At 43.8% G+C, this 54,559-nt stretch overlaps 2 protein-coding genes across 2 annotated transcripts; both read right to left on the bottom strand.

The window, feature by feature from the left end:
* Window positions 1-19,932: 19,932 nt before the first annotated feature.
* On the bottom strand, window positions 19,933-24,995 carry LOC135569020 (zinc finger protein 532-like). Its single transcript, XM_065015835.1, has 5 exons — window positions 24,827-24,995; window positions 24,003-24,184; window positions 21,564-21,740; window positions 20,427-20,589; window positions 19,933-20,163 (listed from the first exon to the last, which is right to left on the bottom strand). Exons 1-5 carry the CDS (start codon window positions 24,953-24,955, stop codon window positions 19,933-19,935), a joined length of 882 nt encoding a protein of 293 aa, XP_064871907.1. The 5' UTR covers window positions 24,956-24,995.
* LOC135569021 (zinc finger protein 532-like) lies at window positions 24,946-43,107 on the bottom strand. The gene is given in 9 exon segments (XM_065015836.1): window positions 24,946-25,152; window positions 25,347-25,510; window positions 25,709-25,938; window positions 26,123-26,319; window positions 26,322-26,370; window positions 30,647-31,042; window positions 31,265-32,438; window positions 42,014-42,337; window positions 42,807-43,107. Coding segments are annotated over 7 exon segments (2,349 nt in total). The 5' UTR covers window positions 32,414-32,438; window positions 42,014-42,337; window positions 42,807-43,107; the 3' UTR covers window positions 24,946-24,988.
* Window positions 43,108-54,559: the final 11,452 nt, after the last annotated feature.

Here is a 54,559-nt window from a genome sequence, read left to right as displayed (position 1 = left end):
ACCAGTATGAGTTAGACACAGGGCTCAGTGGTTAGGGTGAACTGTACTCACAGGCAGGTGACAACAGACCGGTCTGGAGCACCAGTATGAGTTAGACACAGGGCTCAGTGGTTAGGGTGAACTGTACTCACAGGCAGGTGACAACAGACCGGTCTGGAGCACCAGTATGGAGTTAGACACAGGGCTCAGTGGTTAGGGTGAACTGTACTCACAGGCAGGTGACAACAGACCGGTCTGGAGCACCAGTATGAGTTAGACAGGGCTCAGTGGTTAGGTGAAACTGTACTCACAGGCAGGTGACAACAGACCGGTCTGGAGCACCAGTATGAGTTAGACACAGGGCTCAGTGGTTAGGTGACCTGTACTCACAGGCAGGTGACAACAGACCGGTCTGGAGCACCAGTATGAGTTAGACACAGGGCTCAGTGGTTAGGGTGAACTGTACTCACAGGCAGGTGACAACAGACAGGTCTGGAGCACCAGTATGAGTTAGACACAGGGCTCAGTGGTTAGGTGAACTGTACTCACAGGCAGGTGACAACAGACAGGTCTGGAGCACCAGTATGAGTTAGACACAGGGCTCAGTGGTTAGGTGAACTGTACTCACAGGCAGGTGACAACAGACAGGTCTGGAGCACCAGTATGAGTTAGACACAGGGCTCAGTGGTTAGGGTGAACTGTACTCACAGGCAGGTGACAACAGACCGGTCTGGAGCACCAGTATGAGTTAGACACAGGGCTCAGTGGTTAGGGTGAACTGTACTCACAGGCAGGTGACAACAGACCGGTCTGGAGCACCAGTATGAGGTAGACACAGGGCTCAGTGGTTAGGGTGAACTGTACTCACAGGCAGGTGACAACAGACAGGTCTGGAGCACCAGTATGAGCAGACACAGGGCTCAGTGGTTAGGGTGAACTGTACTCACAGGCAGGTGACAACAGACAGGTCTGGAGCACCAGTATGAGTTAGACACAGGGCTCAGTGGTTAGGGTGAACTGTACTCACAGGCAGGTGACAATAGACAGGTCTGGAGCACCAGTATGAGTTAGACACAGGGCTCAGTGGTTAGGGTGAACTGTACTCACAGGCAGGTGACAACAGACCGGTCTGGAGCACCAGTATGAGTTAGACACAGGGCTCAGTGGTTAGGTGAACTGTACTCACAGGCAGGTGATAACAGACCGGTCTGGAGCACCAGTATGAGTTAGACACAGGGCTCAGTGGTTAGGGTGAACTGTACTCACAGGCAGGTGACAACAGACCGGTCTGGAGCACCAGTATGAGTTAGACACAGGGCTCAGTGGTTAGGGTGAACTGTACTCACAGGCAGGTGACAAACAGACCCGGTCAGCACCAGTATGAGTTAGACACAGGGCTCAGTGGTTAGGGTGAACTGTACTCACAGGCAGGTGACAACAGACGTCTGGAGCACCAGTATGAGTTAGACACAGGGCTCAGTGGTTAGGGTGAACTGTACTCACAGGCAGGTGACAACAGACCGGTCTGGAGCACCAGTATGAGTTAGACACAGGGCTCAGTGGTTAGGGTGAACTGTACTCACAGGCAGGTGACAGACCGGTCTGGAGCACCAGTATGAGTTAGACACAGGGCTCAGTGGTTAGGTGAACTGTACTCACAGGCAGGTGACAACAGACCGGTCTGGAGCACCAGTATGAGTTAGACACAGGGCTCAGTGGTTAGGGTGAACTGTACTCACAGGCAGGTGACAACAGACCGGTCTGGAGCACCAGTATGAGTTAGACACAGGGCTCAGTGGTTAGGGTGAACTGTACTCACAGGCAGGTGACAACAGACCGGTCTGGGCACCAGTATGAGTTAGACACAGGGCTCAGTGGTTAGGTGAACTGTACTCACAGGCAGGTGACAACAGACAGGTCTGGAGCACCAGTATGAGTTAGACACAGGGCTCAGTGGTTAGGGTGAACTGTACTCACAGGCAGGTGATAACAGACCGGTCTGGAGCACCAGTATGAGTTAGACACAGGGCTCAGTGGTTAGGGTGAACTGTACTCACAGGCAGGTGACAACAGACAGGTCTGGAGCACCAGTATGAGTTAGACACAGGGCTCAGTGGTTAGGGTGAACTGTACTCACAGGCAGGTGATAACAGACCGGTCTGGAGCACCAGTATGAGTTAGACACAGGGCTCAGTGGTTAGGGTGAACTGTACTCACAGGCAGGTGACAACAGACCGGTCTGGAGCACCAGTATGAGTTAGACACAGGGCTCAGTGGTTAGGGTGAACTGTACTCACAGGCAGGTGACAACAGACAGGTCTGGAGCACCAGTATGAGTTAGACACAGGGCTCAGTGGTTAGGGTGAACTGTACTCACAGGCAGGTGACAACAGACAGGTCTGGAGCACCAGTATGAGTTAGACACAGGGCTCAGTGGTTAGGGTGAACTGTACTCACAGGCAGGTGACAACAGACAGGTCTGGAGCACCAGTATGAGTTAGACACAGGGCTCAGTGGTTAGGGTGAACTGTACTCACAGGCAGGTGACAACAGACCGGTCTGGAGCACCAGTATGAGTTAGACACAGGGCTCAGTGGTTAGGTGAACTGTACTCACAGGTAGGTGACAACAGACCGGTCTGGAGCACCAGTATGAGTTAGACACAGGGCTCAGTGGTTAGGTGAACTGTACTCACAGGCAGGTGACAGACCGGTCTGGAGCACCAGTATGAGTTAGACACAGGGCTCAGTGGTTAGGGTGAACTGTACTCACAGGCAGGTGACAACAGACCGGTCTGGAGCACCAGTATGAGTTAGACACAGGGCTCAGTGGTTAGGTGAACTGTACTCACAGGCAGGTGACAACAGACCGGTCTGGAGCACCAGTATGAGTTAGACACAGGGCTCAGTGGTTAGGGTGAACTGTACTCACAGGCAGGTGACAACAGACAGGTCTGGAGCACCAGTATGAGTTAGACACAGGGCTCAGTGGTTAGGTGAACTGTACTCACAGGCAGGTGATAACAGACCCGGTCTGGAGCACCAGTATGAGTTAGACACAGGGCTCAGTGGTTAGGGTGAACTGTACTCAGTGGCAGGTGACATCAGACTGTCTCACCAGTATGAGTTAGACACAGGGCTCAGTGGTTAGGTGAACTGTACTCACAGGCAGGTGATAACAGACAGGTCTGGAGCTCCAGTATGAGTTAGACACAGGGCTCAGTGGTTAGGGTGAACTGTACTCACAGGCAGGTGACAACAGACCGGTCTGGAGCACCAGTATGAGTTAGACACAGGGCTCAGTGGTTAGGGTGAACTGTACTCACAGGCAGGTGACAACAGACAGGTCTGGAGCACCAGTATGAGTTAGACACAGGGCTCAGTGGCTAGGTGAACTGTACTCACAGGCAGGTGACACCAGACCGGTCTGGAGCACCAGTATGAGTTAGACACAGGGCTCAGTGGCAGGGTTAGGTGTGTGGTTAGGGTGAACTGTACTCACAGGCAGGTGACAACAGACCGGTCTGGAGCACCAGTATGAGTTAGACACAGGGCTCAGTGGTTAGGTGAACTGTACTCACAGGCAGGTGATAACAGACAGGTCTGGAGCACCAGTATGAGTTAGACACAGGGCTCAGTGGTTAGGGTGAACTGTACTCACAGGCAGGTGACAACAGACCGGTCTGGAGCACCAGTATGAGTTAGACACAGGGCTCAGTGGTTAGGGTGAACTGTACTCACAGGCAGGTGACAACAGACCCGGTCTGGAGCACCAGTATGAGTTAGACACAGGCTCAGTGGTTAGGTGAACTGTACTCACAGGCAGGTGACAACAGACCGGCCTGGAGCACCAGTATGAGTTAGACACAGGGCTCAGTGGTTAGGGTGAACTGTACTCACAGGCAGGTGACAACAGACCGGTCTGGAGCACCAGTATGAGTTAGACACAGGGGCTCAATGGTTAGGGTGAACTGTACTCACAGGCAGGTGACAACAGACCGGTCTGGAGCACCAGTATGAGTTAGACACAGGGCTCAGTGGTTAGGTGAACTGTACTCACAGGCAGGTGACAACAGACCGGTCTGGAGCACCAGTATGAGTTAGACACAGGGCTCAGTGGTTAGGGTGAACTGTACTCACAGGCAGGTGACAACAGCCAGGTCTGGAGCACCAGTATGAGTTAGACACAGGGCTCAGTGGTTAGGGTGAACTGTACTCACAGGCAGGTGATAACAGACCGGTCTGGAGCCAGTGAGTTAGACACAGGGCTCAGTGGTTAGGTGAACTGCTCACAGGCAGGTGACAACAGACGGTCTGGAGCACCAGTATGAGTTAGACACAGGGCTCAGTGGTTAGGGTGAACTGTACTCACAGGCAGGTGACAACAGACCGGTCTGGAGCACCAGTATGAGTTAGACACAGGGCTCAGTGGTTAGGGTGAACTGGTACTCACAGGCAGGTGACAACAGACCGGTCTGGAGCACCAGTATGAGTTAGACACAGGGCTCAGTGGTTAGGTGAACTGTACTCACAGGCAGGTGACAACAGACAGGTCTGGAGCACCAGTATGAGTTAGACACAGGGCTCAGTGGTTAGGTGAACTGTACTCACAGGCAGGTGATAACAGACCGGTCTGGAGCACCAGTATGGTTAGACACAGGGCTCAGTGGTTAGGTGAACTGTACTCACAGGCAGGTGACAACAGACCGGTCTGGAGCACCAGTATGAGTTAGACACAGGGCTCAGTGGTTAGGTGAACTGTACTCACAGGCAGGTGACAACAGACAGGTCTGGAGCACCAGTATGAGTTAGACACAGGGCTCAGTGGTTAGGAATTGAACTGTACTCACAGGCAGGTGATAACAGACCGGTCTGGAGCACCAGTATGAGTTAGACACAGGGCTCAGTGGTTAGGTGAACTGTACTCACAGGCAGGTGACAACAGACCGGTCTGGAGCACCAGTATGAGTTAGACACAGGACTCAGTGGTTAGGGTGAACTGTACTCACAGGCAGGTGACAACAGACCGGTCCTGGAGCACCAGTATGAGTTAGACACAGGACCAGTGGTTAGGGTGAACTGTACTCACAGGCAGGTGACAACAGACCGGTCTGGAGCACCAGTATGAGTTAGACACAGGGCTCAGTGGCAGGGTTAGGTGTCAGTGGTTAGGGTGAACTGTACTCACAGGCAGGTGACACCAGACCGGTCTAGGAGCACCAGTATGAGTTAGACACAGGGCTCAGTGGCAGGGTTAGGTGTCAGTGGTTAGGGTGAACTGTACTCACAGGCAGGTGACAACAGACCGGTCTGGAGCACCAGTATGAGTTAGACACAGGCTCAGTGGTTAGGGGAGGTGAACTGTACTCACAGGCAGGTGATAACAGACAGGTCTGGAGCACCAGTATGAGTTAGACACAGGGCTCAGTGGTTAGGGTGAACTGTACTCACAGGGCAGGTGACAACAGACCGGTCTGGAGCACCAGTATGAGTTAGACACAGGGCTCAGTGGTTAGGTGAACTGTACTCACAGGCAGGTGACAACAGACCGGTCTGGACACCAGTATGAGTTAGACACAGGGCTCAGTGGTTAGGGTGAACTGTACTCACAGGCAGGTGATAACAGACAGGTCTGGAGCACCAGTATGAGTTAGACACAGGGCTCAGTGGTTAGGTGAACTGTACTCACAGGCAGGTGACAACAGACTGGTCTGGAGCACCAGTATGAGCTAGACACAGGGCTCAGTGGTTAGGGTGAACTGTACTCACAGGCAGGTGACAACAGACAGGTCTGGAGCACCAGTATGAGTTAGACACAGGCTCAGTGGTTAGGGTGAACTGTACTCACAGGCAGGTGACAACAGACAGGTCTGGGAGCACCAGTATGAGTTAGACACAGGGCTCAGTGGTTAGGTGAACTGTACTCACAGGCAGGTGACAACAGACAGGTCTGGAGCACCAGTATGAGTTAGACACAGGGCTCAGTGGTTAGGGTGAACTGTACTCACAGGCAGGTGACAACAGACCGGTCTGGAGCACCAGTATGAGTTAGACACAGGGCTCAGTGGTTAGGGTGAACTGTACTCACAGGCAGGTGACAACAGACCGGTCTGGAGCACCAGTATGAGTTAGACACAGGGCTCAGTGGTTAGGGTGAACTGTACTCTGAGGCAGGTGACAGCAGACAGGTCTGGAGCACCAGTATGAGTTAGACACAGGGCTCAGTGGCAGGGTTAGGTGTCAGTGGTTAGGGTGAACTGTACTCACAGGCAGGTGATAGCAGACAGGTCTGGAGCACCAGTATGGTTAGACACAGGGCTCAGTGGCAGGGTTAGGTGTCAGTGGTTAGGTGAACTGTACTCACAGGCAGGTGATAGCAGACCGGTCTGGAGCACCAGTACGAGACAGACACTGGGTCATGAACAGGCCCTGAGTGGACTGGGCCAGTAGGGTGAACTGTACTCACAGGCAGGTGATAGCAGACAGGTCTGGAGCACCAGCACTGAGACAGACACTGGGTCATGAACAGGCCCTGAGTGGACTGGGCCAGTAGGGTGAACTGTACTCACAGGCAGGTGATAGCAGACAGGTCTGGAGCACCAGTACGAGACAGACATCTGGGTCATGAACAGGCCCTGAGTGGACTGGGCCAGTAGGGTAGACGGTACTGGAGGGGATCAGGGAGGTCCTGGCCTGCTGGAAGGTCTCTGAGGACACAGACACAATGGGTGCCAGTCATAATAACAACATAATACATGCTTATAACTGTTTATAAATGCTTTATGGATAATTATAAATGCTATTCATGCTATTGCAGACAAAGCTACTGACCGTAAACAACTAGTGTCTGAACCTCTTCTTCCACACAGGAATCAGGAACACATATTCCAACAAAGTACTGGATTGGGTCCTGTGTCAGAACAACATTATAGTACCGTAATTCATTTATCTGAATGTACATACTGTAGTTAGAATCAAATAGAATACAATAACATATGATATAATTAAATACAGTAGAAACAGTAGAAAGTTGCAGCAGTGTGACTATATATATATATATATATAAAAAAGAAGGGTTTATTTCCTCACTTGTTTGAGGAAGACCTGGCAGTACTGTCCAGTAAAGGAGGGTCCCTGGACAGACAGACACTCCTGGAGAGACCCAGGCCTGTTCACGTTGCCCCCCACCACATCACTACCCATCTTCCCAAAGGCATCATACACTAGATGGACACAAAACATACACATAATCAATGAGTGATTGCTACGCTAAGCTATGAGATATCTTTTGAAATGTTTTGAAAATGGTGTTTTAAAACTAATGCAGTCGTGTCTCTGACAAGACATGTTGTTATAAAACTAATGCAGTCGTGTCTCTGACAATACATGTTGTTATAAAACTATTGCAGTGCGTGTCTCTGACAAGACATGTTGTTATAAAACTAATGCAGTCGTGTCTCTGACAAGACATGTTGTTATAAAACCAATGCAGTCGTGTCTCTGACAATACATGTTGTTTTAAACTAATGCAGTCGTGTCTCTGACAAGACATGTTGTTATAAAACTAATGCAGTCGTGTCTCTGACAATACATGTTGTTTTAAAAACTAATGCAGTCGTGTCTCCTGACCATACATGTTGTTATAAAACTAATGCAGTCGTGTCTCTGACAATACATGTTGTTATAAAACTAATGCAGTCGTGTCTCTGACAAGACATGTTGTTATAAAACTAATGCAGTCGTGTCTCTGACAATACATGTTGTTTTAAAACTAATGCAGTCGTGTCTCTGACAATACATGTTGTTATAAAACTAATGCAGTCGTGTCTCTGACAATACATGTTGTTATAGAAATAAATAACTATTAATTTAATTAACATTAATAAAAGGTTTGCCCCAAAATATTTGTTGTAAGTAACGAGACCCTGAGAATTACAGAGAGAAATCTGAGAAGGATCGTAATTAAGCCCCCTGATAAACTTCAGACAAGTGAAAACATAGCAAATAGTCAGTCCTATCTTTCTTCAATCACATTTTATTTTAAATGTAACCTTTATTTAAGTCAGTTAAGAACAAATTGTTATTTACACGACGCCTACCAGGGAATAGTGGGTTAACTGCCTTGTTCAGGGAAGACTAACAGATTTTTACCTTGTCAGCTCAGAATTTGATCCAGCAACCTCTCGGTTACTGGCCCAGGTGCTCTAACCACTAGGCTGCACCTGCCGCCTCTACGCCCTAACCACTAGCTACCTGCCGCCCTACACCTAACCACTGGGCTACCTGCCGCCTACACCTAACCACCAGGCTACCTGCCGCCCTGCACTCTAACCACTAGCTACCTGCCGCCTCTACACTCTAACCACTAGGCTACCTGCCGCCTCACACTCTAACCACTAGGCTGCCTGCCGCCTCTACACTCTAACCACTAGGCTACCTGCCGCCTCTACACTCTAACCACTAGGCTACCTGCCTCCTCTACACTCTAACCACTAGGCTACCTGCCGCCCTACACTCTAACCACTAGGCTACCCCTGCCGCCTCTACACTCTAACCACTAGAGCTACCTGCCGCCTCTACACTCTAACCACTAGGCTACCTGCCGCCTCTACACTCTAACCACTAGGCTACCTGCTCGCTCTTCACTCTAACCACTAGGCTACCTGCCGCCCCTACACTCTAACCACTAGGCTACCTGCCGCCTCTACACTCTAACCACTAGGCTACCTGCCGCCTCTACACTCTAACCACTAGGCTACCTGCCTCCTCTACACTCTAACCACTAGGCTACCTGCCTCCTCTCTACACTCTGAACCACTAGGCTACCTGCCTCCTCTACACTCTGAACCACTAGGCTACCTGCCTCCTCTACACTCTAACCACTAGGCTTCCTGCCGCCTCTACACTCTAACCACTAGGCTACCTGCCGCCTCTACCTCTAACCACTAGGCTACCTGCCGCCTACACTCTAACCACCAGGCTACCTGCCGCCTCTACACTCTAACCACTAGGCTACCTGCCGCCTCCACACTCTAACCACTCAGGCTACCCTGCCGCCTCTTACACTCTAACCACTAGGCTACCTGCCGCCTACACTCTAACCACTAGGCTACCTGCCGCCCACATGTCAACAATAAGAATTTAATTTAAACATATATCTTTTTTAAATAGAGGTCAAGTACTCACTTAAAGCAGCATATTCACTGGGCAGGTCCTTGTTTAGCTCTGAGAGGAAAGTCTTGGTGTCCTGCGTGCATTTCTCAGAGACATTCATGGAATATACTGCTAAAGAACACAACATTAAGCAGTGGACCAAACAACAAGCCCTCCACAGTTGCACCATCTGGGGAGGATAGCATCCTTCCATTTCGTGACTAGGACCTTTAAATAATGTTAAGGTCACATGGTCACAGGGAAGTGATGATGACTTCCTGTTAGGTAATCTGGCTTGACCAATCAGTGTGGTAATTGGTGGCTTCACACATGGATGTGAGTGACCAGTCCCTGGCACTCTAAACCAGCTGTCAATGGCTTTTGATGCAACAGGTACACATGTAATGGTTCTTTCATCACAATTATCATTCATTCAAACGTTCATTCATGAAGCAATAACGATCTTCTCATAATATTGATTGATTAGTGAGGCCATACAGGCTTGAATTGCAAATATTACGGTCACTAAGTTGTCAGTCTAATCAATCTAATTGAAATTCAAATCCCATGAAGACCAACTACGCATTTTGGACAGGAAATTAGTACATCATGTGTGTTGAAGGTCAAATGTGACTCATAACATGGATGTAATTGGCAGTTAAGAAGTCTGTAAACTGCTTGCTTGCGTCAACACATGTATTACTGTGTGTCCTAATGACACCCTTGGATGGGATTAACGTACACCCCATACAGCCTTGAAGCAAAGAGAGAGGAGAGAAAGAGACCATAGCAGGAAGACTAGGGAGACAGTCTGTAGCAGGGAAGAGAAGGAGAGACAGTCTGTAGTAGGGAAGAGAAAGGAGAGACAGTCTGTAGCAGGGAAGAGAAAGGAGAGACAGTAGCAGGGAAGAGAAAGGAGAGACAGTATGTAGTAGGGAAGAGAAAGGAGAGACAGTAGCAGGAAGAGAAAGGAGAGACAGTCTGTAGCAGGGAAGAGAAAGGGAGAGACAGTAGCAGGGAAGAGAAAGGAGAGACAGTATGTAGTAGGGAAGAAAAGGAGAGACAGTCTGTAGTAGGAAGAGAAAGGAGAGACAGTCTGTAGTAGGGAAGAGAAAGGAGAGACAGTAGCAGGAAGAGAAAGGAGAGACAGTCTGTAGCAGGAAGAGAAAGGAGAGACAGGAGCAGGGAAACAGAAAGGAGAGAGACAGTATGTAGTAGGAAGAGAAAAAGGGGAGAGACAGTCTGTAGTAGGGAAGGAGAAAGGAGAGACAGTAGCAGGAAGAGAAAGGAGAGACAGTATGTAGTAGGGAAGAGAAAGGAGAGACAGTCTGTAGTAGGGAAGAGAAGGAGAGACAGTCTGTAGTAGGAAGAGAAAGGAGAGACAGTCTGTAGCAGGGAAGAGAAAGGAGAGACAGTAGCAGGGAAGAGAAAGGAGAGACAGTATGTAGTAGGAAGAGAAAGGAGAGACAGTCTGTAGTAGGGAAGAGAAAGGAGAGACAGTCTGAAGTAGGGAAGAGAAAGGAGAGACAGAAAGAGGGAAGAGAAAGGAGAGACAGTCTGTAGCAGGAAGAGAAAGGAGAGACAGTAGCAGTGGGAAGAGAAAGGAGAGACAGTATGTAGTAGGGAAGAGAAGGAGAGACAGTAGCAGGGAAGAGAAAGGAGAGACAGTAGCAGGGAAGAGAAAGGAGAGACCGTCTGTAGTAGGAAGAGACAGGAGAGACAGTCTGTAGCAGGGAAGAGAAAGGAGAGACAGTCTGTAGCAGGGAAGAGAAGGAGAGACAGTCTGTAGCAGGGAAGAGCAAGGAGAGACAGTCTGTAGCAGGGAAGAGAAAGGAGAGACAGTCTGTAGCAGGGAAGAGAAAGGAGGAGACAGTCTGTAGCAGGAAGAGCAAGGAGAGACAGTCTGTAGTAGGAAAGAGAAAGGAGAGACAGTCTGTAGCAGGGAAGAGAAAGGAGAGACAGTCTGTAGCAGGAAGAGAAAGGAGAGACAGTAGCAGGGGAAGAGAAAGGAGAGACAGTCTGTAGCAGGGAAGAGAAAGGAGAGACAGTAGCAGGAAGAGAAAGGAGAGACAGTCTGTAGCAGGGAAGAGAAAGGAGAAATTGAGTCTGTAGCAGGGAACAGAAATGAGAGAGTCTGTAGCAGGGAAGAGAAAGGAGAGACAGTAGTAGGGAAGAGAAAAGGAGACAGTCTGTAGTAGGGATGAGAAAGGAGAGACAGTCTATAGCAGGGAAGAGAAAAGAGAGACAGTCTATAGCAGGGAAGAAAAAGAGAGACAGTCAGTAGCAGGGAATAGAAAGGAGAGACAGTAGTAGGGAAGAGAGGAGACAGTCTGTGAGGGAAGGAAAGAAGACAGTAGCAAAGATAAAGGAGAGACAGTCTCAGCAGGGAAGAGAAAGGAGAGACAGTCTGTAGCAGGGAAGAGAAAAGGAGAACAGTCTGTAGTAGGGAAGAAAAGGAGAGACAGTAGCAGGGAAGAGAAAGGAGAGACTGTAGTAGGGAAGAAAGGAGAGACAGTAGCAGGGAAGAGAAAGGAAAGACAGTCTGTAGCAGGGAAGAGAAAGGAGAGACAGTAGCAGGGAAGATAAAGGAGAGACAGTCTGTAGCAGGGAAGAGAAAGGAGAGACAGTCTGTAGCAGGGAAGAGAAAGGAGAGACAGTCTGTAGTAGGGAAGAAAGGAGAGACAGTAGCAGGGAAGAGAAAAAAGGAGAGACAGTAGCAGGGAAGAGAAAAGGAGAGACAGTCTGTAGCAGGAAAGAGAAAGGAGAGAGTCTGTAGCAGGGAAGAAAGGAGAGACAGTAGCAGGAAGAGAAAGGAGAGACAGGAAGCAGGGAAGAGAAAGGAGAGACAGTCTGTAGCAGGGAAGAGAAAGGAGACAGTAGCTGGAAGAGAAAGGAGAGACAGTAGCAGGGAAGAGAAAGGAGAGACAGTAGCAGGGAAGAGAAAGGAGAGACCGTAGTAGGGAAGAGACAGGAGAGACAGTCTGTAGTAGGAAGAGAAAGGAGAGACAGTCTGTAGCAGGAAGAGAAAGGAGAGACAGTCTGTAGCAGGAAGAGCAAGGAGAGACAGTCTGTAGTAGGAAAGAAAAGGAGAGACAGTCTGTAGCAGGGAAGAAAGGAGGAGACAGTCTGTAGCAGGAAGAGAAAGGAGACAGTAGCAGGAAGAGAAAGAGAGAGACAGTCTGTAGCAGGGAAGAGAAAGGAGAGACAGTAGCAGGGGAAGAGAAAGGAGAGACAGTCTGTAGCAGGAAGAGAAAGGAGAGACAGTCTGTAGCAGGGAACAGAAATGAGAGAGTCTGTAGCAGGGAAGAGAAGGAGAGACAGTAGTAGGGAAGAGAAAGGAGACAGTCTGTAGTAGGGATGAGAAAGGAGAGACAGTCTATAGCAGGGAAGAGAAAAGAGAGACAGTCTATAGCAGGGAAGAGAAAAGAGACAGTAGTAGGGAGAAAGGAGAGACAGTCTGTAGTAGGGAAGAGGAAAGGAGAGACAGTAGCAGGAAGAGAAAGGAGAGACAGTCTGTAGTAGGGAAGAAAAAGGAGAGACAGTAGCAGGGAAGAGAAAGGAGAGACCGTCGTAGTAGGGAAGAGAAAGGAGAGACAGTAGCAGGAAGAGAGAAAGGGAGAGACAGTCTGTAGCAGGAAGAGAAAGGAGAGACAGTAGCAGGGAAGATAAAGGAGAGACAGTCTGTAGCAGGAAGAGAAAGGAGAGACAGTCTGTAGCAGGGAAGAGAAAGGAGAGACAGTCTGTAGTAGGGAAGAGAAAGGAGAGACAGTAGCAGGAAGAGAAAGGAGAGACAGTAGCAGGAAGAGAAAGGAGAGACAGTCTGTAGCAGGGAAGAGAAAGGAGAGAGTCTGTAGCAGGGAAGAGAAAGGGAGAGACAGTCTCAGCAGGAAGAGAAAGGAGACAGTCTGAAGCAGGGAAGAGAAAGGAGGAACTGTAGAAAGAGAAAGAGAGTCTGTAGCAGGGAAGAGAAAGGAGACAGTAGCAGGGAAGAGAAAGGAGAGACAGTCTGTAGTAGGGAAGAGAAAGGAGAGACAGTGGCAGGAAGAGAAAGGAGACAGTCTGTAGTAGGGAAGAAAAAAAAGGAGAGACAGTAGCAGGAAGAGAAAGGAGAGACCGTCTGTAGTAGGAAGAGAAAGGAGAGACAGTCTGTAGCAGGAAGAGAAAGGAGAGACAGTCTGTAGCAGGGAAGAGAAAGAGAGACAGTCTGTAGTAGGGAAGAGAAAGGAGAGAGTCTGTAGCAGGGAAGGGAAAGGAGACAGTCTGTAGCAGGAAGAGAAAGGAGAGACAGTCTGTAGCAGGGAAGAGAAAGGAGAGACAGTAGCAGGGAAGAGAAAGGAGAGACAGTCTGTAGCAGGGAAGAGAAATGAGAGAGTCTGTAGCAGGGAAGAGAAAGGAGAGACAGTCTGTAGCAGGGAAGAGAAAGGAGAGACAGTAGCAGGGAAGAGAAAGGAGAGACAGTCTATAGCAGGGAAGAGAAAGGAGACAGTCTGTAGCAGGGAATAGAAAGGAGAAAGTCTGTAGCAGGGAAGAGAAAGGAGGAGAAAGGAGAGTCTGTAGCAGGGAAGAGAAAGGAGAGACAGTCTGTAGCAGGGAAGAGAAAGGAGAGACAGTCTATAGCAGGGAAGAGAAAGGAGAGTCAGTCTGTAGCAGGGAAGAGAAAGGAGACAGTCTGTAGCAGGGAAGAGAAAGGAGAGACAGTCTGTAGCAGGGAAGAGAAAGGAGAGACAGTCTGTAGCAGGGAAGAGAAAGGAGAGACAGTAGCAGGGAAGAGAAAGAAGAGACAGTCTGTAGTAGGGAAGAGAAAGGAGAGACAGTCTGTAGCAGGGAAGAGAAAGGAGAGACAGTCTGTAGCAGGGAAGAGAAAGGAGAGACAGTCTGTAGCAGGGAAGAGAAAGGAGAGACAGTCTGTAGCAGGGAAGAGAAAGGAGAGATGTCTGCAGCAGGGAAGAGAAAGGAGAAAGTCTGTAGCAGGGAAGAGAAAGGAGGAGAAAGGAGAGAGTCTGTAGCAGGGAAGAGAAAGGAGAGACAGTCTGTAGCAGGGAAGAGAAAAGGAGGAGACAGTCTATAGCAGGAAGAGAAAGGAGACAGTCTGTAGCAGGAAGAGAACGGAGAAACAGTCTGTAGCAGGGAAGAGAAAGGAGAGACAGTAGCAGAGAAGAGAAAGGAGAGACAGTAGCAGGAAGAGAAAGGAGACAGTCTGTAGCAGGGAAGAGAAAGGAGACAGTCTGTAGCAGGAAGAGAAAGGAAGATAGTCTGTAGCAGGGAAGAGAAGACTCAGTCGGCTGTTCTAATTGCTTAAACATCCGTCCTTCCTCCTTCATCTGCACTGACAGGAACAGGCTTGATGGGTAAAATACTATATGGTGGAAGAAAGCTCATCGCTGTATCATATAGTGGTTTATCTCAGCATTGAGATTAGATGGCAGTAGAGACAGTATTTCCTAAGGAGGGGACTGATGCCTGATCATGCAGTCGACATCAGGGCAGAATTCAGAATTTATTATTGACATCAAGAACTGCTTCTACACAAACATCTGACATCTCTAGCGAACAAGCAGCAAGACACATTCTAAGAAACAAATAAGAACCATTGACAGCTTCTTCACGTTGAGTTCTACACAAAATAGATTCATATGTCATTTTCATAGAATAAAAAAGTTACTCAAAAACAATGTGTCCTTTTTATGAAATACATACATGACAACAAAAAAACATGGAAATAAAAATGTACAGTATCGTGATCGCTTTCTAGTACAATTAATTTTTCTTTTCAAATGTAAAACACATCTTGAAATGTAAAGACACTGAAATGAGGAAATGGGTTTCAATTCCAGTCTCACATTCACATTGACATTGTTTAATGCGAAGGCAAGTTTTTTCTATTTTATTGGTTCATTTACACTCTGAACTATGATCAGAGAAATGCATTGGCACCCTACAACCTTCCAAATGGTACACTTGGTGTTCAGGAAATCCAGAATCATAACTATTAGCCAGTGTAATCTTGTTAATTTGGCCAAATGAAAAGGCTGATATACAGTATGGTCAATTGAAAGGCAGAAGTCTATATACTGTATCTGTGTACATGCAAAGAAAGACACGTGCTATCATCATAACTCAATTAATATCAAACTGAGCTGCCAGAGAATAAGGAAATTGAAAGACAAACATTCCGAGACATTCTGAAACAAAATGTCTCCGGTTTCTTTAAACAAAGAACAGAACGAATTGGCCCATAGACTGACGGAATAGAGGTGTTGAAATAGACAGGCTACTCTCGTGTGGGTCTAGTCTGGAGTCTGGACTGATTGTCCTGACAATATGAGCAGAGTTAGGGTCAAATCCATTCTATATCATTCGAGGTCAATTCTAGAACTGACTTGAATTGACAGAATTGAAACAGAATTGACCCAAACCCTGTGAGGATGACAAAGTCATGCAGAGATAAAATGTTTCTTTATAAGCTGACCCCAGATCTGTTTGTACTGCATAGGCAATAGCCATAGGAGTTGACGGGACAGCACAAACAGATCTGGGACCAGGCTAGTTTCTTCAGACATTCCATGGACATTAGCAGCAGTTATAAAAACGTAACACTGCCAATAGTTGAGAAGTCATCTCCCATAACATAAACATTTATACAGTACCTAACACAATTGAAACCTTTTCAAAATAAACATTTTTCCTACAAAAAGATCTATCCAACATCCATAGAAACATCTATATCGTAAAGTGTACAAAATGTTCTCATAGATTGATTTAAATACACATACATTTACTTTAAATATATTACATATTTTAAAACACATTAGAAATGTGTATATATTGTGTATATACTGTATATTTAATATATGTGGGTAGACGAGTCAATGGAGAATGTCTTATTCCTACTCTAGCATTTACAACACAACATTCTGAGGGGCAAATTTGGTCAGAGACAACATTCTGGTAGATGCCACTATGCTTCAACAATAGTGTCCCGATGAGGCCGCCTCCATCTCTATTTCTCTGTTGTGTTCAATCTCTTAGACCTGATAAAGGCCATGCCATGTGTCCTCATGTGTGTGTTCAAACTCCCCTCTGTCTCAAACATCTTGTCACACACTTTACATTTGGTTTCAGGGGTCCCGTCACCCAGGCCGTCTCCGAGCCGGAACCCAACTGGTTCTCTCTCTCTGGTTCTCACGGCAGCAACGGTTCCATTACGCTTCTGGCCAGCTCCCGCGGCTCCTTCTGCTTGTGGATAATGAAAAGATGTCGGGCCAGGGAGCTGGGGAGAAGTGGGGGCACAGACCACACTCCCTGCACTGGAAGGAGGATCTGTCAGACTTGTGCTGCGGAATGTGGTCGTGGAAGGTGACGAGGGTCCCTCGGTGGAAGCTGCACACGGCACACTTGTGGACCTTGAACACGTTAACCTTGAGCTTTAGGGGCTGGGTGGTGTGGAGTTCCTGGAGCGAGAACCGGGAGGCCCTCGTCATCCTGCTGCTTCCTCTTGGGGCTGAGGGCCTGCAGGGGGCGAAATAGGGGACATGAGGGTTGCTGCATGTACAGATTGCCATTCAACCCAACACAGATAAACAATCTTGCATTGCCGTGATTTTTAGAGGCAAATTCCCTCATGTTCGCAGAGATCACGTTTGTTTTAAATGCCGAGATGTTGGCTCAAGCACAAATCACCTTTTAAAAATCAATGGCAGTGCACACAAGCCGTTAATCTGCGTTTGAATCCTGGTCACAGTATCAGGAGAGGAACAGCACAAACTATGGATCAGTGGGTGCAGCTGATTGGTCAGTTACTGTGCCTTGTCAGGAGGGCGGGTGCAGCTCATTGGTCAGTTATTGTACCTTGTCAGGAGAGCGGGTGCAGCTGATTGGTCAGTTTATTGTACCTTGTCAGGAGAGCGGCAGCTGATTGGTCAGTTTATTGTGCCTTGTCAGGAGGGCGGTGCAGCTCATTGGTCAGTTATTGTGCCTTGTCAGGAGGGTGGGTGCAGCTGATTGGTCAGTTACTGTGCCTTGTCAGGAGGGCGGGTGCAGCTCATTGGTCAGTTATTGTACCTTGTCAGGAGGGTGGGTGCAGCTGATTGGTCAGTTACTGTACCTTGTCAGGAGGGCTGTCCTCTGTGTGAGCTGGGTCTGGCGCCATCTTCCCCTCAGCATCTTTAATGCCACCATGCATCAGCTGGATGTGTTTGTCCAGCATCACACGCTAGTGAACGTCTTTGTTGGGGTCTGGACAGTGACTGTAGTCATACAAAGAGAGAGAGAGAGAGAGAGTTCTTAAAGAAGAGGCCATACACGTGACATATTAAATGCTAACATGTCATCACAGGAATTTGTTGCCCTATTGAATCTGTGTAGACTGAATAGTTGTGCATCCACATATAGGTTAAACTTATATATTCTAGCAGCAAATGCCACAATAACCGAACCCAAAAATGTACCCCTTCCCCCCCCCAAAAAAATGTGATCCAATCCAGCATTACTCACGGACAGGAGTAGACCTTACGTAGCCCCTTGTGCTTGATCCTGTTGTGTCGACACAAGCTGTGGAGGAGCTGAACCACTTGTCACACTGTCGGCACGTGGTGCTTCTTCAGTTGCTGCATTCATAGTGGGAGAACAAATAGAATTGAACAGTTATGGTTTTATTACGATCACCACGGCGATAGACTGTATCACAGCAGTCTGAGGCTCTGTCACTACAGACACCCTGGTTCCACTCCAGACTGTATCACAGCGGTCTGAGGCTCTGCATCTCAGTGCTAGAGGCATCACTCCAGACTGTATCACAGCGATCTGAGGCACTGCATCTCAGTGCTAGAGGCATCACTCCAGACTGTATCACAGGAGTCTGAGGCGCTGCATCTCAGTGCTAGAGGCATCACTCCAGACTGTATCACAACCGGCCATGATTGGGAGTCCTATAAGGCGGCGCACAATTTTCCCAGCGTGTCCGGGTTAGGGTTTGGCCGGGTAGGCAGTCATTGTAAATAATAATTTGTTTTTAACCTACTTGCCTAGTTAAATAAAGGTTAAATAAAAATATATATATATGTTTCAACCTTTCCAATCCTTTCAGATCTACAGTTGAATTCAGAAGTTTACATACACTTGGGTTGTCATTAAAAATCATTTTTCAACCACTCCACAAATTTCTTGTTAACAAACTACAGTTTTGGCAAGTCGGTTGGGACATCTACTTTGTGCATGAAAATTAATTTTTCCAAAAATGGTTTACAGACAGATCATTTCACAGACAGATTAATTCACTGTATCACAATTCCAGTGGGTCAGAAGTTTACATTCACTAAGTTGACTGTGCCTTTAAACAGCTTGGAAAATTCCAGAAAATATCATGGCTTTAAAAACTTCTGATAGGCTAATTGACATAATTTGAGTCAATTGGAGGTGTACCTGTGGATGTATTTCAAGGCCTACCTTCAAACTCAGTGTCTCTTTGCTTGACATCATGGGAAAATCAAAATAAATCAGCCAATACCTCAATTATAACAATTATACACCTTCACAAGTCTGGTTCATCCTTGGGAGCAATGTCCAAATACCTGAAGGTGCCATGTTCATCTTTACAAACAATAATACACAAGTATAACCACCATGGGACCACGCAGCCGTCATACTGCTCAGGAAGGAGACACGTTCTGTCTCCTAGAGATGAACGTACTTTGGTGAAAAAAGTGCAAATCAATCCCAGAACAACAGCAAAGGACCTTGTGAAGATGCTGGAGGAAACAGGTACAAATGTATCTATATCCACAGTAAAACGAGTCCTATATTGACATAACCTGGAAGGCCACTCAGCAAGGAAGAAGCCACTGCTCCAAAACCGCCATAAAAAAGCCAGACTACGGTTTGCAACTGCACATGGGGACAAAGATCATACTTTTGGAGAAATGTCCTCTAGTCTGATGAAACAAAAATAGAACTGTTTGGCCATAATGACCTTCGTTATGTTTGGAGGAAAAAGGGGAGGCTTGCAAGCCAAGAACACCATCCCAACCGCGGGCACGGGGTGGCAGCATCATGTTGTGGGGGTGCTTTGCTGCAGGAGGGACTGGTGCACTTCACAAAATAGATGGCATCATGAGGTATGAAAATTATGTGGATATATTGAAGCAACATCAGTCAGGAAGTTAAAGCTTTCGCAAATGAGTCTTTCAAATGGACAATGACCTCCAAGCATACTTCCAAAGTTGGGGCAAAATGGCTTAAGGACAACAAAGTCAAGGTATTGGAGTGGCCATCACAAAGCCCTGACCTCAATCCTATAGAAGATTTGTGGGCAGAACTGAAAAAGCGTGTGCGAGCAAGGAGGCCTACAAACCCGACTCAGTTACACCAGCTCTGTCAGGAGGAATGGGCCAAAATTCACCCAACTTATTGTGTGAAGCTTGTGGAAGGCTACCCAAAACGTTTGACCCAAGTTAAACAATTTAAAGGCAATGCTACCAAATACTAATTGAGTGTATGTAAACTTCTGACCCACAGGGAATGTGATGAAATAAATAAAAGCTGAAAGAAATCAATCTCTCTACTATTATATTGACATTTCCCATTCTTAAAATAAAGTGGTGATCCTAACTGACCTAAGACAGGGAATTTTTACTAGGATTAAATGTCAGGATTTGTGGAAAAACTGAGTTTAAATGTATTTGGCTAAGGTGTATATAAACTTCCGACTTCAACTGTACACACGTACTACGGGTATTGGCTCAGGGTTGATTTGGGATTCAAACTAGACTACACGGTACCTTGCCATGCTCCTGCCTGACGTGTGCTACGAAACCTCTCTGGATGAAGAGACGGTCACAATCTCCACATGTCCAGACAGGAGCAGGTGGCTTCTGGGGGCTGAGGTAGGGTGATCTGGGCCTTTTTCAGGGGTGTAGTTGGGGCATTCTTGTCCACCCTGTCCAGACCGTTGGTGTTGGTGTTGGGGCTGGAACTGAGGGGCAGGTTGATACCCAGGTTGGGGGACCTCGATGGTCTTTAAGGTACCATGCATCGCCTACACAGGGATGACAAACAGCTCCGGTTCACTAACAGGCATATTAACTAATCATACAGACTGCACAAGGACAATGACTTATAATTATCACTTGCTGATTAGGATTATACAAATATATTTCAAGTGCTTGTCATTACATTGTAGTAGATTTTGAATAATTTCCTGAAAAATAGAAGTGCCTGTTATAAGTTTTTATAAGTTAAATAAGTTATTTGTTCACATCGAGCACAAGAGAAGAAGATCTTTTCCCCTTCATACAGTACCTTGATGTGGTCCAACATGAGCTGTTTCTGGGCGTAGTGCATGGAACAGTCTGGGCATTTGAAGACAGACACCTTCTGGTTGGCTATGTGTTGATCAAAGTGTGACTGAAGCAGTGTCTGCTGGGTGAACACCGTGTCACACATGGAACACTTGTAGATCAACCTGGAAGACAACACAAAGAATGTTTTAACAACATATTCCACTCTGAGAGACATGTGGCTTGATAAAAATGAATGAGTTTCAATAAATCCTGTATACAGAAAAGGAATAAAATCAATGTTATCTAATAACAATGATTTTTTTCAATTGTACTAATGCATTGTATACGACAACAGTACCTATTCATGTCCATGAATACACTTAATAATGTTAATGTCCATAATAGGAGTTAATGATTTATTTCAAATCAATCCGTCAGTTCAAAAGGTCTATCACAGAACCTGGCAGCACACTGTCTGTCTGTTCTGTCTGTCTGTTCTGTTCTGTTCTGGTCTCTGTCTGTCTGGTCTGGTCTGGTCTGGTCTGGTCTGGTCTGGTCTGGTCTGGTCTGTCTGTCTGTCTGTGTGTGTGTGTGTGTGTGTGTGTGTGTGTGTGTGTGTGTGTGTGTGTGTGTGTGTGTGTGTGTACCTGTCTGTCTGTCTGTTTGTCTGAGAGACCACCTGGCACCTGCTCCTGAACAGGTTCAGTCATCAGTGTGCGTGTGTGTGTGTTCATTAGAGTGTGTTGACGGTGTTAGGAAAAGGTCAGGGTGCTGGAAAAACACTCAGTTAAAGCTACTGTGTCTAATAACATTAAACGCAAACCCATTCAACGTTGAAAATGAAGACGGTTCTGACAGGAACATGACTTGGATATGGATATCGGATAACTTTCCCTCATTGAAGCAGAATTAATTTGTGTTAAACAACTGAGGATGTTGGTGTCACCTTTCCAATCAATGATAGAACAGCATACAGTAGAATAGAACAATAATATCGTATATTCTATTAAATAGAAGACAAAGGTCTTCAACATAGAACGAAAACTTTCTAGGATAATATTAAGTTTAGATAAATACTTTACTAGACTAGACTAGACTAGACTAGACTATACTAGATCACATGAATAATGGGTTGTGAGAATCTGAAGAGACTTACTTGGGCTCTCCTATCTTGACCCCAGGGTGCTGTGTGCGTGCGTGTGAGTGTGTGCCAGGAGCAGACTTGAAGGCCATGGGGCAGATGGGACACTTGTAAAAGATCTCACAGTGAGAGCTCTGGATGTGAGTCTTCAGAGCAGCCACGTCAGAGTAGATGACGCTACAATGCACACAGCTGGAGAGAGAGAGAGAGAGGGGGGAAATAAAAACATACATACATACAGTGAGCACCAGAATTCGTTGGACAGTGACCATTTTTCTGTTATTTTGGTTCTGTACTTTGAGTTTGAAAGGATACAATGGCAATGAGGGTGAAGTGCATACTGTCAGCTTTAATTTGAGGGTATTTTCATACATATCGGATGAAACGTTTAGAATTTATAGAAACTTTTGTACATGGTCCCCCCCATTTTCGAGCATCAAAAAACATTGGACAGTTGAACATAATGTAGAATAAAGTAATCATTGTTAATATTTGGTCGCACATCACCAGACGCTGGGTATCTTCCCTGGTGATGCTCTGCCAGGCCTGTACTGCAGCCATCTTCAGTTCCTTATTGACTTCAGTCTCCTCTTCAGCACGTAAAATGCATGTTCAATTGGATTCAGATCCGGTGATTGACTTGGCCAGTCAAGGATTCTCCACTTTTTGGCCATCAATACCCCTTCGTTGTTCTAGCAGTATGTTTAGGGTCATTGTCTTGTTGCGTGATGAAGTGCCGTCCAATGAGTTTGAAGGCATTTGGTTTTATCTGAGCAGATAAAATAGACTTCAGAATTAATTGTTCTACTTCTATCTACAGTCACATCATCGATGAAGACAAGTGAGCCTGTTTCCCTAGCAGCCATAGCCTGTTTCCCTAGCAGCCATAGCCCGTTTCCCTAGCAGCCATAGCCTGTTTCCCTGGCAGCAATAGCCTGTTTCCCTAGCAGCCATAGCCTGTTTCCCTAGCAGCCATAGCCTGTTTCCCTGGCAGCCATATCCTGTTTCCCTGGCAGCAATAGCCTGTTTCCCTGGCAGCCATATCCTGTTCCCCTGGCAGCCATACAGGCCCAAGCCATAACACCCCCTCCACCATGTTTCATGGATGAGGTGATATGCTTTGGATCATGGGCATGTCTTTTTTTCCTCCACACTTTCCATCACTCTGGTACATGTTCATCTTTGTCTCATCTGTCCACAATACTTGTTTCCAAAAATCTTGGGGCTCTTTTAGGTGCTTTTTAGCAAACTGTAATCTGGCCTTTCTGTTCTTCAGGCTTATCAGTGGTTTGTATCTTTGTAGTGTACCCTCTGTAGTCTTGGTGGTGTAGTCTTCTACGTATGGTAGACTTTGACACATCTACACCTGCATCCAGGAGAGTGTTTCTGATCTGTTGGGGTGTTGTCAGGGGGGTTTCTACACCATCGAGAGTATTCTCAGTGGTCTTCCTCAGTCTACCAGGTCTTTGACATAATTGAGTTCACCGGTTGTTTTTATCTTGTTAATGATGAACCAAACTGTTAACTTGGGGATGCCCAGGGTTTTTGCAATGTTCCTGATTGATTGATGTTCCTTTCTGAGCCTTATGACGGCCAGCTTCATTTGCATCGACACTGCTGTCTTCCTCATGTTGTCACACCCCAACAACAACCTCCAAAGGCAACAGCAAAGTCTAGAATCAATACTCTTCATCAACAGCTCTCCTGCATTCACTAACGACACAAATGAATACACCTGTCTAACGACACACATCTGTGAAGCCAATTCAACAAATACTTGTAGTACCTTAAAATGGGGGAGACTATGTACAAAAAGTGCTGTCATTTCTAAATGGTTCATCCGATATGTATGAAAATACCCTCAAATTAAAGCTGACAGTCTGCACATCACCCTCATTGTATCCTTTCAAACTCAAAGTGCTAGAGTACAGAACCAAAATAACAGAGTACAGAGTACAGAACCAAAATAACAGAGTACAGAACCAAAATAACAAAATAAGGATGGTGCTCACTGTATATATATAAAACAAAAATATACAGGACCTTTTAACTCAACACTTTGGATGATTTTGATACTCAATGCAAGTTACAAAATCAACTGACATTGTAATTACTGTGATTAGCAAGCGGCACATTGATAGGTGAAATAAATAATTTTCAGTGTGGAGACTTAAAGGTGACATTATCAAAGAACTACAGTATTGCCTCTTCCAAGTATGCACCCTCCACATTGGGAAGAGCCGATATTGGGGGTCTCGTTGCTGTTGATTTCTGTAGGAAGAAAGTTGCCTTTCTGTATGGCGTCATATTGCTACGTCTACCTGAGTGAGTGGACCTTTTAAACAAAAGTCATCTGACTGCTCCTAAAGAAAATCTCTAGAGAAGAAGAAGAACCGTGGTAACAAGCTAGACAGAAGTGTTTCCTGTTCAGGCAGGAAGCAATGTCAGACTAACCGGTAGCCCACCCTGCGGGTGTAGTGCAGACAGTTCCTGGTCACATGGGACTGGAAGTGGATTGAGCGACAGATAGCCCCACACTCAGGGCAGATGTAGGGAGACTTGTGCTGATGGATCCGTTGGTGCGACGCAAAGCTGCACACGTTAGGTAGTAGCATTTGGCAGATTGTGCAGGTTTTCTACAGACGTAAACAGAGACAGAAATACACAAAACGGTATTATAATTCTCTAGAAGGAATGCAATCTTTGAGAGTTGGTTCAATAATGGAGTTAAATTAACATAACATTTGACAATTTACATCATTAGCTGGTGCTATAAAGGGATGATATGATGACAAAACACAATGCCATTAAAGATGGCATCTGCAGGGAAACAGCGCCACTGGCCGCCCCACCACCGTTGTTATTGTTGTTGTGGCTGAGCTGAGGAGCGTCATGTAGCATGGTGAAAACGAGGCAGTACATATTAAGCTCTTCTGTCGAGGCGTGCAATGATGTCAGGGTGGGGGGGGAGGGGACACATTCTCTGTTTGCAGTAACTTCTTTGTTGTAATATGACAGATGGACGTGGTTCATTTACCATAAAGGATTCCAGCTTTAATATATATATATTTTATTCATGATATATTATTCAAAAGGGAGTGATGGATGGATTGTAAAAGGGAGTGTTGATTAGAAGTGGTGACACAGTGGGTGTGACACAGTGGGTGTGACACAGTGGGTGTGAAATACACAATAGACAAGGGAAGTTTAAAAAGAGCAAGAAAACAATCACTCAACACCCGCTTATAGACATAGACACAGTAACCACACATACACACCTGTCCGCTGGACTCTGGCGCCTGCTGATAGTGCATTGCTAGAGAGTTCTCATCCAGGAACATCTCACTGCACTCTAAACACTTCAGACTGGTTCTGCAGAGCCGGGACACATCCTCATCCAGGGGCATGGCAGCAACCGGAGGGGCGTTGGGGGGCACAGATCACCGCTGCCTGGGCCTGAGTACCAGCACCCTTCCTGGGTAGTGGCCGGTGGAGCTGTAGGTAGATCCAGCGGTGGTGGTGGAGGATAGCGGAGGTGATGTAGTGATCATCTGGTCTGTAGGGATGGGCTTGAGGATGAGGTGGGAACACTGCATAACCACCCCTTTGAGGAGAAGAGAAGAAGAGACGAGGTTAGAAGACAAGAGGAGAGGAGACAAAAGGAGAGGAAGAAGACAAGAGGAAGAGAGAGGAAAGGACAAGAGGAGATAAGAGGTTTTATTAGTCTCAATTTAGAAGCATTGCAGAGTATCAACGGCAGTGAACGCTTTAGGCATTTCATATTTGAAGAAAAGTCACCTTTGTCTTTGTGTCCCCGGGCGTGGGAGAGCAGACTGCACTTGTTGTAGAAGACCAGGTTCTTGACACAGTGGTTGCAGGTGACCTCGATGCGGACACTGCGACGGTCGTAATGCTGGCTCAGGCTTCTCTCCAGGGCAAACGAGTCACCGCACTCCAGGCACCTGTAAATAATAATATACATTTACATTTACATTTAAGTCATTTAGCAGACGCTCTTATCCAGAGCGACTTACAAATATAAATGAATATACATTCATTCGAACATATATATTATATAAACTGCATTTCAAGAAGCCCAAGGACACTGTATAAAATAGGAAGAAACAATTAAAATGCTATATAGCTAGCTAGCATTTTACCTATAGCCCCGGGAGGGTAGGGAGATACAGGCGGCCGAGGGGGGGCTGAGGTTGGGGACGTAGACTGGGACGGGGTTGATGCTGCTCAGGACCTTATTGAAGGCCTCCACTACAGAACTCTGGGAGCTGGCTAACACCTGGACTCTAGAGACACCCTTCTTCTGGGCCTGGGCAGCCAGCAGGGCTTGCTTCACCGGCTGCTGCCCCTGGGGCTTGGAGCTGGACAGCACCTGGTGAAACGAACAGACATTCAAGGAGTTACTGAATGAAATGTTAGGGATTTATTGTTGTTATTATTACTCATGTTCCTCATGTTTATTTCATTATTACTGTATGATGTTATATTTTGTTGTCTATAGCGTGTTAGCATAGAAGATTAGTTCTGATGTACAAAATGAGGTTAATAAACCAAACCTGGTGGAGCTCAGACACAGAGGTGGCCTTGGTCAGGGGGAGTAGGTTGAGGTTGGTGAGGTGGACAGTCTTTGGCACGGTGAGTTTGGCGTTTGCCAGGCTGGATGCGGGCACCATGACAGTCTGCTGTTGTTGTTGATGGATGGCGTTGGCAGCTTTGAGGATGGCGCTGCTGGCACTCTGTACCGACGCAGCGGGATCACTGTGGCTTTGACCATGGTGTTGTTGGCCAGCTTTAGGTTAATGACCTGAATAGGGGGAGGAGAGGATGGGAAATACAATTGTATTTGTCATATGTAGACTAACATTGAAATGCAGTGCGTGCTAACCAAGGTTGCCAGGTGCACGGTGTTTCCTCCGACACATTGGTGCGGCTGTCCTTGTTTTCCATGAAAACATACATGAAATGAGTTGCAAAATGAATAGGAAATATAGTCAAAATGTTGACAAGGTTATAAATAATGACTTTTAATTGAAATAATAATTGTGTCCTTCAAACTTTGCTTTCGTCAAAGAATTTGGAGCAATTACAGCCTTGCAGACCTTTGGCATTCTAGTTGTCAATTTGTTGAGGTAATCTGAAAAGATTTCACCCCATGCTTCCTGAAGCACCTCCCACAAATTGGATTGGCTTGATGGGCACTTCTTATGTACCATACGGTCAAGCTGCTCCCACAACAACTCAATAGGGTTGAGATCCGGTGACTGTGCGGGCCACTCCATTATAGACAGAATACCAGCTGACTGCTTCTTCCCTAAATAGTTCTTGCATAGTTTGGAGCTGTGCTTTGGGTAATTGTCCTGTTGTAGGAGGAAATTGGCTCCAAATAAGCGCTTTTCCACAGGGTATGGCATGACGTGGCAAAATGGAGTGATAGCCTTCCTTCTTAAAGATCCCTTTTTACCCTGTACAAATCTCCCACTTTACCACCACCAAAGCACCCCCAGACCATCACCCCCAGACCATCACCCCCGGACCATCACCCCCGGACCATCACCCCCGGACCATCACCCCCGGACCATCACCCCCAGACCATCACCCCCAGACCATCACCCCCAGACCATCACCCCAGACCATCACCCCGGACCATCACCCCCAGACCATCACAATGCCTCCACCATGCTTTACAGATGGCATCAAGCACTCCTTCAGCATCTTTTCATTTTTTCTGCGTCTCACGAATGTTATTCTTTGTGATCCGAACACCTCAAACTTAGATCCGTCTGACCATAACACTTTTTTCCAATCTTCCTCTGCCCAGTGTCTGTGTTCTTTTGCCCATCTTAATCTTTTATTGGCCAGTCTGAGATATGGCTTTTTCTTTGCAACTCTGCCTAGAAGGCCAGCATCCCAGAGTTGCCTCTTCACTGTTGACGTTGAGACTGGTGTTTCGCAGGTACTATTAAATGAAGCTGCTTGTGAGGCGTCTGTTTCTCAAACTAGACACTCTAATGTACTTGTCCTCTTGCTCAGTTGTGCACTGGGGCCGCCCACTCCTCTTTCTATTCTGGTTAGAGACAATTTGTGCTGTTCTGTGAAGGGAGTAGTACACAGCGTTGTATGAGATCTTCAGTTTCTTGGCAATTTCTCGCATGGAATAGCCTTCATTTCTCAGTACAAGAATAGACTGACCAGTATCCGAAGAAAGTTATTTGTTTCTGACAATTTGAGCCTGTAATCAAACCCACAAATGCTGATGCTCCAGAAAAATCAACTAGTCTAAAGAAGGCCAGTTTTATTGCTTCTTTAATTAGAACAACAGTTTTCAGCTGTGCTAACATTTTTCTTATGTAGCAGTTTTGGAGCAGTGGCTTCTTTCTTGCTGAGTGGCCTTTCAGATTATGTCGATATAGGACTCGTTTTACTGTGGATATAGATACTTTTGTACCTGTTTCCTCAGCATCTTCACAGGGTCCTTTGCTGCTGTCCTGGAATTGATTTGTACTTTTCGCACCAAAGTACTTTCATCTCTAGGAGACGCATCTAGGAGAACGCATCTCCTTCCTGAGCGGTATGACGGCTGCGTGGTCCCATGGTGTTTATACTTGCGTACTGTTGTTTGTACAGATGAACGTGGTACCTTCATGCGTTTGTCAATTAGGCTATCAGAAGCTTCTAAAGCCATGACATAATTTTCTGGAATTTTCCAAGCTGTTTAAAGGCACAGTCAACTTAGTGTATGTAAACTTCTGACCCACTGGAATTGTGATACAGTGAATTATAAGAGAAATAATCTGACTATAAACCATTGTTAGAAAAATGACTTGTGTCATACAGTAGATGTCCTAAACAACTTGCCAAAACTATCATTTGTTAACAAGAAATTTGTGGAGGGTTTGAAAAACAAGTTTTAATGACTCCAACTTAAGTGTATGTAAACTTCCAACTTCAACTGTATATATATAGAGAGAGAGAGTACTGGTCAAAAGTTTGGACACACCTACTCATTCATGGATTTTCTTTATTTTTTAAAACTATTTTCTACATTGTAGAATAATAGTAAAGACATCAAAACTATGAAATAACACATGGAATCATGTAGCAACCAAAAAAGTGTTAAACAAATCAAAATATATTTTATATTGGAGATTCTTCAAAGTAGCCACCCTTTGACTTGATGACAGCTTTGCACATTCTTGGCATTCTCTCAACCATCTTCATGAGGTAGTCACCTGGAATGCATTTCAATTAACAGGTGTGCCTTGTTAAAAGTTCATTTGTGGAATTTCTTTCCTTCTTAATGCGTTTGAGTCAGTCAGTTGTGTTGAGTCAAGGTAGGGGTGGTAAACAGAAGATAGCCCTATTTGGTAAAAGACCAAGTTCAAACACTCCCATATACAGTGACCTCCATAATTATTGGGACAGTGAAGCATTGTTTCTTATTTGGCTATATACTACAAAATATGAGGTTAAAGTGCAGACTGTCAGATTTAATTTGAGGATATTTTCATCCATATCGGGTGAACCATTTTGTTCCCTAAACTAGTCCCCCAATTTAAGAGTAGCGAAAGTATTGGGACAAACACTAACACTGTATTAAAGTAGTAGTCAACACATCCATCAACACAGGGGCCACTCAGGGGTCTGTGCTTTGTTCTATGTCATCTCTGGGGACTGGGGAGAAAACGCAATAACTCTCCCCAAATATGGGGAAGTTTTTCTGTGCAAAATTTCCAAATGACATCTGATTGACCGGATGTAAGCTAATAGAAAGCTGTGTAAACAGCCCAAATTGTGTCTCATTAGATTTCAGTTCAGCTTGGATGCATATGGATGTGGTTGAAATACTATCAGCTTTAATGACGCTGATAAAAGACAGCACCTGTCACGTTCTGACCGTAGTTCTTTTGTTATGTCTTTGTTTTAGTATGGTCGGGCGTGAGTTGGGTGGGTTGTCTATGTTCCTTTTTCTATGATTTGGGATTTCTGTGTTTGGCCTGGTATGGTTCTCAATCAGAGGCAGCTGTCATTCGTTGTCTCTGATTGAGAACCATACTTAGGTAGCCTGGTTGTCTCTGATTGAGAACCATACTTAGGTAGCCTGGTTGTCTCTGATTGAGAACCATACTTAGGTAGCCTGGTTGTTCCTGATTGAGAACCATACTTAGGTAGCCTGGTTGTCTCTGATTGAGAACCATACTTAGGTAGCCTGGTTGTCTCTGATTGAGAACCATACTTAGGTAGCCTGGTTGTCTCTGATTGAGAACCATATTTAGGTAGCCTGGTTGTCTCTGATTGAGAACCATACTTAGGTAGCCTGGTTGTCTCTGATTGAGAACCATATTTAGGTAGCCTGGTTGTCCCTGATTGAGAACCATACTTAGGTAGCCTGGTTGTCCCTGATTGAGAACCATACTTAGGTAGCCTGGTTGTCCCTGATTGAGAACCATACTTAGGTAGCCTGGTTGTCTCTGATTGAGAACCATACTTAGGTAGCCTGGTTGTCTCTGATTGAGAACCATACTTAGGTAGCCTGGTTTCACCTTTGAGTTCTGGGTGATTATTTTCCGTGTCAGTGTTTGTTCCACACAGTTTTGTTTATTTAATTTATTCACGTTGTTATTTTGTACTTTTCAGTGTTCTATTAAAAGTAAGCAATATGAACACGTACCACGCTGCACATTGGTTCTCCGATCCTTCCTACTACTCCTATTCGTCAGAAGCACCTCTACAAACTATCCCTAACTGTGCATTTGCATTCTCTCAAGATTCTGAAAGAAAATTCATAGACCTACAGTCAGTGTCCAGATTACAGTTTCCATTTAATGATGAGTGAGAAAGTTACAGACGCACAAATGTCATACCCCCCAAAGATGCAAACCTCCCCTGTTATTGTAATGGTATTGGTGCATCTATAACTTCTCACACATCATTTTTAACGATTCATTCATTTTAAGTCTGCATTTTAACCTCTTAGTCATTGTTTGATTTCAAATCCAAACTGCTGGAGTGCAGAGCCAAAACAAAACAGTCACTGTCCCAATACTTACAGAGGGCACTGTACAAAGAAAAAGGTTGGTTACCTGGGAACCCGCTGTCTTGACTGCCGACACAGGGAGGAAAGCAGTGGCCACAGGTTTGATGGTCATCTGCTTGTTGATCTCCATGGCAACACCTGGGGTGGTGGTGGGCAGGGAGGAAGTCCGCGTCGAGTTCGGGGAGGACAGGAAGGAGGAGACCATGATTGAAGACCCTCTCTTCAGGCGTTCAGGGTCTGACTCTACCTGGGCCAACGGCAGCACTCTGGTGACGGTGCGTTTGATCTGGCCAGAGGAGGTCTTAATGGTTTTGATCCGGACCTTTGGGATGACGGGTGTGGACGGGGAGGAGGAGGGGGAACCAGAGCCTCTACTGCTGTCCTCGCTGGTGGTTGGGCTGCCGGGGCCCTCTGGCTGTTTGGACTGCAGCCTCCTGGCCAACTAGGATAGGATAGAATAGGATAGGATGAACTTTTTTGTCCCGGGCGGAAATTTGTCTGGGACTAATCTATTGTGGACAGACTGCATAACATAAATGTTACCGTAGTCGTTAATGGAGCATCTAACCCTTCCTAGAGGTTAGTCTTAGACACATAGTACTGATGTATACAAGTAGACAGTACAGTAAAACATTTACACACTTGACTTATACACAATCCATACCTCCAGAGCTGAGGGGGACTCCTGGTCTGGGGGCTTCTCCGGGACCAGGTCCCTGGGGCTCTCCCTCTCCTTGGCCTCCTTGGGTGCTTCCCTCTGGGTGTGGATGTCAGGGATGGTGGTAAATGAGTCTCTCTGGGTGGTAGTGGGGGACTCAGAAACTACAGAGTTAGTGGTGTCTGATACTGTGGCTTTCTTAGCACTGAGAGCTGCAATAGCAGCAATGCAGGAGGAAAGTTTGGCTGATGAATTGGCTTGTTTGGCCTGCGAGAGACTGGTGGACACAGCCTGGACACAGGGCTCCCCAGCCTCCCTCCCCGACCCCTCCTGGGTGCGAGGGGCCGTTGTCTCTTTGGCTTTCTCTTCTTCAAGTTTCCTTGATTTAGAGGACTCGTAAAGGTTCAGACTAACGGTGACCAAAGTCTTGTTGTTGTTTTTATCAAGTTTTGATTTGTCGCAGTCTCCATTAGACTTGTTCGCAGGTTTGGCCGTGCTATGGGAGTCTGCCAGTACGGCTTTTGTGGTCAGCTCCTCCTCTCTCTTGGCAGGTGGTTCTGTCAGAGGGTTTGTCCTAAAAAATGGCAGGGTGCTCTGCTTGACCCTGTCCAGAGAGTCATCAACTTCAATCTTATCGTCATCGTCAAACTCCTCAGCGCTGGAAATGGGACTGAACTGGTTAAAAGTAGAGTGGGAGATGAAGTTGGAGGTGATAGCCAATCCATGATGAGCCTCCACATCTCTCAGAACCTTTTCGGCTCCGTTGTTCTTACTGTACCGGTCGTTAGGTGACATTGACAGGTACCCGTTATGAAGCCCATTGTGGTTCACCATGGTGGTGGGGTCAGCCTGAACCACCTCCTCTGGTCGTGTGTGTTCTTCACCGCCGGCGTCCATTTTGTGGACATTCTTGACGATGACGCTGACGCCCACGTCTGGAGCTCCAGAGGGGGTGTGTGCCTCGTCCTCGTGGGGGACGCTTGGGTGTTTGAGCTGGCCATCATGAGGGTCCTCGTGGGGGACGCTGGGGTGTTTCAGCTGGCCATCGTGGGGGTCCTCGTGGCCTGACTCTATGGCTGTCTTCGGGTCTACCATGTCTGGGATGTCAAAGGCTGCCAGGAGGTCGTCAAAGTCTGGGGTCTTCATATCGCCCATGTTTTTGATGTGATGATGCAAGAACCTGGAAGAGATATAACGAAAAAATACAACTAGTTAGCTAGTACACAAATTAATACACAAACTCATTTTGTGGGACACGCTGTATATTGTCAAATTCAACTGCGCGACAGACCACACATCATTTAATGGGGCGGCAGGGTAGCCTAGTGGTTAGAGCATTGGACTAGTAACCGGAAGGTTGCAAATTCAAATCCCCGAGCTGACAAGGTACAAATCTGTTGTTCTGCCCCTGAACAGGCAGTTAACCCACTGTTCCTAGGCCATCATTGAAAATAAGAATTTGTTCTTAACTGACTTGCCTGGTTAAATAAAGGTTTAAAAAAAAGTCCAACTTTTTACCTGAATTATTCATAGTTATTTATATGTTAGTATCTACTTTCTCAAAACATAAGATTAATCTGTAAAATAAACAAGACTTTATTTGGTTACAACACTGAAGAAGATGTGAAGAACCAGGCTACGCAATGAAAAGTTGACAGGCAAGTCTTGTTTTTTTACTGAAAAGCTAGCCAACTATCTAGTAAAAACTTCGGACACGAGGTTGGTGTCTCTTTTTTTAACAAAATGAAATGGATATATCTTGTAATTGAACAAAATAGTAAGGTGTCCATTAACTGGAGACTGTATGCCAATAATACGGGAGGTTTATCTTTGCTAAACCGCATATCAAAAAGCTGATACAGTAGTAGTAGTATTTCCACTGAAATGTCAAACATGCTAATCACTAACCCGTTAGCTAACATTTTTACGACACCAATAATCACAAAATATTTATAGCTCGATCACGAGATAACACTGTTGAAGGTAATATATTTCTTAAACGCTGTTGAATACGCCGATAATAAAGGGTGCTACGCTAGCAGGTTAGGATAACTAAATGTAGCAGGTTAGTATAACTAAATGTAGCAGGTTAGTATAACTAAATGTAGCAGGTTAGGATATCTAAATGTAGCAGGTTAGGATAACTAAATGTAGCAGGTTAGTATAACTAAATGTAGCAGGTTAGTATAACTAAATGTAGCAGGTTAGTATAACTAAATGTAGCAGGTTAGGATAACTAAATGTAGCAGGTTAGTATAACTAAATGTAGCAGGTTAGGATAACTAAATGTAGCAGGTTAGAGAATCACCAGCAGCAAGAGCGACATCATTGATGTATACAGAGAAAAGAGTCGGCCTGAGAATTGAACCCTGTGGCACCCCCATAGAGCCTGCCAGAGGTCTGGACAGCAGGCCCCCGATTTGACACACTGAACTCTGTCTGAGAAGTAGTTGGTGAACCAGGCGAGGCAGTTATTTGAGAAACCAAGGCTGTTGAGTCTGCCGATAAGAATGTGGTGAGTGATAGAGTCGAAAGCCTTGGCCAGGTCGATGAATACAGCTGCACAGTACAGTATTGTCTCTTATCGATGGCGGTTATGATATCGCTCCATTCCGTTTCTTTTTCATCCTAAAAAAACTCCCCAGTCTTTATTGATTACACACATACACCTAACATGATACAGTCACCACTATGCTTGAAAATATGGAGAGTGGTACTCAGTAATGTGTTATATTGTATTTCCACCAAACATAACACTTTGTATTTAGGACAAAAAGTGAATTGCTTTTCAGTATTACTTTAGTGCCTTGTTGCAAACAGGATGCATGTTTTGGAATATTTTTTATTCTGTACAGGCTTCCTTCTTTTCCCCTCGGTCAATTAGGTTAGTATTGTGGTTGTGGTTAGTACTACAATATTGTAGTTACTCCTCAGTTTTCTCCTATCACATCCATAAGTCACCATTGCCCTCACTGTGAAATCCCTGAGTGGTTTCCTTTCTCTCCGGGCAACTGAGTTAGGAAGGCCGCCTGAACCTTTGTAGTGACTGGGTGCTGATACACCATTCAAAGTGTAATTAATAACTTCACCATGCTAAAAGGGAAATTCAATGTCTGTTTTTTTTTTCATCTACCAATATGTGCCCTTCTTTGCGAGGCATTGGAAAACCTCCCTGGTCTTTGTGGTTGAATCTGTGTTTAAAATGCACTGCTCGACTGAGGGACCTTACAGATCATTATATTTATGGGGTACAAATAGGGTTGAAAAAAGGCAGACACAGTCCGGTAAATTTCCATGGCAACTTAAGCCCTGGAATTTGGAGAATTTTGCTTAAATTCATCAAAAAAAGTTAGCTTATAACAGTGAACCGTTTTTTGTGGGATACACAAGGCAATTCTAGGTCTTGTGGCATATTTTGGTTAAACTATCCTCAATTCAATGGAATTGTAACCCTCTGCATGCACAGTGCATTCTTCCATCACATGTACAGCTGATTCTTAAGATCTTGCACACTAATGAGATGCTATTGAGCCCATACTATTACACTCTCTGAGCCAAGGACTACATGCTTTCTGGTAAGTTTTGATTACAATACTGGGTGGGGTGAATATATTTTATACGACATACATTATTTTTTGTTAACTAGTAAACAGTAGCCTACAGCAAAGTGTGTTTAAATAATTTATAACTTGTTAACAATTTCTGCTAGTTTGTTTTTGCTACCATGTGGGTTTTAGCTTGCTTGAGCCTGCTAACTGAGGAGTGTTAATTCACCTGTTTCCATACATGTTTCATTTTAAGACATTTATCTTACAAAGGAGTTGTTTCTTCTAACTGCTTAACTATTTATCTGTACATGGAATTGTATTTGGGTTTTTTACTTGTTTTTTTTATAATCTTTACAGGAAAATGCCACAGGCATTATCTGATGTGTGGAGACATTTCACTGCAGCTAATGTAGAAGGAAAAATTGTGTACATTTGCAAATACTGTGCTAAATCATGTGCATAAAGTTCCCTCAGCGCTCACAACCTCTGACAAAAGTCCCTCTACTTCTTTTCGAGGTGAAAAGGATGAATCAGACACCTTATCGATAGCAACAGCTCAAGTTCTTTTTCCTCAATGGAGGAACGTAGTCAGAGAAATGCTGATGAATGTCTTGCTCAAGCTGTGTATGCAACTGGTTCACCTCTGGTGCTCACAGACAATGTGCATTGGAAGAGATTTCTGAATGTTCTGAAATACATCAAAAAGCGTGACGACTTCTGCCTGAAGCCCATACACACCACAGCGTACACGTTGGACCCCAAATATGCTGGCAAGAGCATTGTGTATGGTGCAAAGATCAACAAGGCCTATGGTGTCATCACTACCGTGTCTCGCCACTTTGGCCTGGATGAGGGCAAGGTTCTTGGCATCTGGCGTAGTACACTTACAAGCAAGGGCTTTGGGATGGAGATGCAGTATGGCAGTTATGCCAACATATCTCGTCAGCCACCTGGTGGAAGGGACTTTGTGGATCTGAGGCTCTTTCCCCTGTTGCCTCCATCATCCTCCAAATCCCACCAACATCAGCCGCCTCAGAGTGCAACTGGTCCTTGTTTGGGAACACACATACCAAAGCAGGCAATAGGCTGACCAATACAAGGGCTGAAAAATTGGTGGCCATCCGGGAAATTTGAGGCTTTTTGAGCCTGACAACGAGCTATCCTCAACCAGGTTGGAAAGTGACAGTGAAGATGAGGCCTCAGAGTCTGATGTTCAAGAGGTGGACATAGAGGAGGTCCAGGGAGAAGACATGGAAGCCTGAGAGGAGGACAACCAAAGCTTTAGTTTCTAGACTATAATTTTACAGATGTATGTTGAAAACATTTTTGGGAGAGGCGATAGGTCATTGGGGATCATTCATATTCCCTTCCTTTTGTTGTTCAGTGAAATCATCCCATGTGAAGAGTCAACTCACTTAATTAAAGTTACATTTGTAACTAAATTGTTTTTAAAAATTTCTATTGGAAGGATTTAATCATTTGTAATTATGTCTACTTATGATGAGGTAAAAGGTTTATGTTTCTGTCTCCATATGATATGGTAAATATATCCAATGCAAAAAAACATCTACATTTAAATGGTATTAATATTAATTTGCATATATTGCCGTTAATTCCCATATATTCCCGTTAATTCCCATGGAAAGTTTCCACCTCTGAATATTCCCCAAAATGTGCAAGTAGTCATTCAAAATTCATGTTAAAATGCTATTATTGTCAATACAATTTATTATGTGACTTTTTAAAGAACATTTTTACATCTGAACTAATTTAGGCTTGACATAACATACTTATTGACTCAAGACATTTCAGATTTAAAATTTGTAACATTTTTGAAAAAACATAATTGCACTTGGACATTGAGGCCAGTGACAACAAAAAATAAATCTATATTTAATAAAATGTTAAATTCAATCTGTCACACAGCAAAATGTGGAAAAAGTCAACAGGTGTGAATACTTTTTGAAGGTACTGTACATGGAACTCTCGGTCACCCCAGGTAACTCAAGTTAGCAATAAAAACAGATTTTAAAAACCAGATAAAATAGCACTTTCACTGTGAAGAGACTAACATTTTGATATATTTTGTATTACATTACGTATTGCATTACGTAGTGTTATATATTCTATGTATTTTATGCATTTTGTTTTGTTTCATGTTTGGACCCCAGGAAGAGTAATTGGGGATCCTCATAAAATCAGAATTGGGCTGCCTGTCTAAACGCAGCCAATGAGACACTATCTTATACCGACTTTATTTGGCTTCAATGCGCTATTGAGTCTTCACATAGGAATGCATTGTGTCATGAGATCGATGGCTTTGTCCATTCATGTACAGTGCCTTGCGAAAGTATTCGGCCCCCTTGAACTTTGCGACCTTTTGCCACATTTCAGGCTTCAAACAAAGATATAAAACTGTATTTTTTTTGTGAAGAATCAACAACAAGTGGGACACAATCATGAAGTGGAACGACATTTATTGGATATTTCAAACTTTTTTAACAAATCAAAAAGTGAAAAATTGGGCGTGCAAAATGATTCAGCCCCTTTACTTTCAGTGCAGCAAACTCTCTCCAGAAGTTCAGTGAGGATCTCTGAATGATCCAATGTTGACCTAAATGACTAATGATGATAAATACAATCCACCTGTGTGTAATCAAGTCTCCGTATAAATGCACCTGCACTGTGATAGTCTCAGAGGTCCGTTAAAAGCGCAGAGAGCATCATGAAGAACAAGGAACACACCAGGCAGGTCCGAGATACTGTTGTGAAGAAGTTTAAAGCCGGATTTGGATACAAAAATATTTCCCAAGCTTTAAACATCCCAAGGAGCACTGTGCAAGCGATAATATTGAAATGGAAGGAGTATCAGACCACTGCAAATCTACCAAGACCTGGCCGTCCCTCTAAACCTTCAGCTCATACAAGGAGAAGACTGATCAGAGATGCAGCCAAGAGGCCCATGATCACTCTGGATGAACTGCAGAGATCTACAGCTGAGGTGGGAGACTATGTCCATAGGACAACAATCAGTCGTATATTGCACAAATCTGGCCTTTATGGAAGAGTGGCAAGAAGAAAGCCATTTCTTAAAGATATCCATAAAAAGTGTCGTTTAAAGTTTGCCACAAGCCACCTGGGAGACACACCAAACATGTGGAAGAAGGTGCTCTGGTCAGATGAAACCAAAATTTAACTTTTTGGCAACAATGCAAAACGTTATGTTTGGCGTAAAAGCAACACAGCTCATCACCCTGAACACACCATCCCCACTGTCAAACATGGTGGTGGCAGCATCATGGTTTGGGCCTGCTTTTCTTCAGCAGGGACAGGGAAGATGGTTAAAATTGATGGGAAGATGGATGGAGCCAAATACAGGACCATTCTGGAAGAAAACCTGATGGAGTCTGCAAAAGACCTGAGATTGGGACGGAGATTTGTCTTCCAACAAGACAATGATCCAAAACATAAAGCAAAATCTACAATGGAATGGTTCAAAAATAAACATATCCAGGTGTTAGAATGGCCAAGTCAAAGTCCAGACCTGAATCCAATCGAGAATCTGTGGAAAGAACTGAAAACTGCTGTTCACAAATGCTCTCCATCCAACCTCACTGAGCTCGAGCTGTTTTGCAAGGAGGAATGGGAAAAAATGTCAGTCTCTCGATGTGCAAAACTGATAGAGACATACTCCAAGCGACTTACAGCTGTAATCACAGCAAAAGGTGGCGCTACAAAGTATTAACTTAAGGGGGCTGAATAATTTTGCACGCCCAATTTTTCAGTTTTTGATTTGTTAAAAAAGTTTGAAATATCCAATAAATGTCATTCCACTTCATGATTGTGTCCCACTTGTTGTTGATTCTTCACAAAAAAATACAGTTTTATATCTTTATGTTTGAAGCCTGAAATGTGGCAAAAGGTCGCAAAGTTCAAGGGGGCCGAATACTTTCGCAAGGCACTGTATACAGTCATTGATACAAATTCACTACTTTTTTTGTTGTAGAAAATCGCCCACTAATGTACAAGTAGGAACTCATTCTGCTCCAATTCCCCTCCCAACTCTCAGTTGCCCAATTCAGGGTTTTTCAAAAACCTCTCCTCTGGGATCTCTAGCCGTTCCATGCCTTTGAACTATTCCACAGCTGGCACACCTTATTTAACTCGTCAACTAATTATCAAGTCCTTGAATAGGTGAATCAGGTGAGCTAGTTCAAGGCTAGATCAAAATTGTGAAATGTGTGGGGGTCCCTGAGGAGAGGTATGAAAACCACTGCCTTCAATCAAGCCCTCCTAGAGAGGAACAAAGGAAAGCAGAGGTAGGTAGTCAACTAGGCCCACTCAAGACCCAGGACATTCAAATCTGGCCACTAATTTCCTACTGCAATCACTTCATCATCCATGGAATTAGGCTAAAATCGCAGTAGCTAATGCCCATTTGAACGTAACAAAATGCAGTGGACCCTCATAAAACCAGCATCCAAATCAAACTCTGTGAATACTCATCAGTTGGAAAAACCAGACTACACTTTTGGTGATCTTCATTCAAATGGGCATTTTTCTCTTCTTTTCACGTATGTCAGATGACTTCAGACCAAGGTCACTAGGTGTTTACAGAGAATGAATGACATATCTCCAGTGATTATGCTGGTTTGTTTATGAAGGAAACATGAGAGAGGTATACAGTAACATGGCTACTCAGCGCTAGATGAGCTAGCTTATCATTCTGACCTACTTTATGAATGGGATGGAGACAGATAATGCCTGTCCTCTAAATAGCTAATAACTAGCCAAATTGCTTCATGTACATTAGCCTGTATCTGAAGTATTATAAATACGTTTATTTCAAACAACCCAATAGCCAAGGACAGTTCGGAGGTGGATGTACTGTATGTATGTACAATGCTTCTGAAACAAGTAGTGCTTTTTGTGTTGTTGTACTGAAATGAATTTTCACAAGAGGAATCCTCATAGGAAATGTGATGGATGAAGACAATGGGCTACGGATATCATATCATGTGGTGCGTCTTTGCGCTGCCTCTTCAGTCTGCACGTAGCATGTAGCCAAGGAGGGCTGCCTGAATGCTTGCTGCCTCCTCATTAAAATGGATGACAGATCAGTCTGCACACTGCACTGCAGCCCCGGCCACATCCATTTCACCTATTAACATCTGCACTCCCCAGTCTCCTCCCTGCTAAACCACCAGTGAAATGGCCTCCTCTCTCAGCTGCAGACAATGAGATAACCAGGCAGTAGTGAACAGAACAAGAAAAGTAGAGAACGAGAGAGAGCGAGAGAGACAGAAACAGATTTGGAGATTGGAGAAAAGGAATGGCTGCTGCCGAGCTGAGGTGAGGAAAAGCTGCATCAGAAAAAAAGGAAAGATGGCTGCTGCCGAGCTGAGGAAAAACTGCAGCAGAGGAAAGAGAATCGCAGGGCCTAGTGCAAGAATACGGCCAATAAAAGCAAAGCTGTCTGACATAGAAAAAATGATATTTAATGCAGAGAGATGAAGAATACTGTACTGTATACATATTGACGCCCAGCTATATTAACCCCAGTTTCATGTATATGCTGTTCTCACCACCACCCCTTTCAAGTGCACATACAGTACATCTACCTACAGAGTAACTCACATTAGGAAACACAGCAGTAGAAAGAAACATGAAACAGTCCTCACCCTGTGATCTGTAGCCAGCCTGTCCCCAGCCAGCCACTACTGTAGTCACAAAACCACCTTCCTTCCTTCCTGCTACCACACAGTCAGTCAGGCACAACAACCACCCCCCCTTTTCCTGCAGAAAAAAATCAATTTCCCAAAGCAGGCAGGGCCCAAAAAGAGGCAGAGAGATGGAGGTGGTGTGCTCCCGATCAGTCATCCATTTCCTCCTGTCCTGCACCATCACCAGCTGACTGACAATGACCCTGTGCTGTGAGACAGGCCTCCAGAGTTGCAGTCTCATCCCCTCTCCCCTGCCTGAGCACTGCTCTCTCTGCCTTCAGCGAGGTGGCCAGCCCTGCTTGCCCCACATCCCACAGCCTACACCCTGTATCCCATAGCCTAAACCCCCACACCCAGTGTACTGTACCACCACCATACTGCTGGGGATCGATGGTGCCTTTCTGCAGCCTCCTCTGCTAGGCTACAGCCTTCTAGTTTGGCTGCCATTATTAAGCAGCCAGGGAAGCTCTCTCTCCCCCTGTAGCACAGAGCCGGCATTGTTCCTCAGCCCTCTGTCTGCTGGCTCAAACCTGTTTCAGCCGGTTCCGGTCACCACACATAAAGCCTGCTCTGCTGCAGTACAGCTACACACACACAGACAGGCAGAAAGAGACACAGCTAGCGCCCACTTCTCAGGCTGATCACAGAGCACTGATACTGCACCATTTTGACCTGAAATACAACATCTGGTTAAAAGATAAGAGATGATTAAAAAGGTAATAGTTCTCTGGGTTCAAAATACAAAAGGTTTGAAGAGATCCTTGTCCAAAACAAATCTGGAATCCAGGTCATTACCCCAGCAACAAAAAAACAGCTAGGCCTCGAGAGTACAAACCATAACATCCTCCTCTGGGTTGTGCAACGGGACAAAATACACACGCAGTTAGAAATCTAACTCTGTTACAGATACAAAACGAGATGTCAGGAAAAAAGGACACAGCTCAAAACACAGACAATAATACCGCCTGAATCCGGATGGCTTATTATGTGAGTCATGACAGTTACGATTCCTGGTCTGGGATGAGGACGTGCCACAACGCTGGGTGAAAATGGAGAGGGAGGAGGCTGAAGCAGCCATGACAGAGTAGTAGTAGTGGTAAAACCTTGGTCTATACGTGGCCTGCTTGTCTGCATGAGCCCCAGTGTTTTAGTACAGCCCTCGGCTGAGCTGGTGAGGGTCTCTCCACCTCTATCCTCTCTATTCCATGCCCATGGTTCCCTAATCTCTGTCCTAGAGAGGCTGATCTTTGTCATGATAATCCCTGTAGCCTCAGGCAATTGAGCATCCCATCCGTCTGTCTGTGATAAATGACAAGGAAAACAAAGGGCCATCATGATGCCACACACCCTATCCCTGTCACAGGCACAATACATGCAGACACACACAATATATATATATATAATATATATGTATCTGATATAGATATATAGATATATATATATACACACAAATACTAGGGGAGGAAAAGGAGATTGTGCCATACCCTCGTGATCCCCTGACTCTGATTTTCCACTAAGAGAGGAGAAATCTTCCTGTTGAGGCCTGCTTCATAAACACAGAGTCAATCCAGACTAGCAGCCCCCATCCTGCCAGGCAGCCCCCTATAAACAGTGTTCTTGTGCCTCTGCTCTGTGGCTGCAGTAGGTCAGCCAGTCCAGGCTGCTCCCTCCAGACGAAGCCGAGCGCTGCATGGAAAAAGGGGGCAGTGTTCGACAGGCGAATCAGGCCTTTTGTCTATGCATGTATGTGCAGGGTAAGGGGGTGAGGGGACTCTCCAGGCTCTCTCGGCTACGGCAGGGAGCAGCAGCTGGTGCAGGAAGGAGAGCAGAGAGGGGAAAGGAAAATATAGAAATATGAGAAGAGGGCACAAAGAAAAGGATACCAAGAAATCTCCTAAGTCTCTCTTGACCAATGACAAATATAGGCTAAATATTGACTTGAAGAAAATAGGGCCTAGTATGGTCTGTGCGGTCTGCATATTGTAGAGATATTGTCATCAATTGATACTGATAGGCTACTTACTCAAATAATTTAACAAAGGCTCACTTTGTACATGGTCCTGCATAATGCAATTATTTAAAACCATGTTCTTTCTGAGTAATTACAAAGATAAATAGCAGACTATAGGCTAACTACTTTAAAAAGACAGCACATTATTGTTTATGTTATATAACAGAACCTCACAAGGCCCGGGCCTGTACCTATAAAGTCATCAACCCAAACCCCAGATTCAGACAATTCATCAACCAACACCTGAACAATAGATTATTACCTACCTGGGTGGTGGGTATGGTGACAGATTAGCACATAGCTGTCTCTCTGCAGAATGTTTTTTATATATGACAGCAGCTCACTCTCAGACAATGAAGTCATGGGTAGCCCCTTCTGTAATAGGTTCAGCACCTTTCCATCAGCAACACATCAAAATGCAAAGGCATCAGACTGCATTTTATCTAAGAGGGGGATATAAACTGCCCTGCTCCAGACTGTTGTTTCCAGATGTTGAACATGTATGTTCATAATAAAGAAAGGCCTATAAAATACCCCCCCTGCTCACTGCTCTCCGGTGAAGTCTATTCTTTTCTGAGCTGAGCAGAGCAGAGGTTGCTGCTCAGTGCTGCCCACCCCCAAGATTGCCATTGTCACGTGATGAGAAATATTGCCTTGACGCTTGATCATAACGATATCTCAAGTCAGCAGATCAGCCATGTCGTACCTATTATAATGTAGACAAATCAATATCGGAACGTTACGTATGTAAGGTCGTAGGTATCAGACGTTTATTTTATGGATACTTTGTTTTGACAAGATGTGATGACGTTGAAAATCAGAACACAGTTTTCTCACACCCAGAATGCATTTCGCGGTCGTTCAAACGTGTAAAAATAAATAACGCTTTCTTCGGGGAAATATTGATCGTCTTGTTGGCGGTGTCATCACCGATATATTTCAATGAGCATTCGTTACGAGTCTCGCTTTTATTTTATTTTTTTAATCTGATATATTTGATATAAGTGAACTGCGCTAGCTAACTGGCTAGTTTCTTCTAAGAGCTGCACTTAATTATCAGCTAAATCCATGCAAAGAAATCATCTCGTCCATGGTTCAATGTCATACTATACTTACCCGCATCCTCCGTGATTAAAACGGTCATTAATTATTAGGAATGCTGGCTTTGTGTAACTACATTAGAAACGTAAATACTCGAAAGTATTCTGTTTGAATCTTTTGGCAAAATGTATTTTTGGATAGAGCTGTAGACTTGAGTGTCAGTTCCTGATGTGTGTCAGTCATGTATCAACTCAGCACTCCATCATCACCGTTACAATTGTTCATATTTTCAGCTTGGCAATTATTTTTTAGCATTTGCTTGTTTTCAGAGTTATGCAGCAGCATAATAATGCAGAATTGAATTCAACAGGTTTAGATTTTTTTTTTACATCCTTTGTGCTGCACCTTTGGTCTTGATAAATCAATTAATCAATCACATGTATTTATAAAGCCATTTATATATCAGCAGAGAGCACAAAGTGGTGTACAGAAACCCAGCCTAAAACCCCAAACAGCAAGCGATGCAGATGTTGAAGTACTTCATTGTAGAAGAGCTACAAATGGAAAAACATGTGGTGTTTTTTATTACAGGAATAAGGAATCTAAAAATGGTTGTGGCAAAAGGCTTTAATGATCTCTGTTCCTATGTGACACCTTTGTTAGCCGGAGGTCCTTGATGGGCTACTACACTAGATCATTTTGTCAAAACGATATATGGCTTTCCTATGACATCATGTGACCTTTTCATCATATTTTCCTTCAGGTCTTTTTGGCTATTGTTGTTCATATTGGTCTTCATTTTTGAGGAAATGCAGTTTATTTAAATTCACGTAACAAAATGTATCCCCCCTTTTTTTTTGACTACTTGTACATAGGCTACATGGGAAGTAAACAATTTTAAAAAGTTACTTTGTAAAGTTATTCAAACAATATCTGTGTTTGAATATAACACTTGTCTTGCTTCAATGAAGGTTTTTACACACGTATCAATATAATTATTTCATGTGCAAGGTAGCTATCATTTTGTCATTATTTCAACAAGTGTGATTTCATTTCAGGTAGTTGAATGGAAGGACACCTCATATTTCATATTTGACTCATCCTACCAGTCAGCGATGTGACAGTCAACAAAGGTTTTAATTAACACTGGCTGCCCCTTAAATTACCCGTATTACCCATTAAAACGCCACTGTGGACGTGTATCAAAAAGTGGACGAATGAAATGTGGGGCTTTTTTAGTCATGTTTGCAAATGTCAAGTAATTGTAGTTCTTCTCAACAATATACATGGGATCCTGTAATATGACTCCCGTCTAGCCTGCTCCAAGCGATTAGAGGGAGCCGCTATGTAATATGAAAATACAGTATATTTGACTCTTGCAAAAACAATTGCTACATTCAACCTCTAAAGTGTGTTGAAATGAATATCCGCAAAATTCACTCAACACTGCCATCTAGTGTTCATGCTAGACAGATACAAAGTGTCCGTCTACAACGTCACTTATCTCATATGTTGGTCAACTAGTGGGAAATCAATCAACTCGTCGTGACATGTGTCGTGATCGATGGTTGTCATTGATGCCGCATTCACAACAACTGGGACTCGGAAAAATACGAGGTCAAATCATGACGTAAGTCTAGAGGCCCGAGTTGGATGACCGTCAAATCGATTTTTTTTCAGTCGGAGCTTGTTTTTTTCCGAGTTACCAGTTGCTTTGAACGTCTTGATGTCGGAAGTCGGAGTTATCCGAGTTCCCAGTTGTTTTGGACGCGGCATAAAATACCGATGACGTAACAAGTGATCGTTCAAATGACAGCTAATAATTACGTGTGGCCTGAGTTGACTGTGATGCCTATGGCATGAGTAGATGAGCCGGTCTCTGTCTGTCTGACTTTCTATGTGATCATTATCTTATCATTATTCAGACTATTGAATGGCTGATAGCTGCAGAAGTGTTCATGCCAATATCTGGTCACAAACATCTGACTGTATCGTGAGACATATGTTCTAATAAATATTCAATATGACTCATATTTCTACTTTTCTATTAGTATATTCTAGGACATTGTGAAAAGAGAACGAAGACAAAACATTACATAGAACATCTCCGGAAACAAGTTGTTACATTGACTAAAAAATAACTGACAATATGTGAAACATTGCCAAAGACTCCAGCCACCCAAGTCTCTCTGCTACCGCAAGGCAAGCTGTGTTGGTCCAAAAGGCTTCTTAACAGCTTCTACCCCCAAGCCATAAGACTGCTGAACAACTAATCAAATGGCTACCTGGACTATTTGCATTGATCCCCCCTTTGTTTTTACACTGCTGCTACTTGCTGTTTATTATCTATGAATAGTCACTTTACCACTACCTACATGTACATATTACCTCAATTACCTCGACTAACCCACACATTGACTCGGTACCCCCTGAATATACAGCCTCGTTATTGTTATTTTATTGTTGCTCTTTATGTTTTTTTTAAATTTAAATAACTCTTATTTTTCTTCAAATTGCATTGTTGGTTAAGGGCTTGTAAGTAAGCATTTCACAGTAAGGTCAACCATGTGACAAATAACATTTGATTTGATGATTTGATGTGATATGCTCAGATCTGACTAACTCATGATCTTCTAATGACAGAGCCTTTATAGTGATCTAAAATACACCCAACTAAAATATAAACGCAACATGTAAAGTGTTGTTTCCATGTTTCATGAACTGATATAAAAGATCCCAGGAACGTTCTATGTGCACAAAAACCTTATTTCTCTCAAATGTTGTGCATTTGTTTACATCCATGTTAGTGAGCATTTTTCCTTTGCCAAGATAATCCATCCACCTGACAGGTGTGGCATATCAAGAAGCTGATTAAACAGCATGATCATTACACAGGTGCAACTTGAGCTGGGGACAATAAAAGGCCACTCAAAAACGTGCAGTTTTGTCACACAACACATTGCCACAGATGTCTTAAATGTTGAAGGAGCGTGCAATTGGCATGCTGACTGCAGGAATGTCCACCAGAGCTGTTGCCAGAGAATTTCATGTTAATTTCTCTACCAACGTCGTTTTAGAGAATTTGGCAGTATGTCTAACTGGCCTCACAACCACCGATCATGTGTAACCACGCCAGCCCAGGACCTCCACATCTGGCTTCTTCACCTGCGGGATCGTTTGAGACCAGCCACCTGGACAGCTGACAAAACTGAGGAGTATTTCTGTCAGTAATGAAGCCCTTATGTGGGGAAAAACTCATTCGGATTGCCTGGCTCCTCAGTGGGTGGGCCTATGCCCCACCCATGGATGTGCCCCTGCCCAGTCATGTGAAATCCAAAGATTAGGGCCTAATTAATTTATTTCAATTGACAGATTGACAGATTTCTATATGAACTGTAACTCAGTAAAATTGTTAAAATTGCTGCATTGTTGCTTTTATATTTTTGTTCAGTATAGTTCCATCGGAGCCTGACTTTTTCCTATGGCCCAAACTGACTCATAATGTTTCCACTTATAGGTTATTCTCTTGATGTCATCCAATGAGGAAGAGCTGAGTACCAGGCCAACTCACCAACTTCCTGCGGGGCTTTCCTGAGATGTGACAATGCCCCCGGGCACCACTCAACCTTATCAGACCAAATGTTATCTGTATGTACCTTCAAAAGACCGGCGAGTGGACAACGGATCTGTCAACACTAATCCTCTATTACTTTACCTCTGCAATGATCTGTATGTCAATACAGGATATGAATGTCATCATTCGAGTATGAATGTTTCGCAAGGATGTGTACTTACAGTAATAGACTCATTTAATTGAATGAAATAACATGGACATGTTTTGTACATGTTGTTGATCTTTCCTATTCACTGATGCAGATTCCATAATATCATTTCTGCATGGTAACCAACCAATGGTTGTGTGGGTCATTCATTCATCATTGTGTCTAAATTAATGAACAAAAGTCAAACCACTTTTGTTTGTTAGCCTTGACCCTACAGTACCATTCCTGACACCTGTTGTCAGCTGTGTTTCTACCAGTCTCCAATATAAAACCTCTTTCAGCTGTGTTCCGACCGGTCTCCAATATAAAACCTTCTTTCAGCTGTGTTCCTACCGGTCTCCAATATAAAACCTTCTTTCAGCTGTGTTTCTACCAGTCTCCAATATAAAACCTCTTTCAGCTGTGTTTCCGACCGGTCTCAATATAAAACCTCTTTCAGCTGTGTTTCTACCAGTCTCAATATAAAACCTCTTTCAGCTGTGTTCCGACCCGGTCTCAATATAAAACCTCTTTCAGCTGTGTTTCTACCAGTCTCCAATATAAAACCTTCTTTCAGCTGTGTTCCTACCGGTCTCAATATAAAACCTTCTTTCAGCTGTGTTCCTACCGGTCTCAATATAAAACCTTCTTTCAGCTGTGTTCCTACCGGTCTCCAATATAAAACCTTCTTTCAGCTGTGTTCCTACCGGTCTCCAATATAAAACCTTCTTTCAGCTGTGTTCCTACCGGTCTCCAATATAAAACCTTCTTTCAGCTGTGTTCCTACCGGTCTCCAATATAAAACCTTCTTTCAGCAGTATATTTTTATTTATTTAACTAGGCAAGTCAGTTAAGAACAAATTCTTATTTTCAATGACGGCCTAGGAACAGTGGGTTAACTGCCTTGTTCAGGGGCAGAACGACAGATTTTTACCTTGTCAGCTCGGGGATTTGAACTTGCAACCTTTCGGTTCTTAGTCTAACCACTAGGTTTCGTATCGAAACCCATTGTGAGAATCTTAACACTTGGACAGAAGTTAGTGTGTCACCGGATAGGTGCGGCTGGTCTTATTCACATCCAGTGGAATAGAACTGCAATTACTAAATAGCCAGCTATTGGTGTAACGTTTAGTTTGTTTCTAATGTGGGTGATGAAATGTATTCTATTCTACTCTAATGTATTCCATGTAATCGTATTCTATTCTAGGCCTACTCTACTCTAATGTATTCCATGTAATTGTATTCTACTCTAGGCCTACTCTACTCTAATGTATTCCATGTAATTGTATTCTATTCCTACTCTACTCTAATGTATTCCATGTAATTGTATTCTATTCTAGGCCTACTCTACTCTAATGTATTCCATGTAATTGTACTCTACTCTAGGCCTACTCTACTAATGTATTCCATGTAATTGTATTCTATTCTAGGCCTACTCTACTCTAATGTATTCCATTTAATGTGATTCTACTCTAGGCCTACTCTAATGTATTCCATGTAATTGTATTCTATTCTAGGCCTACTCTACTCTAATGTATTCCATGTAATTGTATTCTATTCTAGTATTCCATGTAATTGTATTCTATTCTAGGCCTACTCTACTCTAATGTATTCCATGTAATTGTATTCTATTCTAGGCCTACTCTACTCTAATGTATTCCATGTAATTGTATTCTATTCTAGGCCTACTCTACTCTAATGTATTCCATGTAATTGTATTCTATTCTAGGCCTATTCTAATGTATTCCATTTAATGGATTCTACTAGGCCTACTCTACTCTAATGTATTCCATGTAATTGTATTCTATTCTAGGCCTACTCTACTCTAATGTATTCCATGTAATTGTATTCTACTCTAGGCCTACTCTACTCTAATGTATTCCATGTAATTGTATTCTATTCTAGGCCTACTCTACTCTAATGTATTCCATGTAATTGTATTCTATTCTAGGCCTACTCTACTCTAATGTATTCCATGTAATTTTATTATACTCTAGGCCTACTCTACTCTAATGTATTCCATTTAATGTGATTCTATTCTAGGCCTACTCTACTCTAATGTATTCCATTTAATGTGATTCTACTTTACTCTATCTAATGTATTCCATGTAATTTTATTCTACTCTAGGCCTACTCTACTCTAATGTATTCCATTTAATTGTATTCTACTCTAGGCCTACTCTACTCTAATGTATTCCATTTAATGTGATTCTACTCTAGGCCTATTCTACTCTAATGTATTCCATGTAATTTTATTCTACTCTAGGCCTATTCTACTCTAATGTATTCCATGCAATTGTATTCTATTCTAGGCCTACTCTACTCTAATGTATTCCATGTAATTGTATTCTATTCTAGGCCTACTCTACTCTAATGTATTCCATGTAATTGTATTCTATTCTAGGCCTACTCTACTCTAATGTATTCCATGTAATTGTACTCTACTCTAGGCCTACTCTACTCTAATGTATTCCATGTAATTGTATTCTATTCTAGGCCTACTCTACTCTAATGTATTCCATTTAATGTGATTCTACTCTAGGCCTACTCTACTCTAATGTATTCCATGTAATTGTATTCTATTCTAGGCCTACTCTACTCTAATGTATTCCATGTAATTGTATTCTACTCTAGGCCTACTCTACTCTAATGTATTCCATGTAATTGTATTCTATTCTAGGCCTACTCTACTCTAATGTATTCCATGTAATTGTAATTTAGGCCTATTACTCTAATGTATTCCATGTAATTGTATTCTATTCTAGGCCTACTCTACTCTAATGTATTCCATTTAATTGTATTCTATTCTAGGCCTACTCTACTCTAATGTATTCTCTAATGTATTCCATTTACTCTATCTAATGTATTCCATGTAATTGTATTCTATTCTAGGCCTACTCTACTCTAATGTATTCCATGTAATTGTATTCTACTCTAGGCCTACTCTACTCTAATGTATTCCATGTAATTGTATTCTATTCTAGGCCTACTCTACTCTAATGTATTCCATGTAATTGTATTCTATTCTAGGCCTACTCTATTAATGTATTCCATGTAATTTTATTATACTCTAGGCCTACTTACTCTAATGTATTCCATTTAATGTGATTCTATTCTAGGCCTACTCTACTCTAATGTATTCCATTTAATGTGATTCTACTCTAGGCCTACTCTACTCTAATGTATTCCATGTAATTTTATTCTACTCTAGGCCTATTCCTAATGTATTCCATTTAATTGTATTCTACTCTAGGCCTACTCTACTCTAATGTATTCCATTTAATGTGATTCTACTCTAGGCCTATTCTACTCTAATGTATTCCATGTAATTTTATTCTACTCTAGGCCTATTCTACTCTAATGTATTCCATGCAATTGTATTCTATTCTAGGCCTACTCTACTCTAATGTATTCCATGTAATTGTATTCTATTCTAGGCCTACTCTACTCTAATGTATTCCATTTTGTATTCTATTCTAGGCCTACTCTACTCTAATGTATTCCATTTAATGTGATTCTACTCTAGGCCTACTCTACTAATGTATTCCATGTAATTTTATTCTACTCTAGGCCTATTCCTAATGTATTCCATTTAATGTGATTCTATTCTAGGCCTACTCTACTCTAATGTATTCCATTTAATGTGATTCTACTCTAGGCCTACTCTACTCTAATGTATTCCATGTAATTTTATTCTACTCTAGGCCTACTCTACTCTAATGTATTCCATTTAATGTGATTCTACTCTAGGCCTATTCTACTCTAATGTATTCCATGTAATTTTATTCTACTCTAGGCCTATTATACTCTAATGTATTCCATGCAATTGTATTCTATTCTAGGCCTACTCTACTCTAATGTATTCCATGTAATTGTATTCTATTCTAGGCCTACTCTACTCTAATGTATTCCATGTAATTGTATTCTATTCTAGGCCTACTCTACTCTAATGTATTCCATTTAATGTGATTCTACTCTAGGCCTACTCTACTCTAATGTATTCCATGTAATTTTATTCTACTCTAGGCCTACTCTACTCTAATGTATTCCATGTAATTTTATTCTACTCTAGGCCTACTCTACTCTAATGTATTCCATGTAATTGTATTCTATTCTACTCTAATGTATTCCATGTAATTTTATTCTACTCTAGGCCTACTCTACTCTACTGAAGGGGGATACATCAGATGCACAACTGAATGCATTCAACTGAAATGTGTGTTTCGCATTTAACCCAATCTCTCAGAGAGTTGCAGGGGCTACCTTAATCGACATCATCGGCACCTGGGGAGCAGTTGTTGGGGGTTAACTGCCTTGCTCAAGGGCAGAACAGCAGATTTTTCCACCTTGCCTGGCTCAGGGATTCAAACCACTGACCCAACGCTCTTTACCGCTAGGCTACCTAATGTTTTCAATTTGATTTTATTATTCTCTACTCTCGTCTCTTATACTGTTGTCACACCCTGACCGTAGTATTCTTTTTTTCTTTATTATTTTGGTTAGGTCAGGGTGTGACGAGGTTGATATATGTGTTTTTGTCCTGTCTAGGGTTTTTGTATGTTTATGGGGTTGCAACTCGTCTAGGTGTTTTTATGTCTCTGGTTGCCTAGATTGGTTCTCAATCAGAGGCAGCTGTTTATCGTTGTCTCTGATTGGGGACCATATTTAGGTAGCCATATTCCTTGGGTATTTTGTGGGTTAGTGTCTATGTAAAGTTGCCTGTGTCAGCACTAGTGTTTATAGTGTCACGGTCATTTTGTTAGTTTGTTTAAGTGTTCTTCCTCTTAATAAAGAGGAATGTATTCTCATCACGCTGCGCCTTGGTCTCCTCGTTACAACAAACGTGACAACTGTACTATACAGTCGTGGCCAAAAGTTTTGAGAATGACACAAATATTAATTTCCACAAAGTTTGCTGCCTCAGTTTGTATGATGCCAATTTGCATATACTCCAGAATGTTATGAAGAGTGATCAGATGAATTGCAATTAATTGCAAAGTCCCTCTTTGCCATGCAAATGAACTGAATCCCCCAAAAACATTTCCACTGCATTTCAGCCCTGCCACAAAAGGACCAGCTGACATCATGTGAGTGATTCTCTCGTTAACACATGTGTAAGTGTTGACGAGGACAAGGCTGGAGATCACTCTGTCATGCGGATTGAGTTTGAATAACAGACTGGAATCTTCAAAAGGAGGGTGGTGCTTGGAATTATTGTTCTTCTTCTGTCAACCATGGTTACCTGCAAGGAAACACCTGCCGACATCATTGCTTTGTACAAAAAGGGCTTCACAGGCAAGGATATTACTGCCAGTAAGATTGCACCTAAATCATCCATTTATCGGATCATCAAGAACTTCAAGGAGAGCGGTTCAATTGTTGTGAAGAAGGCTTCAGGGCGCCCAAGAAAGTCCAGCAAGCGCCAGGACCGTCTCTTAAAGTTGGTTCAGCTGCGGGATTGGGGCACCACCAGTACAGAGCTTGGTCACCAACGGCAGCAGGCAGGTGAGACTGCATCTGCACGCACAGTGAGGCAAAGACTTTTGGAGGATGGCCTGGTGTCAAGAAGGGCAGCAACGAAGCCACTTCTCACCAGGAAAAACATCAGGGACATACTGATATTCTGCAAAAGGTACAGGGATTGGACTGCTGAGGACTGGGGTAAAGTCATTTTCTCTGATGAATCCCCTTTCCGATTGTTTGGGGCATCCGGAAAAAAGCTTGTCCGGAGAAGACAAGGTGAGCGTTACCATCAGTCCTGTGTCATGCCAACAGTAAAGCATCCTGAGACCATTCATGTGTGGGGTTGCTTCTCAGACAAGGGAGTGGGCTCACTCATAGTTTTGCCTAAGAACACAGCCATGAATAAAGAATGGTACCAACACATCCTCCGAGAGCAACTTCTCCCAACCATCCAGGAACAGTTTGGTGATGAACAATGCCTTTTCCAGCATGATGGAGCACCTTGCCATAAGGCAAAAGAGAGAACTAAGTGACTCGGGAAACAAAACATCAATATTTTGGATACATGGCCAGGAAACTCCCATTGAGAACTTGTGGTCAATCCTCAAGAGGAGGGTGGACAAACAAAAACCCACAAATTCTGACAAACTCCAAGCATTGATTATGCAAGAATGGGCTGCCATCAGTGGCCCAGAAGTTAATTGACAGCATGCCAGGGCGGATTGCAAAGGTCTTGAAAAAGAAGGGTCAACACTGCAAATATTGACTCTTTGCATCAACTTCATGTAATTGTCAATAAAAGCCTTTGACACATGAAATGCTTGTAATTATACTTCAGTATTCCATGGTAACACCTGACAAAAATATATAAAGACACTGAAGCAGCAAACTTTGTGGAAATTAATAATTGTGTCATTCTCAAAACTTTTGGCCACGACTGTACTCTACTCTACTATACTATACTGGACTATAGTCTACCGTACTCTACTGTACTATACTCTACTGGACTCTGCTATACTCTGCTGTACTCTACTGTACTATACTGTACTCTACTATACTCTAATATACTCTACTCTACTGTACTACAGCAGGTAGCCTAGTGGTTAGAGCCTTGGGCCAGTAACCGAAAGGTTTCTGGATTGAATCCCCGAGCTGACAAGGTACAAATCTGTCGTTCTGCCCCTGAACAAGGCAGTTAACTCACTGTTCCCCGGTAGACCGTCATTGTAAATAAGAATTTGCTCTTAACTGACTTGCCTAGTTAAATGTAAAAAAATACTATACTGTATTACACATTTTGTTTTATTTGTTCTACTCTGGGCCTACCCCACTCTACTCTAGGCCTACTCCCCTCCATTCCACTCTACCCCACTCTACTCTAGGCCTACTCCACTCCACTCTACTCCACTACTCTAGGCCTACTCCACCCCTCTCTACTCCACTCTACTCTACTCTACTCCACTCTACTCTAGACCTACTCCACTCCACTCTACTCTAGGTCTATCCACTCTACTCTACTCCACTCTACTCTAGGCCTACTCCACTCCAATCTACACCACTCCACTCCACTCCCTCCACTCCACTCTACTCTACTCTACTCCACTCCACTCTAGGCCTACTCCACTCCACTCTACTCCACTATACTCTACTCTACTCTACTCCACTCCTCTCTACTCCACTCCACTCTACTTTAGGCCTACTCTACTCTACTCTACTCTACTCTACTCTACTCTACTCTACTCTACTCTACTCCA

Source organism: Oncorhynchus nerka, unplaced genomic scaffold (genome assembly GCF_034236695.1).
Source record: "Oncorhynchus nerka isolate Pitt River unplaced genomic scaffold, Oner_Uvic_2.0 unplaced_scaffold_1256, whole genome shotgun sequence".
Lineage (NCBI taxonomy): Eukaryota > Metazoa > Chordata > Actinopteri > Salmoniformes > Salmonidae > Oncorhynchus > Oncorhynchus nerka.
Note: the sequence above shows the minus strand (reverse complement) of the source record. Positions and strands in the feature narration are given on the sequence as shown.

Coding starts and splice junctions, on each gene's coding strand:
- LOC135569020 (XM_065015835.1), bottom strand. CDS start 24,955: ATGCCCCTGGATGAGGATGTGTCCCGGCTCTGCAGAACCAGTCTGAAG. Junction 21,741..24,002: donor ACCCGCAGGGTGGGCTACCG/GTTAGTCTGACA, acceptor CTCTCTCTCCAG/CTGTGTGCATTGTAGCGTCA. Junction 20,590..21,563: donor GTCAAGATAGGAGAGCCCAA/GTAAGTCTCTTC, acceptor GTTGTCTTCCAG/GTTGATCTACAAGTGTTCCA.